Source organism: Nicotiana tabacum, chromosome 6, assembly GCF_000715075.1.
Source record: "Nicotiana tabacum cultivar K326 chromosome 6, ASM71507v2, whole genome shotgun sequence".
Lineage (NCBI taxonomy): Eukaryota > Viridiplantae > Streptophyta > Magnoliopsida > Solanales > Solanaceae > Nicotiana > Nicotiana tabacum.
In genome coordinates, this window is record NC_134085.1 from 185,985,023 (window position 1) to 186,057,111 (window position 72,089).

At 38.5% G+C, this 72,089-nt stretch overlaps 1 protein-coding gene and 1 non-coding gene across 2 annotated transcripts; both read right to left on the reverse strand.

Moving 5' to 3' along the window:
* Nucleotides 1-29,998: 29,998 nt before the first annotated feature.
* On the reverse strand, nucleotides 29,999-31,670 carry LOC107808040 (trihelix transcription factor ASIL2-like). Its single transcript, XM_016632522.2, has one exon. The coding sequence runs from the start codon at nucleotides 31,312-31,314 to the stop codon at nucleotides 30,184-30,186; it is 1,131 nt and encodes a 376-aa protein (XP_016488008.1). The 5' UTR covers nucleotides 31,315-31,670; the 3' UTR covers nucleotides 29,999-30,183.
* Nucleotides 31,671-34,782: 3,112 nt separating this feature from the next.
* Nucleotides 34,783-34,855, reverse strand: TRNAA-UGC (transfer RNA alanine (anticodon UGC)). Its single transcript has one exon. It is a non-coding gene; the product is annotated as a tRNA-Ala (tRNA).
* Nucleotides 34,856-72,089: the final 37,234 nt, after the last annotated feature.

Sequence of the window (72,089 nt, forward strand, 5' to 3'; positions counted from 1 at the left end):
AACTATGCAGTAGAGGCAACCGACAAAAGTGGGACGAACACAGGCTAGTGGCTTTTATGACAGCCTTTCTGGGTCTTATAGTGTTCCCTAGGAAAGATGGAAACATTGATCTAAAGATAACCGGGGTCGTCAATACTTTGCTTACCCAAGATAAAAGTACTCTGGCGCCTATGATTATGGCTGACATTTTCCGGGCTCTCACTGCTTGTCGAGCCAGGAGCGATTTTTTCGAAGGATGTAACCTACTGTTGCAAATGTGGATGACCGATCATTTATGCCATCGCTCCTCACTTTTGGGTTATGGTTCGCCAGAGAAAACTTGTATTGGAGAATTCTACACGAGAATCAAAGGGCTCAATTTACCTGAGGGAGTCACATCATGGACCGCATTTCTCCAAACTCTCACTGCCAGCCAAATCCAATGGACACTCGGATGGTCACCTATCGAGGAAATCATATACATGTCGGCAACCCGGCCTCACTTTCTGTTGATGGGACTGAAAAGTATCCAACCCTATGCACCGTATCGGGTTTTGAGGCAACTTGGGAGGTACCAAGTGGTACCGAAAGATGAAGATTTGAGTACCCAAGTGATTGAAATCAGTCCGAACGGTCATTTCCCTGAAGAAGAAGTTCGCCAAATCTGGAGTGAATGCCAACATCTGACAGCAAACACTTGTGTGATTGATACGACAAAAGGGGAAGTCGCCCCAGAATATCACGCTTGGTTTAGAGGTAGCCTGTCCTACGAAAGACCGGCTAAGAGGCCGCATCTCAAAGATTTCGTAGAATCATCCCAAGGGCAATGGAACTGGTTAGCAAAAGAGAAGGGTTATCGGGCAAAGATTGGCGATTTGAAGCTACAAATGGACAGTCTGAAATTCGATAACAGCGTACAAATCGCGGCGGATCGAAGCGAAAAGAATAGATTGATCCAAGAGAATGAAGAGCTTAAGGCCCAAGTCCAAAAATTGAGATTGTCTCTCGATGAGCAGCCCAGAAGTCGATCAGACCAGCGGTTGATAAAGGGTTTCAAAAGAGAGATCACGGAATGGCGAGACAGGTTAGAAGAATCCGAAAAGGTCATGACAGAGTTCAAGGCATGGTGGGGAACAAGAGTAGATAAACATCGCCGATGTTTGAACCAATTGAAACGTGACCACGAGAAGACTGTGGCCAAAATAAAGAGGGAGATGGCTACACTTGAGTTTAAAACAGTCAAGCAGGCCGGGGATTTCCAATCGGAGAGTAGATACTGTTACGACTTGTTGGCCCAAATGAAGGAAGAAGTGCGGCAGCTGAGGGATCAACATATACAGGACTCACAGGTATTCAAGACGTGCAGTGATCAGATAAGACACCTACTCATAGAGAAGAAAAAAACCAGAGACAAGATCAGGGCCATTGCCCATGCCATCATCAGAAGGTGTCGGCGGTGTGAAAACATGACCTGCGTTACCGTTCTCCCAGCAGTGATGGGTTATGTCAAACAGACCATGCACGAGTTGGAGCAGCTCGAAAGGGATCTCGCACCTAGAACCGCGAAAAGGCCGAACGATGCCTCGCGGGTCCCTAAGTTGGAAAATTAACCTCTGGTCGAGTCTTGTTTTAGTTGAGCTTTGATGTTTTCCCATATGTTGTTTTCCATTTTTCCTTCAATCAAATAGGGTCAAAGAACCGTGGAGTCTGTACTGTTGCTATTTTGTTTGAAGCAATGTGTAATAGCAAATTTTGATAATGAAATTAAGTGACTCCGGAAGAATTTCTATGTGTCTTTACTTTGAGGCAGAACTACGCCTGGTCTGATTCACGCGGGGACGTGATACGTAGGCAATCCCCATAAGATTCGACCGCTTTTAATAAATAAAGAAAAGAAAATGTAAATAAAATAAAACGCAGAGTTTCGCAAAATACTTTAAAAGAGACGAATGAACAAGCCGGGATGACGCATGTGGTTTGAAGCAAAGCATGTAGAAACGGTTAACTGCCTAGGTGCATTGCATCCTCTATGTGTTATGATCAAATCTGTTAAGCTCTAACACTAACAAAGTTTATGGTTGTCTGATACCAGACAGTTAGTTGTTAAAGAATTCTGGCAACACATTCATACCAAACCAGATCCAAAGGACCGATAGCATCAAGCATGACTACTTCGGAGAATAGCAATGAAGAAGAAAGGCCGATGAGCTAGTTGTTAAAAGAAGCGATGGAAAAGATTGAAAGGATGAGACTAGAAATGAATGCAATGCAACTAGCCCTAGCCAAAACACAAAAGAGTCCTGAAACACTGGGACACATGCCGGAGTACCCTCACTCTGGCCCTTCCACAAGCCGCCCAAATCCCCTCTATCATCAAGAAAGAAGCCCTCATGATTCCCAAGCTCCACCACCCCATCAACCTCTCCCAACACCCAATATTCCCATTTTTGTGGGACCTGCATCAGCCCCTTTGCAGCGAACGACCAGTGAGCCATTGTTTCAGGCTCACGATACACAATACTATCCCCCTGAGCCTACATTCCATGCACCCGAACCACAGGCTTACAATCCCTATTTGGAAGTACCGGCAGAGGTTGAGAAGCCGGTTAAGGCCCCTGAATAGGATGAAGTGTTGAGAAAGTTCAAAAGCCTGGAGCAATCCTTCAGGAACTTACACGGGCTGGGCAATCAAGTCAGCGTGGCATACAAAGATCTGTGCCCTTTCCCAGATGTCCAACTCCCGGCTGGGTTCAAGATGCCCAAGTTTGATTTATATGAAGGGCACGGTGATCCCATGGCACATTTGCGGGGATTCTGTAGCAAAATGAGAGGGGCAGGAGGCAAGGATGAGCTTTTGATAGCTTATTTCGGCCAAAGTCTGAGCGGATCTGCACTGGAATGGTATACCAGGCAGGATTTCAGCAGGTGGTACACATGGGATGACCTGGCGCAGGCTTTTGTAGGTCATTTCCAATACAATCTGGATATAGTCCCTGACCGTCTCACGTTATTGAGAACTGGGAAGAAACCCGGGGAAAGTTTTCGCGAGTTCGGGTTCCGCTGGAGAGAACAAGCAGCTAGAGTCGATCCTCCCATGAGAGAGGGAGAGATGGTGGACTATTTCTTGCAGACATTGGATCCAACCTACTTTGGTCACTTGGTGACAACGGTTGGAAAATCTTTCAACGAGGTGGTCAAGATAGGGGTCATGATAGAAGAAGGTTTGAGGTCGGACAAGATCTTGAACTATTCGGCGCTTAAGGCCACAACCCAGGCTATTCAAAGCGGCACGGGAGGTGCGCTGAGTAGAAAGAAAGAAGAGGTTGCCACAATCGAGGCAGGCAGTTGGTCCAGGGCTGGCAGGCCGCACTACAACCAACCCAGGCCTCACAGGTCAAACTACCCATACAACCCACCACAAAATTTCTATCCACCTCGAGAACCACATTGTTCCGTACACCAAGCCCAGGTATACACTCAGCTTCCGGTTCGCCCGCAATGGCGCGCACCGGCTCCCCAGAACATATATGCACCGCCACAAAACACCTACCCTCCACCAAGGGCATATAGAAACCTTTCAGGGGCAGGTTTCCGGGGAAATCCAGATGCTAGGAATGACAGGTTGCGGAAGCAAAGAACCTTCACCGAACTGGGAGAAACCTACACCGCTGTGTTCCACAAGCTGCGGCAATTGGGTTTGGTTAGTCCTGTCCATACTCGGGAACCAAATCCCCCGCCTCAGAATTTGGATCGTTCAATCAGTTGTGAATACTGTTCAGGGATGCTCGGGCACGATACCGAGAAGTGCTGGAAGTTAAGGCATGCCATACAGGATCTTATTGACACCAATAAGATCGAGGTCCAGACACCGGAGGCTCCTAACATCAACCAAAACCCACTGCCAGCGCACCACGAAACTCACATGATTGAGTTGGTGTGTGAGGGAGGAGAATTAAGAAAACCCTCACAAACAGTGATGATGATCCAAGCCGCCCCGAAAGAAGTCTTAACCAGTGGAGGAACGAGTGTACAGTCGCAGGGAGAAGGCGTCAAGCCGGTAGTGATATTGGGGAAGAGCCCGTCCGTCATAGCAAGCAAACCCGAGCCAAGCAAGTTGGTAATACCAGGGATCCTGCCCACACCGGCAGTCATATTGAAAGGGGTATGTAGAGAACGGGTGACCATAAAGCCTGTGGTCCAACTACCGATGATTGACAGCAAGGCTGTGCCTTGGAAATATGAAAAGGCAGTGGTGACGTATCAAAGAAAACAGTTGGAAGAAGTCAGTTGTGAAGCGCAAGGGCTGACTCGATCAGGTCGATGTTTTGCTCCGGTGGAGCTAAGAAAAACCAACCCAGTGGCAACCAAGAAGCCAGTGTCTGAAGAAGAGGCTGAAGAATTCCTGAGGAAGATGAAGGTACAAGATTATTCTGTGGTTGAGCAGCTGAGAAAAACACCGGCCCAGATCTCACTATTGTCATTACTCCTCCATTCTGAGAAACATCGTCGGGCCCTGTTGAAGATATTGAACGAGGCTCACTTACCCAGTGAGATTTCTGTAAACCACCTGGAAACCATTGCCAGCAAGATTTTCGAGGTGAACAGAGTGACATTCTCAGATGATGACCTGCCGGTGGAAGGAACAGAGCACAATAAAGCTCTATACCTAGCTGTCAAATGTGAAGACTCGGTGGTAACCCGAGTATTGGTGGATAACGGCTCAAGCACCAATATTTGTCCATTATCCACCTTGGACCAGTTAAAGATTGACCGTGGAAGAATCCGGGAGAATAGCATCTGTGTCCGGGGGTTTGACGGAAACGGAACAGCCACTGTGGGGGATGTTGTACTTGAACTGACCATTGGTCCGGTCCTGTTTACCATGGAATTCTAGGTATTGGACGCCACGGTATCTTACAACTTGCTGTTAGGACGACCCTGGATTCATGCAGCTAAAGCGGTGCCTTCCACCCTACATCAGACAGTGAAGTTCGAGTGGGAAAGACAAGAGGTCGTGTTGCACGGCGAGGATACAACATGCACCATGAGCGGAACCATTGTGCCTTTCATAGAGACCACTAATGACAAGGGTCCTTGGGTATATCAGATTCTCGATACAGGGTCGGCCAATAAAATTTCTGAGGGAGAAATCATCCCGCACCCTAGGGTAGCTGCCGCAACAGTCATGATGGTATCAGAAATGCTGGGTAATGGATTTGTGCCGGGAAAAGGCCTGGGAGTTGAGCTTCAAGGGATAGTCCAACCTGTTTCCCTTCCTAAAAATCTGGAAACCTTCGGGTTGGGGTTCAAACCAACCGCAGCAGACAGGAAGCAAGCGCGAAAAATGAAGAAGAGGGTCTGGTTTCTGCCTAAACCAGTGCCACGCCTCTCAAGGTCTTTTGTTAAAGCAAGTGCCAAGGGGTCAGCGATCCCGAAGATTCGAGGACCTTTGATCGGCATAAATGAAGACCTGAATCAGAGTTTTGAGAGACTATTCGCGGATGTCAGTATGGTGGAAGCTGGAGAAGGTTCCAGCAGAGCAGAGATACAATTTGTGGGGCCTGAGGCCAAGACCAACAATTGGACGGTTACTCCTCTTCCTGTCCGAGGGGAGTCTTGGTAGTAGGCTTTGATTAATGTTTTGTTTGTTTATTTGTTTGATCGGATTATTCAAGGGTGTAATCCAAATTTTACTTTCGTTTTGTAAAAGTGTGAACCCTTTTATCCCGCAAATTTAATAAAGTTCTCTTCTTTTGTCTCATTTTAATTTTTGTCTTGTTCTTTTTCTTTCTGAACAGTTCTCTTTTTACTGGTTCTAATGACATGGCATGCACAGCGGATCTTCGACCTAGTCTAATAAATCAATCTGAAACCGACCCAATGATGCAAAAGGTCATTTGTGACGATGAATCTGAATGTGACGAAGGTGAAGCCTTCGAAGAAATAAACAGAGAACTATGCCAATTTGAAGAGAAACCAAGCCTAACTTAAATGACACCGAGGCTGTGAATTTAGGAGACGCTGATAACGTCCAAGAGACCAAAATTAGCATCCACATTGAGCCAAATGTCAGAACAGAATTGATCAAAACTCTCAGGGAATTCAAAGATGTTTTTGCCTGGTCATATGATGATATGCCTGGATTAAGCACCAATTTAGTGGTTCACAAATTACCCACTGACCCGGCATACCCTCCGGTCAAGCAAAAACTAAGGAAATTTAAAACAAAAATGAGCGTGAAGATCAAAGAAGAAGTGATTAAGCAATTGCAATCGAAGGTCATTCGGGTCACTCGGTATCCCGAGTGGTTGGCCAATGTGGTACCAGTCCCAAAGAAGGATGGAAAAATCAGGGTGTGCATTGACTACTGCAACCTCAACAAAGCAAGTCCCAAAGACAATTTTCCGCTACCCAACATTCATATCTTGATAGACAATTGCGCAGGGCGCGAGATCGGATCCTTTGTGGATTGTTATGCAGGTTATCATCAGATCCTAATGGATGAGGAGGATGCTGAGAAGACAACGTTTATTACGCCATGGGGAACCTACTGCTATCGGGGAATGCCGTTCGGGTTAAAGAACGCTGGGGCAACATACATGCGAGCAATGACTGCGGTGTTTCATGACATGATACACAAGAAAATTGAGGTGTACGTCGATGATGTGATCATCAAATCTTGGCGTCAGGAGGACCATGTAGCAGACCTAAGGAGATTTTTCCAAAGACTCCGGAGGTACGATATCAAGCTTAACCCGGCCAAATGCGCATTCGGGGTTCCATCAGGAAAGTTGCTAGGATTCATCGTCAGTCGACGGGGGATTGAGTTAGACCCATCCAAAATTGAATCCATCCGAGATTTGCCACCGCCAAGGAACAAAACAGAGGTAATGAGTTTGCTGGGTAGACTCAATTATATCAGCAGGTTCATCGCTCAACTCACAGCAACTTGTGAGCCCATATTTCGGCTGCTGAGAAAGGATGCTGCGGTAGGTTGGACAGCAGAGTGTCAGGAAGCCTTCGACCAAATCAAAGGGTATCTGTCTAATCCACCCGTATTGGTCCCACCTAAGCCCGGGAAACCCCTAATCCTTTACCTGACAGTCTTGGAAAATTCATTTGGTTGTGTACTGGGGCAACATGACGACACAGGAAGGAAGGAACAGGCCATCTACTATCTTAGCAAAAAATTCACAGTGCATGAGGTCAAGTACACTCAACTCGAGAAAACATGCTGCGCCCTAACTTGGGTAGCTCAGAAGTTGAAACACTACATGTCTTCATATACTACTTATCTCATATCCCGTTTGGACCCATTGAAATATATATTTCAAAAACCTATGCCCACGGGAAGGTTGGCAAAGTGGCAAATTCTGCTCACGGAGTTTGATATCATCTACGTAACGAGGACGGCCATGAAAGCCCAGGCACTGGCAGACCATTTGGCAGAGAATCCCGTTGATGAAAAATACGAGCCCTTAAGAACGTATTTTCCTGACGAAGAGGTGATGCATACGAATGAGTTGGAATTACCCGAGGAACCGGGTTGGAAGCTTTTCTTCGATGGAGCTGCAAACGCAAAAGGGGTTGGAATAGGAGCAGTACTCATTTCTGAAACAGGACGGCATTATCCTGTTACGGCTCAACTACGATTCTATTGCACCAACAATATGGCCGAATATGAGGCTTGCATTCTGGGTCTGCGCTTGGCTGCCGACATGGATGTCCAAGACGTCTTGGTCTTGGGAGACTCGGACCTCTTGGTACATCAAATTCAGGGTGAATGGGAAACACGAGATCTAAAGCTCATACCATACCGACAATGCTTGCATGATCTGAGCAAGCAATTTCGATCGGTAAAGTTCAAACACATCCCGAGAGTTCACAATGAGGTTGCGGATGCCTTGGCCACCTTGGCATCAATGCTGCACCACCCTGACAAAATGTATGTTGATCCTCTACACATCCAGGTCCGTGATCAGCATGCCTACTGCAATGCCATAGAAGAAGAAGCAGATGGCGAACCCTGGTTTCATGATATCAAGGAATACCTCAGGATGGGGATATATCCAGAACATGCCTCTGGAGACCAAAAAAGAGCCCTCCGGCGGTTGTCGAATGGTTTCTTCCTCAGTGGGGGAATATTGTACAAAAGAACCCCGGATCTGGGATTGTTGAGATGCATAGATGCCAGGCAGGCAACAACGGTTATGGCAGAAGTACATGCTGGAGTTTGTGGGCCACACATGAGTGGATATGTATTGGCAAGAAAAATCCTTCGAACAGGGTGTTATTGGCTCACCATGGAACACGACTGTATCACTTTCGTGAGGAAATGCCATCAGTGCCAGATACATGGAGACTTGATTCATTCTCCGCCAACAGAGTTACATACGATGTCAGCACCCTGGCCGTTTGTAGCATGGGGCATGGATGTCATTGGGCCCATCGAGCCAGCAGCGTCCAACGGTCATAGGTTCATTCTAGTGACCATTGATTACTTCACCAAATGGGTTGAGGCTAAAACCTTCAAATCAGTAACCAAGAAGGCAGTGGTGGACTTTGTTCACTCCCATATCATCTGCAGATTTGGGATCCCAAAAGTGATCATCACGGATAACGGTGTGAATCTTAATAGCAGCTTGATGAGAGAGGTATGCCAACAATTCAAGATTACACACCGCAATTTCACCCCATATCGTCCTAAGGCAAATGGAGCAGTCGAAGCAGCCAATAAGAATATCAAGAAGATACTGCGAAAAATGGTGTAAGGGTCCAGACAATGGCACGAGAAATTACCCTTTGCCTTGTTGGGTTACCGCACTACCGTCCGGACTTCCATAGGCACGACTCCTTATTTGTTGGTGTATGGAACTGAGGCCGTGATACCAGCGGAGGTCGAAATTCCGTCCCTCCGAATTGTCGCTGAAGCCGGGATTGATGATGATGAATGGGTCAAGGCTCGATTGGAACAGTTGAGCCTGATAGATGAGAAAAGATTGGCAGCAGTGTGCCATGGTCAGCTGTACCAGAAGAGAATGGCAAGAGCGTATAATAAAAAGGTGCGCCCCAGGAAGTTTGAAGTAGGGCAGCTGGTATTGAAGAAGATCCTCCCACATCAGGTCGAGGCAAAAGGCAAATTCGCCCCAAATTGGCAAGGGCCTTATATCGTGACCAGAGTATTGGCCAATGGTGCTTTGTGTTTGACAGATGTCGAAGGTAGATGTGTCGACATGGCTATCAATTCAGATGCAGTCAAGAGATATTATGCGTAATTTCTTTAATTATGGCAATTTTTGGTTTATTTGTTTGTATTTGGCATTTGTTGAATAATGAGATGACGGAGGCAATTCTTTCTTATACCCAAACACTGTTTAACCCTTGCTTCCCCCTTTTGAGCCTTAAGTTATTCTTTCATATCCCTCTTTTGGAATCACTAATGGGAAAGATATGAAAAAGAAAAGAGAAGAAAAGAAAGGAAAAGAAAAGGGAAAAGAAAATAAAAGAAAATGAAAAGAAAGAAAAGAAAAATCAAGGAATATAAAACCGTGGGAACTACGTTTGACCTGATTCCTCAAAGAGGATACGTAGGTGCCTCACGGCTCGGTCATAGTATGCATCATAGCAAATATAGGATGTATAATGTACATAGTGTGCACAATATATCACCATGTGCGTAACGCACGTAACTCAACATAAGCGTAAAAAATAAATTCCCCAAGCAAGAAAACTGGGGCAGAGGTTATGTTTTAAGTTCCAACAAAGGTTTGATTCCAAAAGTTGTAGCACATCACCCTTCAAGTTGTTTTCATTTTTATAGCCTTTCTTCAATCCCACACCAAAACCAACATCAACATCCAAAAGACCTCCCGATCAATGTTCGAGAGATGCCAAATCCGGCAAATAAGGCCGAGAATAATACACTGATCTCCAGCAAAGAAGAGGATCGTAAGACTGGGAATGAGTTGATAGTCAAAAGAATCCCCGGAAGAGTGGGTCGTATCTACAACACCCTGGATCCTCGAAAGAAATAAAATGAGAGAGTCTTATCGGTGAAAACCTTCACAGGCACCGAGAGGCGATGTAAGATGAGGGATATGAAATGAGAGAGTCTTATTGGTGAAAACCTTCACAGGCACCATAAGGCGCCGGGAGATGAGAGAAACGAGAGAGTCTCATTAGTGAAAACCCCTCGAAGGGCACTATGAGGCGACAAGACAGATCAGCAAAAGCTACAACATCCGAAACGGACACTCCTTTATCATCCCCAGCAAGTCAGACCATCGGGCAAATCGATTGATACAAATAGACTGGGTCGGGAATCTATGGTGCACGTCATGATCACGGGGACCAGTCGTATCCTCCAGATAAGTTCTTTTGAGTTTCTTCTCCCACCAAAATATTCGTTCAGAAAGATCTTCTCCTTTTTCACATCTTTATTTATTTTCCTAAAATGTGTCTTGAAAGGATTTTTCAAAGCTTACTACCAGAAACCGAAGGGGAATTCATCCCAATGCAGGATAATACAAACAGTCTTGAAGGCCGGTCCCGGGCAATGCAGGGATTGTGCCCGAAAATGTTGGAAGAAGTAAGCTCCAAAAGGGAGTGGTTTCGGGAGTTAGAAGCAGACTCCCACATCACGCGTTTAAAGAGAAAGCAAAAAAGGGGATAAATTGAAAGCCAATCCCCAGCAAGCTAGAGACCCCCCCCCCAGCAGGCAACTCTGCCCGTTAATCGATTATGGGGACATAGAGCAAGAAAAGGGGAAGAGAGAAAAATCGCTCGCCGGAAAGGCACCCTCTACCACCACGATTAAAACTGACTAAATCCTTTTGTCTATTGCAGGAGAACAAAGAATTGACAATGGCAGCAAGATGCAACGCCAGGGAAGTCACCAAAAACCGGGGCAGAAAATTTTCTGCCAATTGTCGAAAATTTTCTCGGAAGAACGGGGAAGCAATTTCAATACTTTTAAGTTCTAGGTCGCCCACCAGTATAATGCGGGAATACTTTTAAGTTCTAGGTCGCCCACCAGTATAATGCGGGAATACTTTTAAGTTCTAGGTCGCCCACCAGTATAATGCGGGAATACTTTTAAGTTCTAGGTCGCCCACCAGTATAATGCGGGAATACTTTTAAGTTCTAGGTCGCCCACCAGTATAATGCGGGAATACTTTTAAGTTCTAGGTCGCCCACCAGTATAATGCGGGAATACTTTTAAGCTCTAGGTCGCCCACCAGTATAATGCGGGAATACTTTTAAGTTCTAGGTCGCCCACCAGTATAATGCGGGAATACTTTTAAGCTCTAGGTCGCCCACCAGTATAATGCGGGAATACTTTTAAGTTCTAGGTCGCCCACCAGTATAATGCGGGAATACTTTTAAGTTCTAGGTCGCCCACCAGTATAATGCGGGAATACTTTTAAGTTCTAGGTCGCCCACCAGTATAATGCGGGAATACTTTTAAGCTCTAGGTCGCCCACCAGTATAATGCGGGAATACTTTTAAGCTCTAGGTCGCCCACCAGTATAATGCGGGAATACATTTAAGTTCTAGGTCGCCCACCAGTATAATGCGGGAATACATTTAAGTTCTAGGTCGCCCACCAGTATAATGCGGGAATACTTCTAGCTCTAGATTTTGGAATCAGTCACCCCACCTAAAGACGGAAGGGTACAACAGAGATCCCCAAGCAGGAAAAACAATAAAATCCCCAGCGCAAAGAAGCAGAAGTCTGCCAAAGCAAGCGCACATTCAAAAGGAAGGAAGAACGCGTCTCAGAAGAAGCAGTTCGGAAACATTATGGCATGCCCAACATAACAATTCTGATGAAAAACCATACCGCTGAAGAAACCATTGAAAGATTTAAGGAAGAAAGCCATGTTCCCAGCAAATCAAGCAAAGTGATGAGAACTGACATTCAGAAAAGGTGAAAGACCAGCATCATCTCCAAGTTCACAAAATAAAGGCGTCAGAGGAAAGCGTCAGCCGACAAGAAAGCAAGACAACAAGAACAAGTGGGAGATAGATGAGATCTCATACTCTAGCTTAACTTCTTGTTTTTCCTTTTAGAGCAATGTAACAGGGAGATTGGTTGAGCAGTAGCATCCTACAGTAGCATACAACAGCGCACAACAACAGCAAACACTACAGTCACACGGTAGTCCCAGCTACCAAAAATTTCCCGAACTACATTGACCTGATTCCTGTTCAGCCCAGGATATGTAGGAAACCTCTGAAGCAAAGGTTCGGTCAAATCCTTTTCAAAAAATGCTTCACACGGAGTATTCGGACAGGCAAAAATCGCTCGCTTTATCTTTGCGCGAAAACCCTTAGTGTCTTCGTGCAAAGAGGGGCAGCTGTAAGCACGTGATTTTTGCTTCACGAGCAATCACTCCAAAAGGAAAACAAAAAATAAAAATAGTGACGGATGATTTCGCTGTACAATTTTTTTTTTTTCCGTGACATGTGTTATTAGTCGTTTGTAGGTCTGTCCATTTTGCATTTTAATCATTATCAAACAAAATACAAAAAATATATGTCATTAAAAAGAAAATTCAAAAATATAAATATATGTGCGTCGTTCGTTTTAGGTTGTAATTTAACTTACTTAAACATTTTTATTTGGTATGATAATTATGTTGAAGTGCTATATTGTTATTTGTTTTAATTTCATTTGTTTTATTAGTTATTTTTATTTTTCTTTAAATTGGAAAACAAAAGAAAGCTGAAATCAATTTGGGCCCAAAAAATAAGACAAAAACAGGCCCAAACCAACGATCTGACCCGGTCCAAACCAGGCCTGCCCTGACCACCTCCCGAAACGACGCCGCATCATGCGTCTGATCTGGGCCGTTCAAACTCTCGATCCAACGGCTCAGGACCTCTATCAGTAACCCGTTTCAAAACCCGACCCAGGAACTAATCCGATCCAACCCCTCACTTAAACCAAACGACCCCGTTTAACTACCAAACGACCCCGTCTCATTTCTCAGCATCAGATCCAAGCCGTTGAGATCATCTGATCTAACGGCTCAGATCCAATCAGCCTCCCCATATATAAACTCAACCCTTCACCCCACGCCCCCTATCCGAACCCCACCCCTCACTCGTCTCCTTCCCCGAGCTGAAACCCCAAACCCTAGCAAGCCGCCCTAGCTTCCCCTCCACCAAAACCCGGCGGCACGAACGCCGGTGACCACCCCCTTCACACCCCTAAAGCATCCAACCACCCTGAACACGAATCACCTCCTATCGTCTCGAATCTGGATTTAAAGATTCGAGACAAAACTCGATCTATGCCAAACCACCCCATCTTCATACCAGACACTCCCCTGACCATCCTCGTGACCAAACCAAGCTTGGTTTGGTCCGAATCTACCCACAACTCCTAAAAATCCAGATCTGAAAATCCAGAACTTGAAACACATGCACTTGGGGAATCCGGCCGGTCTTGACAAGGGTTTGAGGTCTAATAGACCTTAATCAAGGTGTTCTCACGTGAGAATACCCTGATTAAAGTTTGTTCGGACTCAAGAGTTCGAAGTTGAGTCAGATTTGGGTCATTTTGATTTCAAACTCTTTTGGTAAGTTTTCCTTTCTTTTGCTTTAGTTCTAATTAAGTTGTCAGCATATTTCGTTGTGTTTGTTTGTCATTTTGTTATATTTCATTCGGATTTCTTCCATCTCTGTTAAAGGCCTTTTTATTTGGTCAATTGTCTTCTGTTTGTGTTCTGAATATACCCTGTGATATACGTGTTCATCAATTAGATTAGTCGTCAAACGAGTTTAATTCATATAAGTTCCCAGTGTTTGAACAAATTTGTCTGAAGTCATTCGGAACTCTATACGTGTTGTTTATATGAACGATTGATTGTTATGTGTTACGATTAATATAGTCGAGTCGATATATGTCGTCAATTAGTTTCAATCGTTAATGGTAACAACTTGATTCGTATTGCTTATTTCTGCTGTGATCGTATTTGAGTCCCATTAGGAACTGAATTGTATTGCCTATTGATTTTGTTCAAATCGAATTAAAGAACATCTAGGGGAAGGGTTATAATGGCAGATTCAGACTTTGATTTTAAAACACGATGCCATTTGGTTTAGACCGTGGGCAGCATGTGTATGGTTAGCTTTAAGGAATTAAAATAATTGGACAGCATGTGCTGTCAGATTATATTCCTACTGCCCATACTTTGGTTAAATAAACAAGTGATCAATACATTTTAACAACAAAAGAGAGAGGGGCTATCAGGGATTTGATGGGAGTTTTGTTTATTTAAAAGAAGTGAGTGGAAAAACAACGAGGGGGGGACAATTTTGAGTTGTAAAACAGACTGTAAAGTGTTAAGGTTAGGCTATAAAAGAGGCAGACCTTCCATTAGAAAGGGGGTTCATTTTTGGAGTCTTGAGAGATTCTGTGAGTAAGAAAACTGAAAAGGAAAAACAGAAATAAATTTCAGAACATTGTGAATGAGTATTGTCTAGAAGAAACTGTGTAAGAATCCAGTTGGATCAGGTTGTCTTTGTGGTTTTGCTTTTCTGTCGTTTGCCAAGCTTTCTTGTGGTCATTGGATTTCTGTTGCTGTTACATTCAACATTCTGGGTTGTTATTTCCTACTCTGTTTTTCTGGGATTGTTTATTTGTTGCTCGACTCCTTGCTGAGCTTCATCATTGTTGGCTGGTTGTTGTTGTTGTGTTGTTGCTGTGAATCTGTTGTTGCTGTTGTTTGCTGTGTACTACTCAGCTGATCCTTTTCCTTATTCTTTTGTTCCTCTATACCAGGTACACAACTAATACTGTCCATGTAATTTGAAAGTCGAGCATGAATACAAAAGGGAAGATCTGAAGACATCTATGTCCACATGTAGTTGCTATATAGATGATTATGTAGTGTGTAATGGTTTACAATCTTGTTTGGGTATTGGAGTTGGTCCTTTCATAGAGTGAATACAAAAATGTAGTATGGTTTAATATCATATGTTGGTTAGGTTAACAGACAAAAGGATTGGCAGTATACTAGGCTATGTCTTGGAGATTAGTTGTGTTTTGTAATTAGCATTCTCTTTTAATGCATGTCAAAGAATAAAACTATCCGCCTTAGTTAATTTTCATTCTCTTTTGATAAACTGCCTCGTTATAATTATCAAGCCACAACCTTATAACAATTGGCACAAGTCCGCGCCCCTCAACCTTATGAAGGTCGAGCCCAGGTCAAAACAGACCAAACAGACCCGCCTCGGATAAACAGTGGCCCAGGTCTGGCCCATTCCGCATGAGCTGGATTTGGGCCCATAATGTTCGATCAGCTGTCCGTATGCATGGTCATGTTTCCTTATTCTGTAAAAGCATTTCGGATCCTGCTGTAAATAATCTGCAAGCATGTAAATAATTAAGAGATTTTCTTTTTTTAGAGACGAACTTAATAGGAAATATAGTCATTATAGGTTTATCCTTTAAAATAAAAATGAGACGAGCCTCGACAAACAAAAATGTAGAAGCTGCGGGGCCCTCTAAATGTATATATTAAATACTTAGATTCCGGGACAGGCCGTTTAGCAAATTTCACGGCCCTTCCCAAAATAATAACACGTTAGTCTCTTTAGGTGCGTGTTTAATAATCTACTTTCTTAAAACTTGGGGTGTGCATTTCATGCGACCCAGATCCAAATCCCAAACATCAAATAAAATATGTTCCAGATTGTGGGTGCATTTCATGTGACACAGTCCAAAGACATGTTTTAAGCGATGTTCACATCCTTTTGAAATAATAACAATAAAGCGGTAAAAAGTTAAAATTGGCACATTGGTTCATAATGGTATTTAAAATCAGATAAATAAGCCGAATATGACAGTTGAGCGACCGTGCTAGAACCGCGGAACTCGGGAATGCCTAACACCTTCTCCCGGGTTAACAGAATTCCTTATCCGGATTTCTGGTGCGCAGACTGTAATACGGAGTCATTCTTTTCCTCGATTCGGGATTAAAATTGGTGACTTGGGACACCCTAAATCTCCCAAGTGGCGACTCTGAAATTAATAAACCAATCCCATTTCGATTGTCCTTTAATTGGAAAAAACTCCCTTGCACCTCTCTGGTGCGGAAAAAGGAGGTGTGACAACATTCTCTCCCACTTAAACATACGTTCGTCCTCGAACGTGCTGAGAACTGCACTGAAGTAGTCTGAAATCACTGTTTAACACCTTATGCACCTTCCCATGCTACCACAACCCAGTTGAGCACATTAACTCAATAAATTCTGAGATATTCTCTTTCATTCAAGCAATTAAGCCTTAGAGCCCAATTACAACATCCGAAATTCTATGCCAGACCTGCTTCCAACATATGCTCACCATAACAATGACTACATGCAGTACCAAAACACGATTGCATACCTTAACTGAATTCACCCCTTGTACCATTTTACTCACAGGACCACAATAACATTCTTTAAGCATACTAGTCGAAATTCCACGAATCTGATGCTCACAACGCACCTCAGGATACACATAGTTCTTACTCTAACTCTTTCAATACCGCCACGACGGAAGATAGGCGTAGAAATTCACAACCAGCTGCCGAATCAACAATCATCGGGTCTATACTACTAATAAGAACCCTCGCCTCATTCTGAACCAAATAATGATCTTTGATTCTCAATATATTCCATGTAATCGAATTGCACTGATCCTAAATCTAATAATCTCGTCTCACCTAATATGAACTGTTCAGGCAATAAGCCATCCCGGACATGACCAAAAATCTCATATGATGCCACATTGTGCCAATAGGCTACTAATTAGAGTGCGGTACAAAAGGAAAACGAACTCCAATAGGAAATTCAGTTGCCCTGCTCGCGGATCATACATGCGACGCGGTCAACATACTAAACAGACACCCCGCTCGCGAATCATACATACGACGCGGGCACATAGCTAATATGAGCTTTCTTCAGAAAATAGGAAACAAACACATAAAATTAGATATGGGGAGCTGTACTGAACATCACACTGTTGCGACGCGCAACCAGATCCAACAGCGTAACCATGGCGGCATGCCAACCGATCCACACAACACAACCATGGCGGCATGCCACCCGATCCAAATAATATACCCATGGCGGCGTGCCACCCGATCCACATGTAGAACTCACATAAGGAGATGCACATCGAGCTAAATTGCTCATTACAATAAAATACCGAAATTGGATCACGGGCACGCTAAGTGCATAATACCATCCCTGGGGGGACATATCGCGATATAAGCTATGAAACTCAAGCACAATTGAGGTGCGATATACGATTTGAATCTCAAGATCCATTTTGCTCGAATAACATCATCTCAATGCGGAAACTTAACACATAAGCAATTTACCAAGCCGTCTCTCAACTCATACGGCGCAATGCATCATTGCATGGAATAGCTGACGACGAAATAACATCCACATCTGAATACTCCTCCATAAGGAGCGCTATGCTGAAATGAACACATTCGGCCTGATATACGACCCATATTCACATTTAAATCCATCCACAGACCTTAAGTAGATCCGCATCGTATCGGACTAGGTCCATAATCCTTCCTGGGTCCATAATAACCCCTTTTCCTCATAACACACAAGAATAACCATCATAACTGGAGTAATCCTCCACAGTCCACAACCCAATAACCGAGTGCCCTCCAAGCACCAATTCTCAAATTAACGGCATCACTAAAATATTCATGCTTGGTTTAACTCTTCCATCAATCCAGTGGCTACATGCCACACTTATATAACCTTCCCGTGGGAACGCTCCCATAACCTTCCGTAATAGATAACAAGTCGGAACATCCAAACCATCGGTCGTACTAACGCTGAAAAGCGATCAAGAATCCTTATCCAGGATGCAAGGCATTTTCACGAAACACCGATCTCAGGTGACGCTGAAGAAAATGTCAGCTTACTCTAAACATTCAAATCCCTTTCCTGCTCATTCGAGCTCGTGACATCCTTGTCAAAACTGAATTGTAATCTTGATACTTACTTTCAAATTTCCATACTGCTCACTGCACCTAACAAGCCAATATGCGATAGTACAAGAATTTCATCATAACTCCTAAACCACTAATAGATTAATACTTTATCATATAAAAAAACTTTTCACTTAACTCACTTCAGGAGAACCATAGCAACACACAAGTGAATTCTCATAATCGTGGAATATGCAAATCTCTAGGTAGTGGTCCAAGCCACCATAGCCCTTCCGGGATCTGCCTACACATAACAGGCCATAACAGTGAAATACTTCTGAATAAAATTAATTACGGCGGCCGACAAGCCTCACATGTACCGTCATAAATCACTTGCATAACTCAATCACGCTGAAGGAACTGATCACTGCCAACAATATGCCAATTCAACTATGGCTAACCAATCTATCCTCTTTCAATTTACCCTGATTGCCTTAGAAATAATCATAACACCATACAACATATAGTACACCCCATCTCCACTCATCCCGAGTGACCATGAATCACGAGACCATGTTGTCTCAAATCCCACAAACCATTTCATGCCTTCCTTGTGCGCACATTCGCACCCTCAACTGATTTTCCATTCTGCTAATCCTTATACGAATCCAAAGCCTTTTTCTCATTTTCCTTCCAAATGCTGCATTGCACGCCAAAACATCATAGAACATTCTGGGCCTCGTCTCATAAGCTGCTATAAAGCTTGATTCTTAACTATACATATAGGCTCGAAATCATCAGGCACCATACTTTAACCTTTGAATTCACTAAGACCATTGTTAAGAGCCACCCGCTCTGACTTGGTTCCGAATATAATCAATTCCATGAATCTTCTAGCACATGAACACCCTCTCGACGAAACACCTGGCAGAATCACTTCCCTTGGAACCCGCATCTATACAAAGTACAAATCCTGAATCCTTCCCTCAAGTCTGAACATGAGCCAACAAGGCCAACCATAGCACCCCTTTAACAATTTCCTGCTCAAATTACCACTTATGGTCTTTTCCCATAGTTGAAATAACCCATCAACATGCTAATAACTGGAAACCTCGCAAGTAGTTAACCATGCAACCCAATCATAGGCTGTGGGACTCTCCCACTTAGTTTGAAGACACAATTACACAACTCTGAAATTCACCGGGATTCTTAATCTTTTATTGCCATAACCTTGCGCAATCAACCGCCAAAATTCTCGAAATCCTTCTATAAAACCCCTTTTTATACTCTGAATCATCAACCACATTCGCACGACCGATCTATTTGCTGAATAACCAATAGAATTCTTCGTAGAAGCCTCGCTAACCACGCAACCGCTAACCTGCTCACAGGGAATAACCCACATATGGAAATCACTTTCCGACATCTCCCAACGTTGTTGCATGGGGTACACTCACTACGACATCAATAACCCATCCTGAGTCCGAGCTCACTCTCTAGCTGCACAAGTTCATTCACCCCTCGTGGACATCGCTTAAGTGTGCGACAACATCCTTCTTCATTTCAAGCAGCTTCTTTCCGTTATATCAAACCTCCTGCCGCATAATAGCCCCTACTACAAATAAAATCCGCAGGCACCAATCACCAATCTCTAAAATTCCCAATTCATTCCAAACTCTCCTCAAGGCGCGTGGTCATCCTACCACCAAGCCCATATGCAACTCCGCCACTTTCCCACTTTGGTGGAACTCACCCTTTAATCAACTACTCGACCTTCGCTCCTTATACCTGGTCTTTTAGGAATTTTAACCACCTTTTGACATTTCCCATATGTCCTTCCTCATGCTTTGCTGCTCAGTTATTGCCTTAGACCGAAATTTAACTTGGTAGTGTTTGAACCAATAGACCGCTACTCACTTTTAAACGCTTCCGAGAATTATCTTTCTCGAACCGTCGACATTAAGGAACACTGATTCAATCCTGAACCACCATACCCCGCGATATCTAACAATTGTCTTTCCAATACCATTTCACAATATTCTACCCAAAGGGTGAATTGCAGAAGTTCACATCACCGGCGAACCTAGTACATTCCATAAGGATAACGATGCCTTATCATAGAAAGAAAACTCCACCATGCTTGCAAATACCAAGTCTCGTTACTCCATCGACCTAAATCGGAATGTTCTTAGTCTGATTGCCTTTCCCCTGTCGGGAATAAAATACCGAATCTCTGGATCGTGCACTGAGTAAACCTCCCCTCAAGTCATTCACTGCCCCGACACGTAGGTAGACATCCTACCATCATAACTACACCGCAGAAAAATTGTTCATAGGAATCATGGCAACTTGCGCCTAGCCTCAGAGCTCTCAGAAGTACCGCTACTGAGCTGAAATAATAGAATATCCTTCCACAAGCGACGATATTAGCTCAAACAACCCTGCAGGGAGAACCGCGCCACACCATATTCGTAGACCATTACAAATCCTTAAATTCTCGATTTATAACCAGCGGTTCGCGTCACATAAGATTGAGTAGGAAGGAAAACAAGGGCATAAGCCTTAAGGAATCAAATCGCACGATGAGGAATCAAGAAGGGAAGTACTCCTAACATCCCTGTAGCCTCCCAAAGATAAGTACAGACGTCTCCGTACTGATCCGCGAGACTCTACTAGACTTGCCCATGACTCGTGAGACCTAAGGGAACCTAGTGTTCTGATACCATGTTGTCACGACCCAAAATCCATTAAGGTCATGATGGCGTCGGACACCGCTGTCAGGCAAGCCAACCAAATTACTTAATTTAAATTCCAATTTTTGGTATTGTTTAAAATCATTTTTCTTTATACTTTAAATAACGAATAATAAAATTTACAGAAATAACCATGAAGTATTTAACAAAAGTTAACACTTAATAATCCAAAAATCCTCCCAGAACCCGGTGTCACAAGTGCATGAGCAATTTCTAGGAAATAATGTAATACAACAATCGTCCGGAATACAATATTGGACAGAAATAAATACATAAATTTGAAAGAGGCTCTGCTGGCTGCGGGTCGCCTCGAGAAGTGTAGCTCACCTAAGTTTCCGTATCAACCATGTTGTCACGCCCCGTAGGCCACTAGAGACGCATGTGCTTGTGCAACAAAAATGCACAGAAGTGTAGTATGAGTACAAAACAACGTGTACCCAATGAGTATCCCATCTAATCTCGAAGAAGTAGAGACGAGAGGTCGACTTTGACACTTACTAGTAGTCCAATAATGATATATTATTAATGCGAATAATCAAGGATTTATTAAGAATGACAGTAATTTCAAGTAAGTCATGAGCAAGTGAAAGCTTCTTTTTATATTAAAAGTCTCTGGATTCATAATCCAATAGTTTCCAATTATCTCAAGTCGGGGAGAGCAAATATCAATCTCAAATAATCTCAAGGCAAACAATAGAAGCATGCGCAAATCATGCCGAGGACGTACGACCCGCTCCAACAGAAATGTAAATTGTGCACTGCTGAGGGTCGAACGGCTCGAACCATAGATGCATCTATTACCTCGCTCGCGAACTATCCTGCAACGCGGTCAACATAAATAAACAAATACCCTGCTCGCAAATCATACATGCGACGCATGCATACATCGAAATACATGCTCAAACAGCCAATTAAGGATTTATCGAGGAACATTTATCCAAATAAAAGACAATCCTCTTTTAAACATTTAAGAAAAGAAGTTCAATCCTTTTAGAAATTTATTTACTAATTCAATGTGATTTAAGCAATTCAAGTTGTCAATAAGTTTACAATTAATTCAAGTATAGGATGTTTTTGGGTCCTAGACTACCCGGACAATAGCATAATAATAGCTACGCACGGACTCTCGTCACCTCGTGCGTACGTAGCCCCCACAAATAGGAGCACATAACCAGTTAACTCACCTATGGGGACAATTCCCTCTTACAAGGTTAGAAAGGAGACTCACCTCGCTCCGGAGATCCATAACCGGCATTCCACGCTACTCCGAAAACTTAAATCGACGCACAATGCTCCACAACTAGCCAATAATTATACAAATCCATTAAGATATGCTAAGGTACTCATTATAATCCAATTTATAACAATTCCTAACCCTGATCGAAAAGTTGACAAAAATGCCCTCGGACCCACATGCCCGGATTTCAAATATTTTCGAAGATAAAGTTTACACATGAACTCACGAACTCAAATATATGATTTTCTCTTAATTCTATACCCACAATCGTGGTTAAATTCCAAGAATATAAATTCTAGGTCTTTCTACCAAAACCCCATATTTCTACCAATTTTCATGCTAAAATCCATACATAATCGATATATTTAACTCAAGATAGATGAGATTAGCTTACCTTATCGTTATTGATGAAAATTCCACTAGAATCTCTCCCAAGAATCACCCCAACAAGAGTAAAATGGAGTAAAATGGCCAAAACCCCCGATTTTAACACCCTCACTGCCTCAGCACTTTCCGCACCTGCGGTTAAAACGACCGCTTCTGCGGTTCCGCAGGTGCATCCATACTACCGCATCTACGGCCCTTTCCAGGCCTCCCCATTTCCGCTTCTCTGCTTCTTCTTCTGCAGATGCGGTCCCGCATCTGCGGCCAAACGACCGCATCTGCGGTCCCAGCTCTCTTCCGCCCATACCGCATCTGCGACCCTAGGGCCTCTTCTGCGGCTCCGCACCTGCGGTCCTAGACTCGCAGGTGCGGTTACACCAGCAACCAGCAATCTCAGCCCTTCTTCAAACTCTAAATTCGATCCGTTAACCACTCGGAATCCACCCGAGGCCTCCCGAGACCCCAACCAATCATACCAACCAGTCCCAAAACACGTTACGGATTTGCTTGAGGCCTCAAATCATATCAAACAACGCTAAAATCATGAATCGACCTCCAATCCAAGCTTTATGAACTTTAGAATTTCAAACTTCGACTTTCGATGTTTAAACCTATCAAATCACGTCCGATTGACCCCAAATTTTGCATACAAGTCATATTTGACATTACGAACCTACTCCAACTTCCGGAATCGGAATCCAACTCTGATATCAAAAAGTCCACTTCCGGTTAAGCTTCTCAAAAACCTTTAAATTTCTATTTTTAGCCAAATGATTTCAAAATGACCTACGGACCTCCGAATTCACCTTCGATCGCGCTCCCAACTCTAGATTTATCATACGGAGCTACTCCCAGACTCGGAATCCCAAATGGACATTGATAACACAAATATGCACTTCAAGCCAAACTTATGAAATTTCTTCGAAAATGCTAACTTCCACAATAGGCGCTAAAACGCTCCCAGGTCATCCAAAACCTGATTCGGGCATACGCCCAAGTCCAAAATCATCATACGAACCTGCTAGAACCTTCAGATTGCGATTCCTCTGAAATCCAATCTTAGTTAATTCCTTCAACTTTAAGCTCTGAAATGAAAATTCTCTTTCCAAATCAACTCTGAACTTCCCGAAATTCAATTCCAACCCTGCGTACAAGTCATAATACCTGAAATGAAGTTGTTCATAACCTCAGACTGCTGAACGACGCGCTAGAGCTCAAAATGACCGATCGGGTCGTTACAATGTGTAGCCCAGATGGTTTCAAAACGAAATTTTTTTTGCGAGGGAGAGGGAAGTGTTGAAGTTCTAGTAAGAGCGGGCAGTGATCAGAATGTGTTCGTGGTAAATGTGTGACAAGTGCATTAGGGTAAAGCTTAAGCCAGTCATAATTTGCTAAAAATCGATCAATACGTTCAAGAATATTATGACGATCGTTTGTCCAAGTATAACGACTACCTTTATAGCCCAAATCAGTAAAATGACAATAATTGATGCAGTTTAAAAACTTATTTGACCGTGAAATATTAATCTGATTACCACCAAATTTATCTGTAGCATTTGTGATTTCATTAAAATCCCCCTATAATCCAAGGCCCCTTATAATTATCATGCATACACCTAATATTTTTCCAAAGAATGTGTCTATTATCTAGATCATTACTTGCATAAATTGCAGTAAATAACCACTTTAAAGGAAAGGGGTGTACCTAGATGCGACAGTGTATCTCTTGGCGTGTAGATGCTACTAATTCGACTGTGAGTGCATCGGTAAACCATAAAATTGCTATACCCCCCGACTGACCAATAGCAGCTTCCTCAAGTAATCCTGTGAAATTGAACTCCTCTTTCAAATGCTAATGATCCTGGCAGTGTGTTTCCAATAGTACGACCAAGGAAGAGCGATTGTAGTCTAGTAAGGACCAAAAATTATGTCTAAAGTCTACAGAATGGGCTCTTCTACAATTCCATATGATAAAATTCATATGGGTATCGTTTGGGGTGAGCAGTGGACTGCTCTGTTGGTTCCTCACTGCAAAAGTTCTCTCCCCTGGTCTCAGACGTAGGGTTGGCATGAGTAACACTGCATATTTGCCTACGTTTGGATTGGTGGTTGGTCTGATGCGGAGTGAAGTTGTCATGAGATTTGAGGGACAACGTATGTAAATTTTTCTTTCGTACTCCTCTTTCTGGACAAAGACTTTTATGGCATCTAACCATGCATGCACTGGTCGTGTCTCCCTGTTGTAGAGTTTCGCTGCTTCGAGTTCTTCTTGAAATAGCCTGTTTTGTTCTTCTTGATTGTGAGGGTGTGGTGGGGATAAAAGAGTTGGTGTAAGGGATTCCAGTATTGGAGTGTGCTCCAGTGGGAATGAGTAGGGTTGTATCAATGGTGTTATTGGAGCTTGGAGAGGAGGTGGGTAAAAGGCTATCTGTACGTAGTGTGGATGAAGGTGAGTAGGGTCCCAGAAGGGGCTTGGTAGCTGGAGAGGATGATATGGTACTAGTATGGACTTTGCATCATAGATCAGTGGTACTGGCCATAGAGTTTCGTCCCTACAATCATTCCCTCCATTACTATTTGTGCAAGGTCCACTGGGTTGTTGATTAGGATCGTTACCTCCTGATGATTCACTTCCATGGTGAATGTTAGAGCATAGTTCTGTAAGGCAATCTCTAACCAGGATCATGGCTCTGTCACTGCAAATTTTGTTTGAGTAGTGTAGATTATTGTGTTGGGTTCCATAATTAGATGTGCGGGTGGGAGAGAGTATGGATTCAGAAGGTGAGTAAGACGATGAATGTTCTATGGCCTGGGAGGGTTGGAGTGCCTTGGAAGGTGATTGAAGTTTATTGGCATTATCTTTTGTAGTTAAAGGACTGACTAAAGGATGATGGGTAGACTGTATAGAAATATGAGAGTGATTTAACAAGGAAGGTGTTGAAGTGGTGGAATTGGATGGTGAAGTATGATGAAGAGAAAGATTTGGATGTAGAGGTAATGGAGTAGGAGTAGGTACTGTATCTTGTAGAATGGTTTGCATGGGAGATTTAGTGTTGTGGCGTGAGGAGGAGGGAAAACCAACCCTGGAATTAGAATTGTGATGATTAGGTCGGTTGTTAGCTAGGGTTTGTAAGGGTGTGGTGCAAGATTGGGGTATTGGTGGTGAGAATGTTTGCATGTGGGTTTGGTTGTCGTGTCCATTTTGCATGGGACTGGACAGGTATTGGAGATTGTTTAATTTGTGATTGGGCCATAGGGGCAAGGTATTCTTTTAGTGGTGGGGGATTAATTAAAGGGCTAACTATATTATGTAAATCAAGTGTTACATTATCTAATAAAATGTCAAATTTATTTGAACTGGAAATATTTGACATGGCACCTTGATTAATTAAACCAGTAGATATGGAGTCATTAGTAGAAATATTTGTTTGTGACGAGTTAAGATTATTAAGTGAAATATTATTAAGCAAAAACTTGTTAGAGTTATTAATAACATTTTTTTGGTTTCACCTGCTCACCTGGCAATTGAGAACTTGAAGAAGCAACATCCACTGTTGTCGTTGATTTCAGTGGAGATTTCATAGGAAAATGTACAATCTTCCATTCGTCATTTGTAGACTGGGTGATTGGAAGGGTAGTTGTAGTGGGTTGTGTAAGGGTGATATAAGAACATTTTGTCTGATTATGCTCAAGTCGGCCACATTTAATACAAAGCTTATTTAGACCTTCGTAAAGGATAGTTTGTTTATGGCTTCCAATAAAAAGATGTGTTTTTAACGGCTGATCCAATAGGACCTCCACACATAATCGTGCATATCTACCTCTTGTTGTTGTGGAGGTACATGTATCAACTGTAAGAATTTTGCCAATCTTATTCCCCAACCTTTGCACTAGTTGAATATCATAAAATTCAATGGAGAATTCAGGCAAACGTAGCCATATTGCTGAAAATGTAATCTTTGTTTTAGATGCCATAAAATTTGGCTCCCATTGCCGGACAGAGAGAAAATGGTTCAAGATGAACCAAGGTCCACCAATCAAAGTATGAATTTTATCCTTTTGAAATTTGGGAAGGAAAAAATCAGAGCCTAGATCAATTAAAGGAATGTTTTCAGTTGGCCTCCATTGGGCAAAAAGTTTTTGCCGAAGAAGTTGGTGTTCAACCTTTCTGCCAAAAACTTTGACAATAATAGCATGCTTCCATGGTGCATAAAGCCTTGTTTTTTCTTCGAGTGTTAATGAGATGAAGTTTGAAGGATCAGTAGGTGCCTCTGTTTCTTCATGGATGTCGAAACTAGGGGTAATAGAGGAGGTGGTGTTATTTAGGGAGGATATACTGTTATGTGAGAGAAGAGTATGGAGATAGGATTTTGCAGTGCAGTCTCCTGGGTGTGTATTGGGAGTAGGGGAGTCAATATTCATGGTAGTATAAGTAGAGATATCTGGTGGCTTAGGTGGTATGGAAGATGAAGATGCATATAGTTTAGGGTTCATAGTAGAGAGAAAAAAGTTCGTCTTTTTTTTGGGATCCTTAGGTAATTTGTCGTCTTTAATGACGTTTTCACTAGGACTAATGTAGACTTCCTACTTTCTAAACAAATATAATTTAAAAAATCAATCTATCGTTTTGAAACTTTCTATTATATATAGCCAAAATGTCTCTCTCAAAGAAACAACTTTGAGGAAAGAAAATGAATAACTTCAAATGTGAATATCGTCCATTCAAAATGGAAATTGATGTTGTAATATCACTAACATAATTGCGTTGAGTATGCATTTGCCCAGTGACTTCAAATTTATATGATCACATCATTGATCTTACAGAAGGCTTTGAATTTATGTTTATTTCACTTTTTTTTATTACGTATATTGTAGCATCATTTGTTTCTTCTTTTAGCAACTAGTGATTGAGGTCTCTCAAATCATCTCCAACCCAACACCATTTTTCACGCCAAACGCTATTTTGGTATAAGATTTGACATTTTTATGCTCCAACCCAACACTATTTTGGTATGTGAATAGTGTTACCCCAAATTTGGTGTAACACTATTCATCAACTCCATTACTATTAATTAATATTTTATTGTTATCTTTTATTATATAACATTTTTAATTTAACATATTATAAATTTTGTAATTACTTATACTTTTTATTTAATATTTTTATAATATTAATTTTACATTTTAATTTTGGTATATAATTTTTAAAATTGTTGACTTCTTTTATCCATTATTTGTTTTTGTTCTTGTCGAATAAATTCACTTCGTAATGCATTAGTAGAGCATTTATGGGAGCAACATACTAATCCTGGAAGTTGAATATATAGGTAGAAATTAAACTAAAATTTATCATAATGTAATATTTATTTAATTATATCTTATCAATAATTTCGCTTTTATTTGAATTATCCATTAATATGTATAATGTATAATGATTGCTTAAAATTTATATTATTTAAAAATTTATGATATAAAATAGTTCTATATTAAATGGTTATATAAGAAAGGAATATGTGAGATGAATATGTAAAAAAGAAAAAAAGGAATTGTTTTATGAAATAAAAAATAAATTGAAATAAAAGACAATAATATAATATAGAAGAGAGAGAAGAATATAAAAAGGATATCCTTTTTTGGTGTAAAAAATAATATAATGGGTTGGAATTAATTCGAACCATTTTGGTGTAAAAAAAATGGTGTAAGGGTTGGAGATGCCCTAACTTGGGTAATTGGTGTAGGCATTGCACAATAAATAAACAAGTTGTATAACAACAACGACCCAGTAAAATCCCATAAGTGGGGTTTGGGGAGGGTAATGTGTACGCATACCTTACCACTACCCCGAAAGAGTAGAGAAGTTGTTTCCGATAGACCCTCGGCTCCAGTAGACAAAAAGAGATAATATATCAGTACCATCAACAGAAACCATAGAAATAATAACATTATAAGAACCAGGAAATAGATGAAAAGCAAAAAGAATAACCAATAAATAAGGCGCGACGCTATAAAAATGGAAGAGTAGTGTGAACACAACATTAACCACTAGCAATTTAAGACAACATCTTATCAGACTAGTCTCACACCAGTAAGAAGTAGAAATATGCTCAACTAGCTCCTAACCAAGCGGTAAGATCAACAAAACCCAAAAAGAAAGGGCAAAGGTAGAATGAATTACCTTCGGTGTAAAGCAGCATTTGATTTTGGAAATATATATAATTAGTGTCCTGAACTCAACTTGAGAAAGATGTAGGCTAACATAGACTATGAGCTTAAATCTAGAACCTCTATAGACCTTGGCTTTGTTTTAAGGTTTTTAGAGCCCGTTTGGACATAAGAAATTTTTTCTTTTTTCCAATTTTTTTTTTACTTTTTTTCGAAACCAACGTTTGTTCATAAAATTTCCAATTTTCACTTGAAGATGCATTTTGGAATTTTTCGAAAATTTAAAAAACTTCAAAAAGCTGTATTTTCATAATTTTCACTCACAAAACTTCAAAAACAACCCAAAATTATATTCATGTCCAAACACAATTCTAAATTTCAAATACCATTTTCACTTGAAATTTTTTTTCACTTTTTTTTGGAATTTTACAGTTCTTATGTCCAAACGCACACTTATAGCGTGTTTGGTCAAGCTTCTTTTTGGCCAAAAGTGCTTTTTTTGGCCAAAAACACTTTTGGCCAAAAATTAAGGTGTTTGGCCAAGCTTTTGGAAGAAAAAAAATGCTTTTGAGGAGAAACAGAAACAGTTTTGGAGAAGCAGAAAAAAGTAGCTTCTCTCCAAAAGCATTTTTGAGGAAAATACACTTAGAAACAGTTTTTTAAAGTTTGGTCAAACACTAATTGCTGCTCAGAAGTGCTTTTCAAACTAATTAGTCAAACACAAACTGTTTCTCGCCAAAAGTACTTTTGAGAAAAGCACTTCTCGAAAGAAGCTGATTTTTGCAGCTTGGCCAAACGGGCTATTAGTTGCTGCCATTCTTGGTTTTGATGTGAAACAGTTGAATCTGATGACCGCAAGAATAAATTTTACCAAACTGCTCCTTAACCTGATATTTATCAACCGTGTCCAGTCTTCTGGCATTGCTTAAATACATACACTAAACTAATTTGCTGATCCAACTAACTTGAGGTGGATTTCCTCTTGATAGTTGCTAAGAGTTATGTGCTGATTATTTTCAGATATGCTTGGAAAAGTTAGGACAGTGAAGAGAAGATCATCAGTACTCAATGAAGATCAGCTTTTAGATGTATAGATTGCAGAAAGGAACATCTGCCTCAGTTTTACAATACACACACAGTGATTTTATCTTTCTATTACTGAAACAGTACGTGTTTTACTCGGTTCACAAATTAATACTATTAACTTGTTATTACTGATGTTGGAGGTGATAATTAACTAGACTAGCTTCTTCATTGATCAGTGCACTTTAAAGTAAACACCGTGGCATAAGAAAATTAAAGAAATAGCACCAGAAATTACGGTGACACGATGTAGAAACGAAATTGCAGCTGCATGAATCCAGTGGATGGAGCTAGGATTGACTTCTTGAATTAACATACACCATTAACAACATCCGTCGCAGCTTCACCTTTGTAAAAGTTGAAAGATTATTTTACTATACTTGCTATCCTTTCTATGATCATATAACATAGAAGAAAAGGCAAAAATGGAACGGGGCTGGAGCTTCGTTCAGCTAAATATACCTCAGTTAAGAAGTAATGAACTATATATATTCTACAACTTGGCTTTGAAATGAAGAGATAGTTTAGTAATAAAACTACCAAATTACAAATACAAATTCATGTCGGACACCAAGGCTGTGGATCTTTAACCTTCAAATTTCAGTCACAAACTAGACCTTAAATACTGCTATGAGCTATCACTACTATTATGGTTGTTGGCGGTGGTGGTATGATTGTTGCTACGGTGGTTGCTGTTCCCAACCCTCCTATGATTCTTCAGCTGTGAAAGCTCCAATTGTGTATTCATAAAAAACTGCATTCTCTGCAACTCCAGTTCTTTAGCAAACTTCATCCTTTGTTTCTCCATCTCCACCATTTGTTGTATCTTCGCGCTCTCTGCTTGTTCATAAGCTTCCCCGAATTTCAGAATCGCCCGTGTCAACTCCCTCACTGAATTCCCCCAATTTTTGCCCTTTCCACTAGCTTCTCCACTTCCTCCACGTGTCCCCTGCCTTGAGTTCATCAATTCCCTCTGAATCCTTGGCCTCTTTCTCTGGAAAGTTCCCGGTGGAAAACTATCAGTTGAATCAGGCGAAAGCTCCGGTTCCGACTCCGATTCCGACGTGTCTGAGTCCACGTGAGGCCTTTTCCGAAAGGGTTGCTTCTGCTTCTGTTGTTGTGATTGCAGCTGTTGATGTGGTCGAAGATGAGGAAGGGACCTAACTCCCATAGGAATACCCATAGGCACTTGCAATTTTTGATTACTTGAATATAAATTAGACGGTCCAACACCTCCGGCGGCGATGGTTGGATTGATCTTAGCCGTCGGACCAATCAACTGATCCAGCTTCTCAAAGAAAGGCCACTTGCTCGGACCTTGACCAGAAGCGATCTTAGACTTCTCCAGCTTGTATTTCTTCTTCACAGTATCAATTCGATTTTTGCACTGAATATCAGTTTTAGGTGTTTTTCTATAATCTTCACGGCTACTAACAATGTCGGCTACATCTTTCCAGTGCTTTTGCTTCAAATTACCTCTGCTCAACTCCAGGTACCGCTCACCCCAAGCGTCGATCAGTACACCCGTAGCGCCTTCACTCCAGCAATCCTCCCTTCCACCACCGCCACCTCCACCGCTTCCGCCGGACGTTCTAAGAGGTTGCGGTTGCTGTATTGGTAGAGCTAAAGTCAAGGTGTTCTGAGGAGGAGGCGCTGAGGCCACCGTCACCGTTATCCTCCCGTTAGATCGCGGCGATTCTGGAGATCGAGATCCAGAGCCACCGGACTGATGAGAGTGAGTTTCTTCATCGTGCTCCATAAATTCCGGTGCGCCGATCTGAGAGATTGTGACGAGGAATGTAAAGAGAGAAAGAGAGGAAGTTTTAGGGTAGGTGCGATTAGGGTTTCAGTTGACCGGCCGAATTTAATGACTGTTTTTTGGTTAGTATAAACTGAATTTGATAAAAGCAAAGTTTTAAAAGTTATTTTGGACATTTTATCGGTTGGACGGAAAAAACAGAGGTGGGTGTGACGGCGTCGGTCGTAGGGAACTGAAGGGAGTAGGACACGTGGAGGCTAGGCAAAGGCGGAAATTGGGTCCGACTACTTTTACGGGTTCAATAACGAGGAAATCCGTCACCGGCGTGATAATTCATTACTCATTACCGGCTTAAGTTTTTTCTTTTTATATTTAATTTGTAATAGATATTTTATTTTCACATGATTGCATAATTGACACAACATTTTTTTAAGTTTAAGTCATAATTAGAGGAACTGAAAGGAAAATTGAATATATATGTTCCTTTTAGAATAATAAATACTACATCTACTTAAATTTATGTGATCGTAGTTTCGTTTTAACCTTGTTAATAAAAGAACAACACTAGTGTAAATTTGAATTCATGTTAACTTATAACAACAACAACAACAACATACCTACTATATTCCTACAAGTGAGGTCTCAGAAGAATAATATGCGTGCAGACCTTACCTTTTATAAAGGTAGAAAGGTCGTTTCTGAAATACCCTCGGCTCAATAAACCAAAATTACAGCAATTATGACAAGGAACTATGAAAAATGAAATCGTAACAACAGCCAAAAAAATAAAATCGAAGCAAAAGAAACATCATGTAATAATATCAATCTAAAAAAAGAATACAGACGATAACACTAATAATATAGCTATGAAAGGAAGTACGCGTTTGGAAAGGAAATACGCTCGATAACTTACTAACCTACTACCCCAATTCTTGACCTCCACACTTTCCTAGGGTCATGTCTTCGGTAAGCTGAAGATGTGTCATGTCTTGTTTGATCACCTCTCCCTAATATTTCTTCAGCCTACCTCTATCTCTCTTAGCACCCACCATAGTCAACCTCTCACACCTACTCACTAGGGTATTTGTGCCTCTTCTCTTCCCGTACCCGAACCATCTCAGTCTCGCTTCCCGCATCTTGTCCACCACACATGCCACTCCTACCATGTCCCGAATATCTTCATTCATATTCCTAACCCTCCTAGTGTGCCTGCACATCCATAACATCATCCTCATTTCCACAACATTTAACTTTTGAACTTGAGAGTTCTTAATTGGCCAATACTATGCCCCATACAACGTGTTCGGTCTAACCACTACTCTTTAAAACTTCTTGGTGGCCCATTTTTGTCGCACAAAACACCGAATGCGAGCCTCCTCTTCATCCACCTCGCTCCAATACGATGTGTGATATCCTCATCAATCTTTTTATTTTCTTGGATTATAGACCCAAGTTATTTAAAACTTCCTCTCTTGGATACGACTTGTGTGTTCAGCCTCACATCAATGTCCACCTCCTGAGTCACGTCACTGAACTTGCACTCCATGTATTCTATTTTAGTCCTACTCAACTCGAAACCTTTAGACTCCATGGTTTGCCTCCAGACCTCTAGCCGAGCGTTAATACCACCTCACGTCTCGTTACTCAGTACTATGTCATCTATAAATAATATGCACCAAGGTACCATCACCAAGGCAAATAGGAACAAGCTAACCACTGGTCCCTGGTGTAACTCTATCTTTACGGGAAAGTGTCCCGAGTCTCTCCCACCGTTCTTACTAGTTCTTGGCTCCATCGTTCATATCTTTAATCGCCCTAGTATATGCGAGATGTACAACTCTAGCCTCCAAGCTTTTCCACATAACCATTCTTGGTACTTTGTCATGTGCCTTTTTCTAGATCGGTGAATACCATATGTAAGTCTTTCTTTCTCTTCCTATATTGTTCCACCAATCTTCTAACAAAGATGAATGACTTAAATTTAATTTAACTTAAACCTCCTAAATTACTCTTAATGATAAGTTTTTATATTCATACGAAATGTGATCACATATTTTAAATTATAAGTTCACAAAGCTAAAGTCCACAATGTTATGCCCTATTTAAAATGACAAGTTAGAAAAGTCTTTCTTTTTTCTTTAACTCATTTTATAGAATAAGAAAAAAAAAGAATTGGACATAAAATGAAAAATTATGAGCTTATTCCCTTTTGAGTTCCATAAAAGGAAAAAAAAAAGGAAAAGTAACAAAAGAATAAGCAAATGGACCTAAGTTGAATGTTTATGTTTTTTTCTCTAAGAAATATTAGGTATTTGTAGAGGTTTGATGGTGCTCACGAACTTTCAAAAGGAAAAAAGTACTACTGTCTGGTTAAGTTATGTTATGTTGCACAACTTTTTCAAGAAATATTTGCAAAAAATCTAAAACTTTTTCCAAAAAGTAATACGTAATTAATAGTTTAGCTGCTCTTGGATTGTTGGACGTACTCTCTATTTGCAAAAAAATGAGTATATTATAGGCAAAAGAATATTATCTTTATAATTTTGTCTATTATTTCAATTTTAACTTGAATTTTTTTTTGAAGTTGTTTGAGGAGTAATTCAAGTGAAATAATAAATATCACTCACAAAATCTTAACCTTTTTGAGGTGAAATTCATGCCCAAACTTCAAATAAATGGAGTTGAATTTTCAAATACTCTATTTCAGCTTTAATATCATTTGAATTGGTGCTTAAGTTCTGAAATCAAAGTAAGACTTAAAAATTGAGTTCAATCTGAATTCTGTAATTGGAAGAGATTCCTGTGAGATGTATTCCCGTTTTCCTCAAAAAAATTCATTGTCTTTTGTAGAAAAATTGGTATTATTAGGGGAGTACGTGGACCGGGTTGGTTCGGTTTTATTAAAACCAAACCAAACTAACTATATTGAGTGGGATTGGTTCGGTTTTGTCGGGTTTTTCGGATTTTTATGTTATGTGAATATTATTTCATTCTTACTTTGTTAAACTAACTATAAGTAAATATATGTTTAGTAAAAATTGAAAAACTTGACAAACCTAAGATCTATTAAAATATTTTTATGATAGAATTTTGTTAATAACACATGATAATTATTTTTTTAGTCGTCTGATAATAATTTTTCGTAAATGTATACTTACAAGGTTAAACGAATTTAATAATTAAACATAAAAATCAATATGATACCTAATTAATGATAAGTTCTATTTAATTTTAGATTATCGAATACCACTTCAAATTTGAAAAAGATATAAGAATTTAATAAATCTTGACATATGAACATGGAAGAACAAAGAAATTAAGGCATTTCAGTAACACTTGATAAGAAGGTGAACATATAACTCATTATTTAAGGTTAATAAAAATGGAGTACTTCATATTCTATTAAATATTACATTCCATAAGATTGAACTAAAATAATGCGTCATGGGATCGGTAAAAAAACATTTGTGGAGATGCGGGGGATCGAACCCCGTGCCTCTCGCATGCAAAGCGAGCGCTCTACCATTTGAGCTACATCCCCTGTCTATCTAACCTATCAGACAAATTATTCTCATCGGCTTACGTAGCATAGGAAACTGTCTCTTCTGTTTTGTGGATAGAGTATTTTGAATATATTGTATCGCTTTTTTATAGTTTAATAGTATTTTAACTTTTTAATTTAACGGTATTATAGTGTACAAATTGATAAGTCTACTAAAACTCCCTAAAAATCATGTCTAACAATCGTATAGCTGCTGTCTGGCTAACTTATTTTAATTATAATAACACTCTAAAACTAAACAATGACAAACAAAACTTTGACAAGTAATGATTTGCACAAAAGAATAAAAATGAAATCATGACCAAGTTGTTAATTATTGCATAAAAAGAAAGTGGTAGTGCATATAGTTCTACCGGAACACAAGAGTATTAAAGGAACCAAAAATATGTGATAGAGATGTATATCGTAAACGAGAAGAAAGAACATATACTATGATGAAGATAAAAGGGAAAGTGCATAAAACTTTGTGCAAAAAAATATGGCAAAGAGTAAATGTCACGACCCCAACTCTAAGGGCATAATGAGAAATTGGAATACTCGATATGTGGAATTGTCTTACGCTATAATGTACTCACATAAAATAGGTACCAAAAAAATTAGAGCCTCTAGTATTGTTAGTATTATCTTTTAGTCAATTAGTTGTATTAGGACTTTATTTGAACTATTCATGTAATTATCCTTTTCATATATTGTTGTAACTTTATCTTATATATATAAGTCTGGCAAGGTGAGCAAGACTCACACTTTGACGCTTCTCAGTTTATCAATCGCATCTTGGTATCAAGAGCCCTAAACGATCCCCTTCAATGGCTCCAGAAAATTCTTCTTCCTCTTCTGCTCAAACCGCCATGAATCAATCTTCTCTTGGCCTCCCCATCCCCCCCTCCCCCCCGACAGTTTCCAATATCAAAGATTTTGTTCCTATCGAATTGACATATGTCAATTACCTCACCTGGAAGAGAGTTTTTCTCACAGTCCTTAAAAGTAGCAACCTTCTTTCCTTAGTAGATGGAACCATACCATGTCCATTACCAGACCACGCTGATTTTAACCTATGGATTCAATGCGATGTTATTGCATTAAGTTGGATTAATGCAACACTTTCTTCTGTTGTTCTTGACACACTTTTGAACTATGCTTGTGAGACATCTAAACAGGCTTAGTACACCCTTGCATCACTATATTTGGATCAAGTCTCTTCCTCCGCCATTCACCTTAAGTCAAAATTCTAAAATTTCAAGAAAGGTTCCCTTTCTATGGAAGATTATCTTCAGCAACTTCACTCTATTGCCTGCTCTCTCAGGGCAATTGGTAAACCTCTGACTGATGATGATTTAGTCACTCAAGCTTTGCAAGGATTGTCTTCAATCTTATCGTATCTTTGTGTCTGGATTAAGTGCTACCGGCTCACTTCCTTATTTCATTGCATTACGACCACTACTTCTCACTGAAGAAGCTCATATTAATGCAAATGCTTCTGAAGAGTCAAATGCTCAAACTGTGTTGCTTGCGTCAACTCAAGCGAAGACCACTTCTAATTCATCATCTTCATTCAATGGAAATCAACCTACAAAAGGATACTTCCATGGACGAGGTCGTGGAAAAAATAACAAGGGACAATATGGTAGGGGTCGAGGATACCACAATTCTTCATGGTCTGGTTTCCAACATCAATCTCGGCCTCCTTCCCCTACTGGTGGTATTTTGGGTAGACCACCTTTCGTTCCTACTAAACAATGTCAAATTTGTTTTCATTAGAATTACACTGCGTTGGAGTACAGAAACATGTTCAACCATTCCTTTGTGGATAACAATATTCATAAACCATTTGCTCCAATGAATTTGAATGAGGTTCAACCAACAGTTTGGTACCCAGACTCTGAGGCATCTGCCCACATGACACATGATTCTTCTACTCTTACTTCTCACACTCCTTATTCTGGTCCTTCTCAAGTCATGGTTGGAGATGGTACTCTTCTTTCAATTAAATCTACTGGTTCATCTATCCTTCCAACAACTTCTAAGCCTCTTCTCTTAAAGAAAATTTTATATGTTCTGTCCCTTGCTAAAAATCTGCTTTCTATTCAACGCTTATGTGCTGATAATAATTGTCTTATTGAATTTACTAACTCTGGTTTTTTTGTCAAGGATTTGAAGACCAGAACATCGTTGCTCCACTGTAATAATTCTGGGTCTCTTTATCCTCTACGTGTCGCTCCATCTGCCTCCTCCATCTTTGGTCTCTTTGCTAAAGTCTTGCCTGCTTCTCTTTGGCACCAACGTTTGGGACATCCTGGCCGAGAGTCTCTTAGTTCATTAGTTTCTAGAAATTTAATTCGTAGTATTTCTTCCATCAACAATAATTCTTGTAATGTTTGCCATTTAGGCAAACAAACCAGAATGTCTTATCCTTTATCAAGTAGTAATGCAAATTTTCTGTTCGTTTTAATTCATTCAGATGTATGGCATGCTCCTATTGTCTCAAATTCGAGATATCGTTATTATATTTTGTTCCTCGATGATTACACTAAATTCTCTTGGGTCTACTTGATGCGCGAAAAATCTAAATCCTTTGACAAATTCAAAGAATTTTATGCAATAGTTAAAAATGTTTTCCACACCTCTATTTCTTATTTCCAGTTCGATGGAGGTGGGGAATACATTAACAAAAAATTTAGCTCATTGTTTATACAAAATGGCACAGTCCATCGTTTTTCTTGTCCTCACACTTCTGCTCAAAATGGTAGGGTCGGGCAAAAACATCGACATATTGTGAATGTCCTACAGTGTCTTATTTTTCAAGCATCTATGTCTTTTCAATTTTGGGCTGATGCTTGTTTATATGTTGTCTTCCTTATTAATGTTACTCCCCTTCCAGTGCTGCGTTTATAATCTCCGTTTGAACTACTCTATGGTCATGTGCCAAATTATAATCTAAGTTTCAACCACGATCAAAACATTGCTTATTTCTTGGTTCGTCGGATAAACACAAAGGATTTAAATGTTTGGCTCCTTGCTCAAATAGGATTATTATCTCTCGGCATGTCCATTTTGTTGAGGACTCATTCCAGTTTCAGACTCTATTTCCTACTCCTACTCCAAGTACCTCACCTAATTCTAAATATCCCATCCATATCACACGTCTTGGTAGAATTCCTCCCCTCTCCCCCCCCCCCGTTTCGCAACAACCAATTTCAAATAGGAAAAATCTTCTGCTTCCTCCAACTTTGCAGAGTCCTATTTTAAATGGGAACAATCATCCTACTTCACCTATTTTGTAGCATCACATTTCAAATAGGAGTCTTTAAACTCCTTTGAATCACAAGAATATTTCCAGCTTTTCTCCTTCTTCACCAAGCACTCCTTCTCTTTCCCATTCTCAATCACCTTTAGATCACATAACTTCTACTAATCAACCTATTCTATCCACTTCGAGTTGTTCCTCTCTCTCTCTCCTATTGCATGTGATTCTTCATCTCATGCACATTCTACGCCAACTCTTTCTTCACCCGACAATCTTCAAGTATCTCGCACACAATCAACAGTTGTATAACCTCAAACTCATCATATGACTACGCGCTCTAAAATAGGATCTCTCAAGCCACACATTCTTCCTTCCTTGATGGCTTCTACATGTCCCATTTTATCTGAACCATCCTTCTTTGCTCAAGCTTCTAAAGACACCCGTTGGATGCAAGCAATTAGTTTATAAATTCGATGCTCTCATTCAAAATAAAACTTGGACTTTGGTGCCTCTTTCTCCTAATGCAAATATTATTGGCAACAAATGGGTGTTTCGAATCAAAGTTTGTGCAAATGGCTCTGTTGAAAAATTTAAAGCTCGTCTAGTGGGTCAAGGTTTTTCGCAGCAGCCTGGAGTGGATTATTTTGAAACTTTTGCTCCTGTAGTAAAGCCTAGTACAGTGTGTTTGGTCTTATCCTTGGCTCTTCAGCGAAATTGGTTCATGCACCAACTTGATGTGTCAAATGCATTCCTTCATGGTGAGTTATCTAAGACTGTTTATATGCGTCAACCTAAGGGGTTTGGGTATCCAGATTATCCCCATTATGTCTACAAATTGCAACGTGCTCTATATGGTCTTAAACAATCTCCGAGGGTTTGGTTCCATCATCTTGCTCGTTTTCTTCTTGATCTCGGTTTTAAGCAATGTGCTTCGGACCAAAGCATGTTCATTTTTCACTCCGGGAATGAATGCATTATTCTTTTAATTTATGTGGATGATATAACTGTTTTTGGTTGTTCAAAGTCCTTAATATCACAATTATCTCTTCCATGAGTATAGAATTCTCAATGAAGGACTTAGGATAACTTCACTACTTTCTTGGCATTGAGTTAAAACATAACTCTTTGGGACTTCTCTTACTGCAACGTCGTTACATTACTTCAATTATGCATCGCTTTAAATTGGAAACATGTAAACCAATGCTTACTCCGCTTCATAGTAAGCTTGATTGGAATTCCACTTCTTCTCCTTTGCTTGAAGATCCTTCTATCTATCGTCAAATGGTTGGAAGTCTACAATACTTGTCCTTTACTAGGCCAGATATTCAATTTGTTGTCAACCTTGCTTCTCAATTCCTTCACCAGCCGAGACAATTGCATTTTTAGGCGGTAAAACGGATTTTTCGGTATCTTAGTGGCACCATCGATTGAGGCTTACAGTTGTATAAAAATTCTCCCTCGGCACTTACTGTTTTCTCTGACTCGGATTGGGCTGGTTGTTCAGCCACTAGGTGGTCTACAACTGGATTCTGCATTTTTCTTGGCTCCAACCTCATCTCTTGGTCCGCTAAGAAGCAACCTACTGTTGCACGCTCAAGTACTGAAGCTGAATATCAAGCTCTTGCTGTTGCAACTGCTGAAGCTACTTGGCTCAAATATATTCTTCGTGATCTTGGAGTTTTTCTTACTTCTCCAGTCTCCGCAAAATGTGACAATATTGAAGTCATTCATCTAGCTCACAATCTAGTTTTTCATTCCTGTTCCACACATGTTGCATTGGATTATCATTTTATTCGTGAAAAGATTAGCCATGGTGATCTGGTGGTCTCTCATGTCCATACCTCTGAGCAACTTGCAGATTTATTCACCAAAGTATTGCCTTCCACCCGTTTTCGTGAGCTAAAAGCTAATCTTCACGTTCATTCTTTCCGTTCAGATTGAGGGAGGGTGTTAGCGTTATCTTTTAATCAATTAGTTGTATTAGGACTTTATTTGAATTATTCATGTAATTATCCTTTTCATATATTGTTGTAACTTTGTCTTATAAATATAAGTCTGGAAAGGTGAGCAAGACTCACACTTTGACGCTTCTCAAATTATCAATCCCATCTGGTATATGATGGAGCTTTTGAGCATCTCATTTTCCTTACTGATGTCATTTATGAATGAATATTAACTAATGAAAAGGTAGATGTTGAGGCCTCGATTAATTCTGATCTGTGTCGTATAAGACCATTTGTATACGGGTAAAATTGGGACTAGTAAGCGTCTTAATTTCCGGTGGGAGAAATAAAACGAGGACATAACTACAAGGAATCAAAACCAAACTTAGGAACTTCTAGCATTGAGCAAAACACCTACCCGGAGCCATCGAGACCACGCTCCTGAGTCTGGTTCGAGTTCCAAGGCCTCAGAAGGCATAACCAAACGGTTGTACTCGACTAACGAAGGGTCGTGATGTTCGCGCACCGGATATCACAGCATGGATCTCGGCCCGTATCGACATTGGATCAGTAATCAGCAAAAAAGAAGATTTTTTGCCTTTCTTAGAACGAAAAAGGTCAAGATATGCCAAAAAACTATACAAAATTGTACACATTTGCCCGTCGTTAAAAGGTAGACTCAATCCTACCCTTGCCGTGTACAAGGTGGATCACATATGCCTTTTTTTTAAAAGACCTTATTAATAAAAAATTTAGCATCAGATTTTGACTCGTGCATTCCATCAATACCTGATTTTAAATATGAGAAATTTTCATAGAGCACTATCTTTTAGTAGTAATTAGCCATCTATAGATACCATTTGCTATATTACGGATTATAGATACCTTTTATGTGGTTATAAGATGTATTTGATGTATTTAAGCTATTGTATTCATGAATACAGTAGCAAAAATAGGCGTGAATCAGGGAAGTCCAGCTAATCAGTTGTTGTATTCGAGTGTATTCGACTGTATTCATGAAGTGAAACATGAGATTACAGCTAGACAGATTATTGTATTCGACTATATTCACGGCGTGAAATAGGAGATTACACTATTTTTAAAATGGAAAGTGAATCAATTAACATAATAGACTCCTCATATAACTCAACAAACTCAATTATAACACACAACATTTGTATTTTCAGTTATAAAAAAGATTCTCAACCAAAAATACCCCAAAAATATAGCAATCTTCAGAGAAATTATATAATACATCTGAATACATAAATTATATTAATTAAAAAAAAATTATTAATACATTCATGGCATATAGCGAGACAGTGAATACGATGAAATACATAGAATACAACGGGATACATTGAAATACAATGAAAAAAAAGACAGAGAATACAATAAAATACATGAAATACAACGAGATACATTGAATTACAATTAAAAAAATGCGGCGGAAGGATCATTGAGGAGGTTAAGGACTGCTTGTAAGAGGGCGAAGAGGACTCTATCATCGACTACACAGACCACAATTGAGATTGATTCTTTGTATGAAGGTATTGATTTTTACTCGACTATTACTAGAGCGAGATTTGAGGAGCTGACCATGGATTTGTTCAGGAAATGTATGGAGCTAGTGGAGAAGTGTTTGAGGGATGCCAAGATGGATAAGAGCAGTGTTCATGATGTGGTTCTCATCGGTGGATCAACTAGGATTCCCAAAGTTCAGCAATTACTTCAAGATTTCTTCCCATCAATGGGAAGGAGCTTTGTAAAAGCATCAACCCGGACGAAGCAGTATCTTTTAAAGAGGGTCTTAAAGAGGTTTTTTCGGCGACCGGAAAACCAACCAAAAACGGTTGCGGAAGGTCACGCTGGTGTAAAGGGAGGGGAAAGTGGGAAGGGAAGGGATACAAAGAAAATTGGTGGAAGGAAGAGGAGATCGGAAATTTTAATGGGATGGGGGAGAGAATGGGATGTATCAAAGTAGAGAGAGAAAGAAAATAGTGTAACTGATTAGCGTATTTAGTGGCTTAGGGCTAGGAGGTAACCAAAATTAAATTTTTACTATAAACCTTAAAAGGTATCTATAGAATATAATTTTTTTAAATGATATTTATTTAAAATAAATAAGGTGTTAACCTTTGCTATAAGAGGTAAAAATTCCTTTAATAATAAACTAACCCGGCCCATCACTCTTATTTTATTAAACCGACCCAACCCGATATTCTTTTTAATAAACCCCAATCTAATTTTATAGATGGAATCTATATATATATATTAAAACAAGAAAGTTACCATATATAATTGATATTATGGTGAAGCCAAGTGGCAAACTAATAAATGTCAATAGTATATGGTGACTTTATTCTATATTTGACTACTAGTATTAGTACCCGCGCGGATGCACGGACACTAATCATGTCATATATTTAAGTTATTTGGATTGTATGTAAATAATCTTAAAATTTACACTTTCTCAGTAAATATAGATAATCATGGGATATTAACTACATGAAAAAAATTAACCATTTTTTCTATTATTTTTTTTGATATCATTCTTGTCGGTGTCATTGGATCCTAAAAATAGTCAAAAAGCAAAATAATAACTCATATTTATTGCAAAACAATCAAATGTTGAGACAATGAATGACTCTTTAGATAGGACTTAACTCTTTTACCACTACTTGAACTCTTATCTGGTGTGTTGATATTTTAAGATTCTTTCTTAAAATTTCAGTTTCTAAAATATTATTTTTCAATAATAATTATTTTTATAATAATGTAATTGAAATTATTTTTCTTAATTCAAAACTCATTTTAGTTGGCTATCTAAAAATATAAAAAAATTCTTTAGCAAGTGAATTTTTTTTACTCCGTTTTGATATTTGACATTAACCATGTTAAATATCTGAGTTATTTGAATTATATGTAAATAATCTTAACATTTACACCTTCTAAATAATTATAGATAATCGTTAGATATTAATTAAGAAACACTACATTAAAAAAGACTAACATTTTCTCAATTCTCGTAGTGATAATTTTATTTTAGCACTATTCTCATAAGTGTCATTGGAACTTTAAAATAGCCACAAAGTAGAATAATAACTCATATTTATGGCAAAGCACAAAGGTTGACACGATATAAATGATTCTTTGATTACGACGTGACTCTTATACTACGACTTGAACTCTTATTTGGTATGATTTTATCTTTCCAAAAATATTTCTATTTTGAAATTTCAATTTCTAAAACTTTATATATATTATAATAATGATTATCTTTATAATAATGCAAGTGAAGATATTATCCTTAATTTAAAATTTACTTTAATCGGCTATCTAAAAATTTAAATGATTCTTTGGCTGAATTTATTTCAGTATGATTCCACTTTAAGTTTATCGATATCTCTAGCCCCAAAATTTGAATTTTTAATACCCTATATATACAAAAGTTTTGTTCTTTGAATCATTAAATGTTAAATTAGTTCAAGGATAGGAAATCTACTAGAATCATCAATCAAGTGGCAAGGGACTGGAATGCATATTATAATTATAATGCACATCCAAATGGTAGAATTTGGTTACTATGGAAAAGTAATGTGAATATCCAGATTATGATGGTTGAGGATCAGTTTATTCATTATGAAATGCATGAGCTAAGTTCTAACTTTAAAGCTATGGTAACCATGATATATGTAAGTAATGATAGTAACCAGAGGAGTCAACTATGGAGGAAACTTATTCAAATAAGGAGTACAATCCAAGATTGTTGGTTATTATGTGGAGACTTTAATAATGTATTGCATACGAATGACAGAATTGGAACACCAGTTACACAAGGTGAGACACAAGGGCTACAGGATATGTTGCATGCTCTACAACTCATCCAATTAAAAAACTTGTATCATACTTGGTGTAACAAACAACAGCCTGGCAAAAGAGTATATAGTAGGATTGATTGGGCATTTGGGAACTTCGAATGGCTGCAACAATATGGCCATATTGAAGCAGAGTTCTTGAACCCGGAGGTATCTGATCATTCTCCTATCTTACTCCAATGCAGTCAAGGGTATCAGCAGAGGGGATTACATCCAAAGCCATTCAAATTGTATAGTTCAGTTATGGAGCATACTGATTTTAAAGGGATTGTTGATAGAATATGGAAGCAAAATATAAAGGCGGACCCAATGCAAAGAATCTGGCTAAGGTTAAAGATGCTGAAGAGAGACCTTAAAGGCTTGAATACTTATATGGCTTCCTACAAACATCAACTGAACCATGCTAGGCACAAGCTTGAAGTTATACAGATTCAACTCATGGTCCATCACTTGGATCAAGATTTGATTGAACAAGAAAGGGGGGCTTTGGTAGAGGCTGAAAAATGGAGCAATATAGAGGAACAGGTACTTAAGCAGAAGTCCAGAGCAAACTGGATTACATGTGGTGACTCAAACTCTAAGTACTTTCATGCTCAATGGAAGCTGAGGACAAGTAAGAATGCAATTATGTCAATCTATAAAGATGATGGAGCAAAGGTAACTGATCTTATACAGGTAGAGAATGAGTTCATCTCCTTTTTTACTAAGCTCATAGGTGAGAGGGGTAGTGTTCATAGATGTCCAAATACAGAAGTTATACGTCAAGATCCATGCCTTACTCTTCAGCAAAAAGAGGAACAGATCCAAGAGGTTACATTGGTGGAGATCCAAAATGCAATAAAAGACATGCCTCATGAAAAGGCCCCTAGTGTAAATAGATTTCCAATTGAGTTCTTTACTAAACACTGGCAGGAAGTGGGAGATGAGGTTTGTGATGCTGTCAAACAGTTTTTTGTAACTGGGAAGATGCATAAAGAAATTAGTAGTACTATTGTGACATTAATTCCTAAGGGGCAGAATCCTAGTCATGTTAAAAACTACAGACCAATAGCATGTTGTACAACCTTATACAAGATTATTACTAAGGTTATCACAGCAAGAATAAAGAAGGTAATTGGAGGACTGGTAGGAGAGTCACAATCAACTTTTATAGAAGGCAGATATATCACAGATAATATTCTCTTCACGCATGAGTTATTCAAAGGTTACAACAGGAAAGGTATTTCTCCGAGGTGTGTTTTAAAAGTTGATTTGAGGAAAGCTTATGACACACTAGAATGGGCATTCCTGGAAAAGGGTTCTGTTAGACATGGGCTTTCCTTATAAGTTCACAAGTTGGATTATGGAATGTATCTCTTCAGTAACCTATTCTTTGAATATAAATGGTGGGTTAACTAGGCCTTTTAAAAGAAAAAGGAGGATAAGATAGGGAGACCCAATGTCACCCTATCTTTTTATGTTGGCTATGGAATACTTACAGAGGGAATTTACACAGCTGATGAAAAATAAAAATTTCAAGTTTCATCCCAGATGTCAAAAGCTTGGAGTGGTGCATATTTGTTTTGCTGATGACCTGCTCATATTTTGCAGGACTGACTTGCAATCCATTATATTGTTAAGGCAGACTTTCCAAAAGTTTGTTGAAGCCTCAGGTCTTCAAGCAAATGTAGAGAAGAGTGCAACCTACTTAGCAGGTGTTTCAACAACCCAGAAACAAGATATATTATAAGAATTGGGGTTCTTTGAAGGGACATTACCATTTCAATATTTGGGGGTCCCTTTGGCATCAAAGAAAATTTCAGTTATTCAATGTTGGCCTTTAGTAGAGAAAATCACACAGAGGATCAATTGATGGACAACATGACTTTTATCCTATGCAGGGCGAGTGTAATTGATCAAGTCAGTACTATTTAGAATATAGTCATACTGGGCACAAACTTTTCTACTACCAAAGAAAGTAATGAAGATTGTTGAAGCTATCTGTAGGTCATTTCTGTGGATAGGTTCATCAACAGTTTCAAAAAAGGCTTTGGTTTCCTGGAAAATAATTTGCTTACCACAAGGAGCAGGTGGTCTAAATATGATGAATTTGGTGTTCTAGAATAGAGCTGCTGTAGCAAAGCACCTGTGGACAGTGGCAAAAAAGAAAGATTGCTTATGGATCAAGTGGATCCATACATTCTATATAAAACATCACACATTAGAGCATATACCAATACCCAAGAATGCAGCTTGGGCGATCAGGAAAATTCTGAAGTCAAGGAAATTCAATGGTGATGTTCAGGGTATCCAAGGTGATCTTATGAGCAGGTTGGATCAGCTACAAGAAGGTAATTCCTTTAGCATTAGGAAGCTGTATCGACTGCAATTCCCTCAACTCCCAAAGGTTCCTTGGAAAGGCATTGTGTTGGAACCAAAAGTGCATCCCAGATTTAAGTTCATACTATGGTTAGCATTACAAAGGAGACTAGCTACAGTGGACAGACTGTTAAAGTATGGTGTTCAAATTCCTCAACAGTGTATCCTCTGTAAGCTTACTGATGAAACCTTCGATCATCTATTTTTTGAGTGCTCTGTGACGAATGAATTGTGGTCGAGGCTATTGAAATGGCTGGGACATTGTAAAACTATTCGAGATTGGCAAAGTGAGGTGGCATGGATAAGTCACATTGCCACAAAAAAGAGTGGACACTGGGAAATTGTTACTTGTGTTTTTGGTATGATGATTTATACCATATAGAGAGAAAGGAACAAAATTCGATTCCAGGGGGGTATAGTAAACGTGAACAGCGTGTGCAGAGAGATAACAATTCATATACACACGAGAGGGCAAGAAATACAATATTGGAAAGGAGCTCTTACAACTCTCAATTGGTATCCGTAATAGGTATATTTTATCCTTTGATGTATTCTTGTTTTGACGTATTAGATTTAATCAGCTGTTAGTTTTGTTTGGTCACTTAGATATAGTGATGAATTCACTTAGTCTACAAGCTAGGGCTGTGTATTTAGGGATGTAGATGGTATGCATCTACCTGTTTTGTAAAGTTTTTTTTTGGAATGAAATAGATAAGCTATTTACCAAAAAAAAAATGTTAAATTAGTTTATTATTATTATTATTATTATAAAATATTGCATATATTGTCTTAAAATTGTCAAGTAGTTTATTTTTCGACACCATACTTGGCTTAACTTCAATGCAAACTACTCAAATTGCATTCCAATTCAAATTCGAATACCATATCAGTTTGTTAGTAATAGTGATTTTTTTTAAAACGACACATAATGTAAATTAAACAAAAATATTCAAAGATATCCTTGTCTTATAATGTATTTGAGTTGAAAAAAAATATATTTGAAATCGATGAGATTAACTTTCAAATTTTTTATACTCAACAAAGATGAAAGATAAGAAGAAATTTGTTTTCATCTTTTATTTCTCGTTTTTAGATCTTTCTAATATTTTTCAATATTTATTTTCTTTTATCTTATTTTTTATGTCATTATTTCTTTTGTTACAAAAAAATAATTTATTTCACTATAAAAGGATGAGTTTTAATAAAAGTTGTCTACATATGAACTTTAATTATATTTTTAGTCTTTGATTGAAATTATTTCATATTTTTCTTTTGGTTTTATCTAATCAACCTAAATAGGTGCTCACTCGACCGCTTAAATTTAAAAAATTTAATTAAATGATGTGTAATTTATATATAATCCATATATAATATGTTTATAATCGTGTGTTATCAGTATATCATCTATCTATATTATAAAAAGTAAATAATAAATATGGCCAGATATTATGTATATATTCCATAAAATTTCGATTTTTTGAGTTTATCCATAATATAACTTCTATTATAATAATTTTAAAACTCTCTACTAATGTTCAAAAATATCTTATCTTTTTATTATCTTTGAATAAAAAAAGTAAAGAGTTTTTTCGAAATAATTTATTTACATTTAAAAAACTTTTACATTTGGTTTTTCACTCACCTAACCTAGTATTAGCACCCGCGCGGATGTGCGGACACTAATCATGTCAAATATTTATTTATTTGAATTATGTGTCAATAGTCTTAGAATTTAAACCTTCTTGATAAATATAAGTAATTATTGGATATAATTAAGAAACACTGCATGAAAAAGATTAACCATTTCTCAGCGGTGTCATTGGATCCTGAAAATAGTCAGGAGGCAAAATAATAACTCATATCTATGGCAAAACAATCAAAGGTTGAGACTATGAAGAATTCTTTGGATACGACTTGACTCTTGTATTACTACTTGAACTCTTATCTGGTGTGTTGATATCTTTCAAAAAATATTTCTATTTTAAAATTTCAGTTTCTAAAATTTTATTTTTCAATAATAATTATGTTTATAATAATGGAACTAAAATATTATCCTTAATTCAAAAACTCAGTTTAGTAGGGTATCTAAAAATTTAAATAATTCTTTAGCCAGTGAATTTATTTTTTCCAGTATGACTCCATTTTGATACTTGACACTAACCATATTAATCATTTGAGTTATTTGAATTATATATAAATAACCTTAAAATTTAGACATTCTATATAATTATAGATAATCGTTAGATGTTAATTAAGAAATATTATATGAAAAAAAACTAATATTTTTTCAAATCTCGTAGTGATTTATTTTTTGCACCATTCTTATTGGAGTCATTGGAACTTAAAAATAGTCACAAAGCGAAATAATAACTCGTATTTATGGCAAAGCACAAAGGCTTACACAATATGAACGACTTTTTGGTTACGACATGACTCTTTTATTATGACTTAAACTCTTCTCTGGTATGTTATTATCTTTCAAAAAATATTTTATTTTGAAATTCTAATTTTATTTTGGTATGTTGTTATCTTTCAATAATGATTAGCTTTATATGATGCAAGTGAAGATATCATCCTTAATTTAAAATCCACTTTAATAGACTATCTAAAAATTTAAATGATTTTTTAGCCGACAAAACTTTATTTCAGTATGGCTCTATTAGTTTATTGATATCTTTAGCCACAAATTTTAAATTTTGAATACCCTATATATACAAATTTTTTGTTCTTTGAATCATTAAATTGTTAAATTAGTTGATTGTTATTATATAACATTGCACATACTGTCTTAAAATTACCAAGTAGTTTTTTCTCAACACTATACATGGCTTAACATCAATGCAAACTACTCAAATTGCATCTAAATTCAGATTCGAATATCATATCAGTTTGTTAGTAGTAGTAATTTTTTGAAAACGACACACAATGTAAATTAGGAAAAAATATATTCTAAGATATCCTTATCTTATAATTTATGTATTTGAGTTGAAAAAAATATTTTAAATCGATGAGATCAGCTTCCAATTTTTTTATACTCAACATAGATAAAGAAAAGAAGAAATTTGTTGCCATCTCTATTTTCTGGTTCTTAGATGTTCCATACATTTTTTCTATATTTATTTTCTTTTATCTTATTTTTTATGTCTTTCACTCTTTTGTAACAAAAAATTAATTTATTTCGCTATAAAAGGATGATTTTTAATAGAGATTGTCCACATAAGAAATTTATTTATATTTTTAGTCTTTGGTTAAAATTATTTCATATTTTTCTTTTGGCTTTATCTAATCAACCTAAATATGTGCTCACCTAACCACTTAAATTAAAAAATTAAAGAATGTGTAATTTAGATATAATCCATATATAATACGTGTATAATCATGTATCGTCAGTATATCAGCTATAAAAGATCAACGATAAATCTGGACGGATATTTATGTAAATATTCCACAAAATTTCGGTTACTTGATTTCATCCATGATATGACTTCTATTATAATAATTTAAAAATTCTCTACTAAAATTCAAAAATATATTATCCTTTTATTTTTAAAATTACATTATATTTTTAAAAATAATCACATTTTGAAATAATTTTTTTACATTTTTTTAAAAAATATTTGGCGTCATACCATTTATTTTTAAAATATACTTTTTGTTATACTTGAAAATCGATATAGAAACTACCCATTAGAAACCAATATTCCCCTTGCTGAAATTCGAGAAACCATTCACATAATTTAATGATACAAAACTAATATTCTTCAACGAAAAAAATATTATACCCCTGCAATGATGGCTTGACTGCAACTAAATGAAAAGGTTTCAATACCCTTTAATTCCTAAAAGATGCTAAATTAAAAGTAATGATAACAATTGTATAACCAATATTTTGTTATTTTTTTATGTCCATTTATATAATTTGACTCTTCAAACAAACATTCTTCAATTTTTTTTTTTTTGAATATTAACACATTATTGTGATGTTTCTTTCTATACCATGTTGCTTTACTTCATTATATATGTAAATAAACTTTTATTTGATTTTTAAACTCCTTTTTGTTATTTTAATAAACATAGACATGTACCCTATATATTATATTTATTTTAAAAGAAATCTGCTTTATTCAAATCTAGCTATAGTGTTTTAAATAACTATAATTATAGGGTTTTAGATGTGAAAGAGTTTAGAATTATATGGAAATTTTTTTTCCTTTTTTTCCAGAGGCAAAGTAATATTTAAATAATTATAAAAAATTAACAAAAGTTCTTAACATTATTGCATATGATCATTAACTGAATTAAGCATGACAACATGATAACAAAAGATAAATTTCTTTTTATTTTTATTTTAATTCAAACTTTAAAACTTTATATATAAAATTCAAAATTACCTTTTAGTTCAAATACAAATAATATATATATATATTTGAATTAAAAGATAATTTTGAATTTATATATAAAGTTCTAAAATTCGAATTTAAATTAAAAATAAAATTTATCTTTTTTTATCATGTTATCATATGCAATCATGTTAGGAACTTTTGTTATTTTTTCTAATTATTTAAATACTACTTCGCCTCTAGCAAAAAAAAACTACTCCATATAACTATAAAACTCTTTCACATTTAAAATCCTATAAGTATAGTTCTTTGAAACACTGTAGCTAGATTTGAATAAAATGAAATTCTTTTAAAATAAATGTAATATATAGGGTACACGTCTATGTTTATCTAAATAACAAAAAAGAGTTTACAAAACCAAATAAAAGTTTACTTACATATATAATAAAGTAAACATACATGCTGGAGAAAGAAACATCACAAAATCCGTCAATATTAAAAAAAAAAAAGTTGTTTCTTTTTTCTTCTTGAAAAATATTTGTTTGAAGAGTCAATTTGCATAAATGGACATCAAACAAATAACAAAACTTTGGCTATACAATTGCTATCATTAATTTCAATTTAGCACATTCAAAGAATTAAAGGGTGGAGTTGAAACCCCTTCATTTAGCTGTAGTCAGACCAATATTGTAAGAATATAATATTTTTTTCGATTATGCGAAAGGTTTTTTTTTTCAAACTCAACAAGAGAGAAATTGGTTTCTGATTGATAGTTTCTATAACGACTTTTAGTGTAACAAAGAGCATATATAAAGAAGAAATTGGTATGACGTGAATTTTTTTAAAATGTAAACAAATTATTTCGAAAAAACTCTTTACTTTTTTTAATTTAAAGATAATAAAAAGATAAGATATTTTTGAACATTAGTAGAGAGTTTTATAATTATTTATAATAGAAGTTATATCATGGATAAACTCAAAAAATCGAAATCTTATGGAATATTTACATAATATCCGGCCATATTTATTGTTTACTTTTTATAGCTAATATAGATAGATATATACCGATAACACATGATTATAAACATATTATATATGGATTATACATAAATTACACATCATTCAATTTTTTAATTTAAGTGGTCGGGTGAACACCTATTTAGACTGATTAGATAAAGCCAAAAGAAAAATATGAAACAATTTCAACCAAAGAGTAAAAATATAATTAAAGTTCATATGTAGATAATATTTTATTAAAACTCATCATTTTATAATGAAATAAATTAATTTTTTGTAACAAAAAATATAATGAAACAAAAAATAAGATAAAAGAAAATAAATATTGAAAAAAAGTGTCAAAAAGATCTAAAAACGAGAAATAAAAGATGACAACAAATTTCTTCTTATGTTTTATCTTTGTTAAATATAAAAAAATTGAAAGTTAATCTCATCGATTTCAAATATTTTTTTTCCAACTCAAATACATAGATTATAAGATAAAGATATCTTACAATATTTTTTTAATTTACATTATATATCGTTTTTAAAAATCACTATTACTAACAAACTAATATGATATTCGAATTTGAATTGGAATGCAATTTGAGTAGTTTGCATTGAGGTTAAGCCAAGTATGGTATCGAAACATAAATTACTTAATAATTTTAAGACAATATATACAATGTTTTATAATAATAATCAACTAATTTAACATTTAATGATTCAAAGAACAAAATTTTTGTATATATAGGGTATTAAAAATTCAAATTCTAAGGCTATAGATATCGATAAACTTAAAGTGGAGTCATACTGAAATAAATCCGACCAAAAAATCATTTAAATTTTAGATAGCTGATTAAAGTAAATTTTAAACTAATGATAATATCTTCACTTGCATCATCATAAAGATAATCATTATTATAATATATGTGAAGTTTTAGAAATTGAAAATTCAAAATAGAAATATTTTTTAAAGATAAAATCATACCAAATAAGAGTTCAAATCGTAATATAAGAGTTACGTTGTTATCAAATAACCGTTTATATCATGTCAACCTTTGTGTTTTGCCATAAATATGAGTTATTATTTAACTTTGTGGTTATTTTTAGGTTCCAATGAAACCTATGAGAATAGTGCAAAAATAAAATTATCACTACGACAATTGAGAAAATGTTAGTATTTTTTCATGTAGTGTTTCTTAATTAATATCTGACGATTATCTATAATTATTTAGAAGGTTTAAATGTTAAGGTTATTTACATATAATTCAAATAACTCAGATATTTAACATGGTCAATGTCAACTATCAAAATGGAGTAAAAAAAATTCACTAGCTAAAGAATTGTTTATATTTTTAGATAACCAACTAAAATGAGTTTGAATTAAGAATAATATTTTCAATTACATTATTATAAAAATAATTATTATTGAAAAATAATGTTTTAGTAACTGAAATTTTAAGAAAGAAATATTTTTAAGATATATCAACACACCAAATAAGAGTTCAAGTAGTAGTACAAAAGTTAAGTTTTATTCAAAGAGTCATTCATTGTCTCAACATTTGATTGTTTTGCCATAAATACAAGTTATTATTTTGCTTTCTAACTATTTTTAGGATCCAATGACACTGGCAAAATGATATAAAAAGAAATAGAAGAAATAGTTAATTTTTTTTATATAGTTAATATCCAATAATTATCTATATTTACCGAGAAAGTGTAAATTTTAAGATTACTAAAATACAATCCAAATAACTTATATTTGACATGATTAATGTGTTGACAATAATAAGATCCCAAATTTCTGACGAATACAGTGTTTTTGCTGAATAATAAAGCTGAAGATAATCCGGAATAAGAAGTCCCTTCATAATCTCCAGCCTTCCAAAATTGCTTACTCTCCAAAGAAGAACCTAACTCCTTATTATTGCTTCCACTAGGCGGCGGAGCCGGTAACGACAACGGGGTTTCCTTGGGCGGAGGCAAAGGATCCAAAAATCCCAACGACAATGGGAAATTCACATCCTCCACACTCTTCCTTTTCTTCTTCGACCTATTACTGCCAATAAAACCGTCCGAATCAGAATCGGAGTCGTCACTACTGCTTAGGTCAATAAACACCGATTGAGTCGCCGGTGAAGAAACCGCCGCCGGCTTCTTTATCATAAACCCTTCCAAAAACGAAAATGGGGTGTAAAAGAGTATTTAGTGAAGAATTTAACGAAGTAAAAGGAAAGGGAGATTCAAGAATTTTAGATGAAGAGACGTATACAGGGTTTCACGTACACGGCGATGTTTAATGAACCGTTGGATCTACTTGGGATTTGTGTCCGTTTTTTTTTGCATTGGTTCCCTTTTCTTCTGTTGATCCAGCTTTGGGGTTTATTAAAAAGAATACCGGGATTAACCAACAACCAAAAACAAATTAACCGGGAAAAAAAAGAAGAATATCGGGTCGGGTTGGTTTAATAAAATAAGAGTTATGAGCCGGGTATGTTTATTATTTAAAATCAGTGTATAGATGGAATGCACCATATTGTGACATGTGTCAAAATTTGGTGCTAAAATTTTTATTAGCGAGGTTTGTTAAAAAAAAAGGGTATACATGACCCACCTTATACACGACAAGGGCAGGATTGAGTCCACCTTTTAACGATTTCGTATAGTTTTCTGGCATATCTGGACCTTTTCCGTTTTTAGAATTGTACTAAGGGTAGAACTATCCTACTATATAAAGGAGACAATTTTTATCCAAGAGGGATATTATAACACGCATATCAGGGCAATATACATTTGTTTTCTCTGTTTCTAAGCTATTCAAAGGTTTTGATTCTTGTTCATAAATTTTCATATATATATATTGCCAACGAATCGAAGGCAGGTTAATTGTTAAGCTCACAACCGAGCCCGCACTCAATATTACTACTGGTTTGGTTGTTCATTCTATCTTTAATTTGTTATCTAACGTTATTAATCACTTGTATTGAATGAGTCCACATATCCTTATAGCTGTATATAAATTCAATTGTTATCAATTTTAAGGATAAACACCACTAAAAGGAAAAAACGCTTTATACAACAATAAAAAATTCACTTCAATGCGAGACCTCTGATTAAGAGTAGAGAGATCTTATACTTTGATAGTCAAAGCAAACATTTTGCTTAGCCTCCAAGCTTACAAAGACATGATCCACAAGTAAAAAAATTGCCAGAAACAAAATAAGGATTCCACACTTAAAAAATAACCAAAATGTGCTCAAAGAAGAAAAAATGGATTTTATAGACAATTATTTACTAAAGACATTATAAATAGAACTTTATTGAAGAATTCTTGTTGTTAATATTGTGTGTGTGTGTGAAAGAACATTATATCTGTCACACCTTCTTTTTGCGTGCCCGCCCCAGTTTTTCCAATTTAAGTGACAATATTCGAAATGTGATTATTTATTTAATTCAGAGTCGCCACTTGGGAAGGGTTTGGTTTTTGGTGTCCCAAGTCACCGGTTTATCTTGAATCCCAAATCGAGGAAAATTTTCGACTTTTCCAAATGAAGTCTGCGAACCAGAAATTCTAAGTAAGGAATTCCGTTGACCCGAGGGAAGGTGTTAGGCACCCTCGAATCCCGTGGTTCTAGCACGGTCGCTTAAATTGTTATAATGGCTAATTATCTGATCTAAATACATGTTGTGACTTACGTGCTTTTATTAAGTTTAAACTACTTTTATTATTATCATTTATTTTATAGAATTGCAACGTCGTGAAAATGCATCTCGAACCACGTCACAATCAATGCGCCCGTGATCGTCAACACATTTTGACTTCGTTGAGATTTGGATTTGGGTCACATCAATGTGCACCCGAAATTAAGAATATGATTTAATTAAGCCGCACCTAAAGAGTCTAACGTGTTATTGTCTTCGGAGAAGGCAGGGAAATTCACTAGACCGCCCATCTCCAAATTCTAAATGTTTATTATGGTTAATTATTGAGGGCCCCGCAATGTGTATCTTTCTTTAAACGGGGCTCATCTCGTTATTTTAAAAGAGATATCCTAAAGTGGCTACATTTTCTATTATGTTTGTCTCTAAAATAGAAAGGGAAAAGGTACGTGCTAATTTACCTGCATGCCTTTTAACTAAATCCGGATTTCCTGTCAATCGTTTGATTCATTTGGTTAATTGTTTGCAAGATGAAGAACGCAGTATCTCGTGGAACCTGCTTCTAATTTTAATGAAAATTACATACAAGCTGGTGAAACGCTACAACTACTCCGAACATTTCTTGAGTTGAACTTAACTAAACTTATTTAGGCTAGATTAAAGGATTTAGCTGCTAGACATTGTTACTAATGGGACTTGAACGTGACCCTATGTACTGCCTAACGAAACCCAAAAAAAGGGACTAAAATGAAACAGAAACAACATTGTATAAGGTCGGAGTATACATACCCCGTACTAACAAACAACTACCGAACTAAAACACAAAGGGCTAAACTCAGTCGAGTATCAGTACATACTTTCATACTATTGAATTATAAACTAATCAATTTTTTACAGACCCGTTAATGTACCATGAATATTACAACAAATACTTGAACTTCTTCAACCTTTTTCATTTCATGCTTTCGAACTGTTTCAGTTACATCAATATGGGACTCGAACTGTGTACCTGGAATGCTGAAATGCAAAGAAGAAGAGGAGAATAACAGGGAAGATCAGCAGCAGCAGGGATCAGAGTAACAGCAACAATCAAAGCAACACAGCAGAGCAGGTTCTATTGCAAGGAATGGGACTATAGTTGACGGGAAAGTAGCCAAATGATAGCAGCACACAGTGTAGTAGAAACAGAACTCCAGACAATCCAATTCCGAGATAAACCAAATGCAACAAACACTACCAGTAATCTCGATTGAAACTTAGAAGAAGCAATACTACCTAACAGATTGACAACAGATGAACTTCAGACAAACAAAAACCAAGTTTCTGATTTCCTGTCTGTTTTTTTTTCTTGCTCTCTTTCTATTTCTATGTATATATGTGTATCTATGTATGTCCCCAGCCCTCTCTTCTCAGATCTATCTCCCCTTTAAAACTGATGGAAGTCCTTCCCTTTTATAAGCCTTAACCTCAGCCCTTTAACAGCCTGTTAGACCAAAAGAACACCCCTCCCATGTGCTATCTTCTTTTCAGTTTCCACTTAGCTATTTAAGTATTAAACCCATGACATTCCCTTGGCAGGCTTAACTTTTTAGTAAGGTTTATTATTTCTGAAACTAAAGCAAAGTATGGGCAGCAGAATGTGATCTGACAGCATGTGTTGTCAACTATTTTATTCAAAAGCCCTTATGCAGGGCACAGGCTGTGGACAAATGCACCTGTGGTGCACCAATGCACATGTTGTGCACAAGTGCACATGCCCTGCAATTTTAGAACTATAACTAAACAAAACATTTGATTTTACATTCCTGATTCAAATTAACAATTATAAGTACTAAACTCAGTTCCTGATTGATTCAAACAAATGTGTCCAGAAGCAAATCGATTTGTTATTGTTCAGGCAGTTGAAACTAATTGACGACACATGTCGACTCGACTATATTAATCATAACATGCACAATCGTAGCCAAAAATCAGACATTTAACAGTATCGACACATGATTTGAATTGTACTGACCAAACAGAATTGTACTCGAGGAATCAGTTAATTGGTTCAAATTTGAGATTCAGTTAATTGCACAACACATACATACATACGCATTATCAGAACAAGTAGAAGAAGGACTCAATCAAACGCAGAGGTTCAGGCAAGGTGGACAGGACACAAGTTGATAAAATTCGAAACACAAATTTCACAACAACATGAACAGCCTTTTGAACAAACATGGACTAACAGAATAAAGAAAAGAAAGCAAAACTCACCTTAAATCCCGAAAAATCAAAAGCCTTAACTTGGACTCGAACAGACCTTTCTTAAGGCTGAACTGACTTTAATCGAAGTGTTTCTCATATGAGAAACACTTCGATTAAGGTCCATTAGACCTTAATCTCTTGGTTTAGACAAGATACGGACCAGTGACGAGGAACCCTAAGGTTCCAAAAATTAGATCCGGGATTCATGCTTCCCTGGTCAGATTCGGGCCAAACCACGCATGGTTTGGTCACGAGGGGGGTCTGGGGACTGTCTGGTATGAATTTAGGGCAGATCGGTGTAGATCGAGTTTTGACTCGAATTTTCAAATGAAGATTCGAGAAGGTGGGATGAGATTCGAGGTGTGTGGTTGGTGGATTTGGGTTCAGGACGGTGAGGAGCATCTATGGTGTTAAGGGTAGGGTCACCGGCGTCCATGCCGCCGGCTTTCATGGTGAAGGTATACAGGGGCGGCTAGGGTTTGGAGGGATGGGGTCTGGTGAAGACGACCTAAGGCAGGAGGGGTTTGGATTAGGGCGCGGGGTGAAGGGGGAAGGGTTTATATACGGGGTGGATGGCTTGATCTCAACCGTTAGATCAATCTAGATCTACGGTCTGGATCTGAGGGCTTAAGTGGAACGGTGTCGTTTGGCTTAGTAAGGGTCAAGGTTGGTTCGGGTAGAACGGGTCGGGTTCATTAGTGGGTTATGGGGTGTGAGATCTTGGCCGTTGATCAATCTGAGATCAACGGCCCAGATCATACTGGATTAAACGGTGTCGTTTGGATGGCTAGGGGCTGAACTGGACTGGACCGGGTAATTTGGGTTGGGTTGTCTGTTTGGGCCCTGAATTAAAGTGAAAATCAGCCCAAACTGATTTTCAAACCCAATTTTGCACTCTCTTTTATTTTTTTTATTTTAAAACAAAACCTAAGTAAATCAAATTAAAATTAAATAAACACTTAATACAATTATTTACACACATATATTAAAATATTTAAAACAGGTAAAATCAAACAAAACAAAAATCACGGACCAAGATGCCTATTTATGATTTTCTATTTAACAACCGGATTACGGTTCAAATTACGCATGACACATATATTTTTTGTATTTTGTTTTAATAAAATAAAATGGGCAAAAATCATAAATAATTAACAAAGTGCCATGTAAAAATCCAAAAATTGTACAGCAGGACCAATTGTTATTATTTTTATTTCTTTTGGAGCGATTGTCGCGCGAAACAAAAATCACGTGCTCACAGCTGCCCCTCTTTGTTCGGAAACACGAAGAGTTTTCGTGCAAAGATAAAGTGAGCGTGTATGAGCGATTTTTGCCTATGGACTACTCCGTGTGAAGCATGTTTTTGAAAGATCTGACTGAATCTTGCTTCAAAAATTTCCTACATATCCTGGGCTAAACAGGAATCAGGTCAATGTAGTTCGGGAAGCTTCGGTAGCTGGGACTACCATGCGATTGCAATGCTTGATGTTACTGCTGTTGCTGTAATCACCACTGCTTTACTGACCGCCTTATTACAACCAAAGAAAAATTGAAACTGAACTTAAATACTTATATGCATGTCAACTGCTAGTTACAAGATCCCTATCTATGATTCTTTTGCGACTTGATCATGGGTCTTAGCTGATTTTGCTTGGAGACTTCGATCCGAATCTTGATGCTTGCGAGTTGTAGGTGCTTGCTTATTCTCTGGGATGCTGAGTGAGGCGTGACTGGCAGAGTTTTGAATCTTAATCCAATGTTGGAGTCGATCCGCATTCCATTTAACTCCGATATCTCGGGATATCTTCTTTTTGTCTTTTTTTTTATTCTGAGTTGAGACTCACTTCGTGGGTCATTTCGATCCGTGTGGCTCGAGGTTAGACCTGCGAACGAAATTTTCTGCCCCAGTTTCACTAGGAAAATTTCGTGAATTATTAGCCAGGAAGTTCATAAAATTGATGAAAGAGGATATGCATGCTCAGTTCAGGGTTGGGGCCCTAATACCGACTAGCTGGGGAGAAGTTTGGTTTTAGAGTTGAAACTCTAATACTGACCAACTGGGGGAAAGTTCAGTTTAGGGTTTAAAACCCTAATGCTGATTAAGAGAAAAAGTTCAGTTTAGGGTTTAAAACCCTAATGCTGACTAAAAGGAAAAAAGTTCAGTTTAGGGTTTAAAACCCTAATGCTGACTAAATGAAAAAGTTCAGTTTAGGGTTTAAAACCCTAATGCTGACTAAATGAAAAAGCTCAGTTTAGGGTTTAAAACCCTAATGCTGGCTGAAAGGAAAAAGTTCAGTTTAGGGTTTAAAACCCTAATGCTGACTAAAGGAAAAATTCAGTTTAGGGTTTAAAACCCTAATGCTGACTAAAAGGAAAATTCAGTTTAGGGTTTAAAACCCTAATGCTGATTGCATGAAAAAGCTCAGTTTAGGGTTTAAAACCCTAATGCTGGCTGAAAGGAAAAAGTTCAGTTTAAGGTTTAAAACCCTAATGCTGACTAAAAGAAAAATTCAGTTTAGGGTTTAAAACCCTAATGCTGATTGCATGGAAAAGCTCAGTTTAGGGTTTAAAACCCTAATGCTGGCTGAAAGGAAAAAGTTCAGTTTAGGGTTTAAAACCCTAATGCTGACTAAAGGAAAAATTCAGTTTAGGGTTTAAAACCCTAATGCTGATTGCATGGAAAAGCTCAGTTTAGGGTTTAAAACCCTAATGCTGACTAAAGGAAAAATTCAGTTTAGGGTTTAAAACCCTAATGCTGATTAAAGGAAAAATTCAGTTTAGGGTTTAAAACCCTAATGCTGATTGCATGGAAAAGCTCAGTTTAGGGTTTAAAACCCTAATGCTGGCTGAGTGGAAAAAAGTTCAGTTTAGGGTTTAAAACCCTAATGCTGACTAAAGGAAAAATTCAGTTTAGGGTTTAAAACCCTAATGCTGATTGCATGGAAAAGCTCAGTTTAGGGTTTAAAACCCTAATGCTGATTGCATGGAAAAGCTCAGTTTAGGGTTTAAAACCCTAATGCTGGCTGAATGGAAAAAAGTTCAGTTTAGGGTTTAAAACCCTAATGCTGACTAAAGGAAAAATTCAGTTTAGGGTTTAAAACCCTAATGCTAATTGCATGGAAAAGCTCAGTTTAGGGTTTAAAACCCTAATGCTGGCTGAATGGAAAAAAGTTCAGTTTAGGGTTTAAAACCCTAATGCTGATTGCATGGAAAAGCTCAGTTTAGGGTTTAAAACCCTAATGCTGGCTGAATGGAAAAAAGTTCAGTTTAGGGTTTAAAACCCTAATGCTGACTAAAGGAAAAATTCAGTTTAGGGTTTAAAACCCTAATGCTGACTGCATGGAAAAAAGTTCAGTTTAGGGTTTAAAACCCTAATGCTGACCAAAGGAAAAATTCAGTTTAGGGTTTAAAACCCTAATGCTGATTGCATGGAAAAGCTCAGTTTAGGGTTTAAAACCCTAATGTTGGCTGAATGGAAAAAAATTCAGTTTAGGGTTTAAAACCCTAATGCTGATTGCATGGAAAAGCTCAGTTTAGGGTTTAAAACCCTAATGCTGGCTGAATGGAAAAAATTCAGCTTAGGGTTTAAAACCCTAATGCTGACTAAAGGAAAAATTCAGTTCAGGGTTTAAAACCCTAATGCTGATTGCATGGAAAAGCTCAGTTTAGGGTTTAAAACCCTAGTGCTGGCTGAATGGAAAAAAGTTCAGTTTAGGGTTTAAAACCCTAATGCTGACTAAAGGAAAAATTCAATTCAAGGTTTAAAACCCTAATGTTGATTGCATTGAAAAGCTCAGTTTATGGTTTAAAACCCTAATGCTGGCTGAATGGAAAAAAGTTCAGTTTAAGGTTTAAAACCCTAATGCTGACTGGCTGGGGACAAAGTTCGAGAATACTAAACGATCTCTTTTTTTTTGAATTTTCTTGTTTTAGTAGAAGATAAAAGGGAGTTTCGTGGAAACTTACCTTTCGAGTGAATTCATCATTGCCAAGGTATTTCTTGTACCCGCGTACCTTCTTCTTTGGGCGACACCTGCTTCTTGCACGGTTGTCTTGGATTATACCTGTTTCAACTTTTCAGACAAAAAACAATTGTTAGTTCGGAAATAACGGTCAGTTTGGTGACCTTGATCATTCCCGGTTGCTTTGTTGTGTCTTCATTTCTGTTGCGAAATCCCGCCATTGATTTGATTCACATGCCGAAACCCTTTAGACCGCTCAGGCTTGTATTTCCAGATTTTGTGATGATTTGCCTCGTAAGGCTCTTTTTTATTTTTCTCTTTTTTTTTGTGTGTCTCGTTTTGCTTGGAGGTTCTCAACGGGGATTTTATTGGAGGTATTCTGTGGGGATTGGTACAACAGGAAGCTCTGTGGGGGGGGATATTTACAAAGTGGATTCTTTATGGGGATTTTGTACAACGGGGTATGCTGGGGATTTGTTTCAAAGCGGGCTTTCTAGGGTTTGTTGGGGTAAGCTTGTTGGGGAATATTTACAAAAGGACTCGCTGGGGAAATTCCAACGGGGATTGTACAAAGAGAGACTCTGTGGGGATTTGTACAAGGAGAGACTCTGTGGGGATTTGTACAGAGGGAGACTCTGTGGGGATTCGTCCGAAGGCGGACTTGCTGGGGGAAATTTCTCTTTTTCCTCTTTACTTTGAACACCATCAAACATCATGATTCATCAGGCTTGGACGAACGTACCAACGAAACGAGGCGTTTTCCTTCATGAAATGGAATTCCGTGCAACCAAACCTACCACCTGTCCTTTCCGGTACATCTAGGACTTGGGCCTAAACATAAAAGAGATTCGAAGAAAAACAAAGAAAAGATAAAACGAATTTTAGAAAAAGAGTACCCCCTTCGGGACGAGAAAGACTTATCTGAGGAAGATAATGCTGGCTTTAAATGACATGACATGCTCTTTGGACTGGACGCCTGACTTTCCATGAGCTTGCGTTTCCCTCAACCAGAACGGATCTGTGATTCCAAACCTGGTGGAACTTTGCCGAAACCTCCTTGGGTGGGGTCACTCTTTCGGCCAACAGCGCCCTTTGCGGGTTTTCGCCGGCTGACCTTTCTCATTTCTCTTCCTGTCATCGCTTGATAGCACTCTTTGTGAGTTTTTACTAAACAAGCTCTCTCATTTTGGTTTCTCTACTCCCGTCGCCTCGTGGTGCCCGAAGGTTTTCACCGACGAGACTCTCTCATTTTATCTCTCTCAATTCAGAGTGTACCGGTCTCCATTTGTGACGCTTATTGGTTTCCCACTATATTTGGTAATTGATCTGAGGGCTTGTGCTTGGTAAAAAGAGGTGGATGATACCAACTTCTAAACTGCTCGACGTGCCCCGGTTTCAATTTCAGGGTGAATGGGATTTTATTGTTGGTGTGACTGAACCTCAGGGAGAGGCTGCCTACGTATCCTTTCGGAATCAAGTCAAACGTAGTTCAGGCCTCAATCAATTTTTGTTTTATTTTTTTTATTTTTATTTTTATTTTTTGTAAGCGGCTCAAAGGTTTGTAGAGAGAATTGGGTAGTGTTTGGGAAGTAGTGGGGAATAAAACCTTCGTCATTTCGAATGCGTCAAGACTACTGGAGTATAATTCAGACGTAGTATCTCTTGACTGCATCCGCATTTACTGCTGTGTCGGGGTCATTTCCTTCGATATCACCTAAATACAATGCTCTTCTCGGCAATATCTTCCTTATGATGTATGGGCCTTTCCAATTTGGAGCAAACTTCCCTTTTGCTTCCTCATGATGTGGCAGAATACGCCTCAGTACCAGCTGACCTACTTCGAAATTCCTGGGTCAGACTTTCTTGTTGTAAGCACGGGCCATCCTTCATTGGTACAACTGTCCGTGACAAACCGCGGCCATTCGCTTTTCATCAATCAACGTCAATTGCTCTAACCGAGTCTTGACCCACTCGCTGTTTTCGATTTCTGCTTTGACAATGGTTCGAAGCGAAGGAATTTCTACCTCTGCTGGTATTACCGCCTCGGTCCCATAAACCAAAAGATAAGGAGTCGCTCCTACTGACGTGCGTACTGTAGTACGATATCCCAACAACGCAAATGGTAACTGCTCATGCCACTGTCGGGAACCTTGGATTGTTTTTCTCAAAATCTTCTTGATGTTCTTGTTCGCCGCTTCTACAGCACCATTGGCCTTTGGCCGATAAGGAGTAGAGTTCCTATGCGTTATTTTGAATTGCTCGCATACATCTCCCATCAAGTGACTGTTCAAGTTTGCTGCGTTATCTGTAATGATAGTCGCAGGAATACCGAAACGACAGATAAGATTTGAGTGTACAAAATCCACTACAGCTTTTTTAGTGACCGACTTGAGAGTGACAGCCTCTACCCATTTCGTGAAGTAATCGATGGCAACCAGTATAAACCTGTGTCCATTTGAAGCTTTTGGTTCGATTGGTCCAATGACGTCCATGCCCCAGGCGACAAATGGCCAGGGTGCAGACATGGGATGCAGCTCCGTGGGAGGTGCATGAATCAAATCACCGTGCACCTGACACTGATGACACTTCCGAACGAAGCTAAAGCAATCCTTTTCCATGGTCATCCAGTAATAACCTGCTCGAAGGATTTTCTTTGCTAAAACATACCCGTTCATGTGAGGTCCGCACACACCTGTGTGTACTTCGTGCATGATCTTTCTTGCCTCCTCGATATCGACACATCTTAGAAGATTAAGGTCCGGGGTCCTTTTATACAACAATTCACCGCTCAGAAAGAAACCACTTGCATGTCGCCTAATGGTCCTCTTTTGATCTCCAGTAGCGTGCTCGGGGTATTCTTGTGTCTTCAGGAACCTCTTGATGTCATGGTATCAAGGCTGCGTATTTGATCCCGCCTCGATTACATTGCAGTAACCGTGTCTTTCCTTGATTTGGATTTCCAAAGGATCGACGTGGGCGTTGCCCGGGTAGGGTATCATTGAAGCCAAAGTAGCAAGTGCATCTGCCAGTTCATTGTGACACCTCGGGATATACCTGAACTCTATTGATGTAAAGCGCTTGCTGAGGTCCTCCACATGCTGTCGGTAAGGGATAAGCTTGACATCCCGAGTTTCCCATTCGCCTTGAGCTTGCCAGATAATCAGGTTAGAATCTCCCATGATTAGTAAGTCTTCGACATCCTGATCGATTGCCATATGCATGCCCATGATGCAGGCTTCATACTCGGCTGTATTATTTGTGCAAATTGGTTTTGGCCAAACTTGTTACAACCCATATCCACATGTGTTAGTTCATGCCATATATTAGTTAACATAAATCCAAGAAGGAATTATCTTTGAGATGATAAGAAGTCAATCCTATTGGTCTTAAGTGATACAAGAGTGTATAAGGGTGATTAACCAGTATTAGAAGTTAAACGAATCAAGGATGTTGTAACTCGAATTTTCAGGTAATCTAGCGGTGCTTAATACACTCAAGAGGTCATTTATGAAGGTATTTTAATCATATAATATCCGTATCATAAGTCTTGAAGTCAAACGAGTTATGAAACAAAAGTCGACAAAAGTTGTCGCAACTTAGGTTCATAATTTTACTTAAACATTAGGTCAAATGTTTCTAATCTTTTCTCATAATTTACAAGGAATTACGGGGTGATATACCAACAAAATTAAAGATCTATGAGTCTAGTTTCCAACGCATTAAACCTTTCATCGATACGATCTCGGAGTATAGAGATATTTGCATTTTTGCGAGACTGCGCCAAGTACCTCTCTATGGGGCCCACTAAGTCGGTTTAAGATATTTGGACCTATATAGGATACCTCCAAACCGTTTTAAGTCATTTCTTTTCACTATTTTCAGACCTTAGAACCCTAGGAACATCCTCTCAAGGTCCTCTCAAGATTCAAGACCCAAAAAAGGGCAAACAACACAAATCAAGTGTCGGGAATTCCGTGGCGCTAGTAAGTCTCTTGTTCTTCTTGTTGTTGCTCATTTTTGTGTCGTGTCAGCTCGTGTGGGAGGTTGTTTTAAAGGATTTATGTTCTGTAAATACTCCCTCATGTTCTTAATATCAATCCTAGGTGATTTCAAGCCTTCTAAAGTGATTCTAGTGCCGAAAAACACTAATTGATCGCTAGTTTCGCTTTTTTGTTGTTGTGGCAGCACTGGAGGGATATTTCATGGAAATTTAAGGTCAAATTGGAGTTGTTCTTTCTGTATAAAGGTAAGGAACCTCTTACTCTATATGTATTTAAGATTATCCAAGTTTCGGCTAAGCCATTGAAGCTAGAACTTGTGAGATATATATCGAAAGGCTTGGTAGTAATGTTATTGTTTTGTGGACTGTTTTGCGTTGTTGTTGGACTGCGTATTTTACTACTATCTTGTGGAGTTTTAGAGGAGGAAGGGTGTGGAGAAACACTATATATATGTAGGGTTATGGGCTGATAGTTTTTCGTAATATTTCCAGGTTGTTTGACACGACTACGGTGGTCGTCGTATGTATGGAGTGATTAGGCTATGTGTGGACTATTTTGGGAGGCTCAATATGTTTATTATTGATGTTGTTTGGGCTGTTTGGTGACTGTTTTGAATGGTGTGAGGTCATATATATAGGGGAGGTGCTGTCCGTTTCATCGTAATATAGGTTGTGGTCGATACATAATAGTTATGACGCTTAAATGATAACGATAGTATCGTTTCTCTTATTGTAGACTAAGGAGTTTTGACAATTGCATAGCTTGAGATTGGGGCAGTATATACAAGGTATGTGAGGCTATCCCTTTCCTTCTTTTGCATGACTCCAATTGTACATAATGTAATGAACGAGCTTCCAAGATACTCTACTCTTAGAAGCTAGCAGTACTTACATTGTTTTCCCTCTTATGGAACGATTGATGTTAATGTTACTTCTCTTATTCTTATGTTATCAATGTTGTTCGTACTTTCTAAATCTTATAAGGTTCATAGTGAAGAGTTAGTCCTAATAACGTGTATAGAGGATACCGACCTTACGTCACTCCGAAAGGTTTAGAATGTGATTCCATGAGTCGAGCATGCATTATATATATGTATCTATTTTACTCTACCGAGCCACGCTATAGTTGGCCGGGTACGGCACCTATTGTGCAACCACTTATCAGTTGGGTTTTACCGAGCTCCACGTGGCCGGGTACGATTCTACCGAGCCTATTATAGCCGGGTACGATATGATGATAATAATGCCCACAGAGGCGAATGCTTTAAAGGTTTATGTATTTATACATATGTATCATGCATTTCATGTAAGTAGCCCTCAGAGGTACTAAGATGTTACAGGTTGTATATTCTCTATCCTTGCTTACATTACTGATCGTATTTATGGTTCCTTGCCTTACATACTCAGTACTTTATTCGTACTGACGTCCTTTTATTTGTGGACGCTGCATGTCGTGCTGCAGGTCCTGATAGACAGGCAGGTGCAGCTCCCCCACCACAGTAGACTATCCAGTTCAGCGGTGATTGGCGAGATCCCTTCTCCGGACTTGCCTTGGTCTTGGTATGCAATTTTTGTTATAGACATTATGGGTATGTCGGGGCCCTGTTCCGGCTATGTTGCAACACTTATGTTCTTTTAGAGGCTCATAGATAGGTGTCGGCTCATGTATAGTTTGGTATGCCCTGTCGGCTAGTTTTTGTTGTATAGTCTTTCATAGTAGCGTGGTAGCTCATGCCTTATACGTAGTTTCTTGATTGTCTGGTCATCCCCTGCTATGTATGTTCATGGCGTCATATTTTATTGTTGGTTGTCCATGATCTAGGTCTACCATTTATATTGATCTCGTCAGCCTTAAAAGATAATAATGAAGGTTAGATGAAATGTACGTTGGTGCTCGGCAAGTGTGGTCGGGTGCTAGTCATGGCCCTTCAGTTTGGGTCGTGACAAACTTGGTATCAGAGCAAGTCTGTCCTAGGGGTTGTCTATGAGCCGTGTCTAGTAGAGTCTTGATTATGGATGTGTAGCGCGCCACATTTATAATCAGGAGGCTACATGACATCTAGGGTTGTTACCTTCTTCCTGAATCTAGATCGTGCGTAGAGTTGAGTCGTAAGTGTTCGTCTCTAATATTCACCTTGTTTTTTTCAGTGATGCCTTCGACTAGGAAGCAAACGATTAGTAGACGGCTTGATACAGCAGCGGAAGAGGGTACCAGTCAGGTGCCCCAAGTCAGAGCAGGACAAAGTGAGGCTCAAAGTGAGATGCCCTCTCATACCTCATCTACTCCATCTCCTCCAGAGGATATTAGAAGGCACCCAGCGCCTCCAGTTCCTCCGTCTGGCACTCCAGACCAGGATATGCGGAGTGCTTTGCAGTTATTGACTAGCTTGGTAGCTGCTCAGGCTCAGAGGCAGAATACAGGTGCTGCTGAGAAACCAGTTAGTACAAGAGTTCGTGATTTTATTAATTTAGACCCTCCAGTGTTTACCGGATCAGACCCCAAGGAGGACCCACAGACTTTTATTGACCAGGTTCATCGTACACTTCGGGTTATGCATGTTAGTGATACAGAGGCAGTAGAGTTGGCTTCTTATCGGCTACGGGATTTAGCGGTTCTCTGGTATGATAGTTGGGAGAGATCCAGGGGTCCGAACCCTCCTCCAGTTGTGTGGAAGGAATTTTCTGAGGCCTTTCTTCGTCACTACTTGCCAGTTGAGATACGACGAGCTAGAGTTGATAAGTTCTTGAACCTTAGACAAGGTAATATGAGTGTGCGAGAGTATAGTATGCAGTTTGATTCTTTGGCAAGGTATGCTCCACATATGGTGGCCGAGATGAGTGATAGGGTGCATATGTTCGTGAATGGGTTGGGACCACATCTGATAAATGAGTGTACGACAGCCTCCTTGGTGGAGGGCATGGATATTTCCCGTATTCAAGCTTATGCCCAGACCCTAGAGGATCGTAAGCGCCAGCAGAGGGCAGTTAGGGAGCAGGATAGGGGCCAGCATAAGAGGGCGAGATTTGCAGGGTATTCTGATGACTTCAGAGGCCGCATCAGGCCACAGTTTTCGAGGAGTTCGGCGCCACCTGTAGCTAGTGCTCCTCCACAGTTTCAGAGGCCTCGATATGATCGATCCTATTCTGGTCCAGGTCAGAGTTCGCGGGCATCTGGCTCGCAACATCACAGGGATACTAGTCAGATGAGACCCCCAACACCACATTGTGATCAGTACGGCAAGGCCCACTTTGGACTGTGTCGTCGAGGTTCTGATGCATGCTATTCGTGCAGGAAGCCTGGCCATATGATGCGGGAGTGTCCTAATAGAGGAGGTGATGGTATGGCTCAGCCGACTGGATCTGTGTCTGGTTCTTCCTCATCAGTTCGACCTCCAGCACGGGGTTTTCAGCAGTCGACAGGTCGTGGTAGGGGTAGAGGTGCAGTGCCGAGTTCGAGTGGTGCTCAAAATCGAACCTATGCTCTAGTAGGTCGACAGGATCTCGAGTCGTCTCCAGATGTTGTTACAGGTATTATATCTATGTTTTCTTATGATGTATATGCGTTGATTGATCCGGGATCTACATTATCCTATGTTACACCCTTTGTGGCTAATAAGTTTGGCATTGAACCTGAATTGATAAGTAAACCCCTCGCGGTATCTACTCCGATAGGAGATTCTGTGATTGCTAGAAGGGTATATAGAGGTTGCACTGTGATGATTTGTAGTCGTCAAACCTCGGCAAATTTATTTGAGTTAGAAATGGTTGATTTTGATGTGATAATGGGAATGGACTGGTTGGCCTCATGCTATGCAAATGTTGACTGTCGTACGAAGATGGTTAGGTTCCAATTTCCGGGTGAACCCATCATTGAATGGAAAGGGAACATTGCTACACCAAAAGGTAGGTTTATTTCCTATCTTAAGGCAAGGAAAATGATCTCAAAAGGTTACATTTATCATCTCGTTCGCGTTAGGGATGCGGAGGCGAAACCGCCTACTTTACAATCAATCCCTGTGGTCAACGAATTCCCAGATGTTTTCCCAGATGAACTCCCAGGCCTTCCTCCTGAAAGGGAGATTGAGTTTAGCATTGATGTGTTGCCTGACACTCAACCGATCTCTATTCCTCCATACAGAATGGCCCCAGCAGAGTTGCAAGAGTTGAAGGTGCAGTTAAAGGACTTGCTAGATAAGGGCTTTATTAGGCCTAGCACTTCACCTTGGGGTGCACCAGTCCTATTCGTGCGGAAGAAAGACGGGTCGTTACGGATGTGTATCGACTATCGACAGTTGAATAAGTCTACTATAAAGAACAAGTATCCACTTCCAAGAATTGATGACCTGTTTGACCAACTCCAGGGTGCCAAGTATTTCTCCAAGATTGATTTACGTTCAGGGTATCATCAGGTAAGGGTTAGGGAGAAAGATATTCCAAAGACGGCCTTCCGGACAAGATATGGGCACTTTGAGTTCTTGGTGATGTCGTTCGGGCTAACAAATGCCCCAGCAGCTTTTATGGATCTCATGAATACTATATTCAGGCCCTATCTTGATGTGTTCGTGATTGTATTCATTGATGACATTCTAGTATATTCTCGTTCGAGGGCGGAACATGCGGGCCACTTGCGGATAATATTACAGACGCTTCAGGATCGTAAGTTATATGCTAAGATCTCCAAATGTGAATTCTGGCTGAACTCAGTAGCATTCCTTGGCCATGTGATATCTGATGAGGGTATTAGTGTCGACACTCAGAAGATCGATGCGGTAAAGAATTGGCCGAGACCTACAACACCATCAGAAGTCCGCAGCTTCCTAGGGCTAGCAGGATATTATAGGCGGTTTGTAGAAGGATTTTCCTCTATATCATCACCATTGACTAAGTTAACACAAAAAGCTACCAAATTCCAGTGGTCTGACACTTGTGAACGTAGTTTTCAGGAGTTGAAGAATCGATTGACATCTGCACCAGTGCTCACTCTTCCTGAAGGAACAGAAGGTTATGTGGTATATTGTGATGCCTCAGGTATAGGTTTGGGGTGCGTATTGATGCAGCGTGGGAATGTGATTGCTTATGCATCAAGACAATTGAAGAAGCATGAAAAGAATTATCCAACCCATGATTTGGAATTGGCTGCAGTAATATATGTTTTGAAGATATGGCGGCACTACTTATACGGCGTCCATGTTGACATCTACACATATCACAAGAGTTTACAATACATCTTCAAGCAGAAAGAGTTGAATTTGAGGCAGCGTAGGTGGCTTGAATTATTGAAAGACTACGACGTCGAGATATTGTATCATCCCGGTAAAGCCAATGTTGTGGCAGACGCTCTCAGCCGTAAATCAATGGGAAGCTTAGTACATATTGAGGCAGGTAGATGGGGGTTGATTAAAGAGCTTCATCAGCTAGCCAATATGAGAATCAGATTGTTAGACTCTGATGACGGAGGTGTTACTGTACAGAATACATCAGAATCATCTTTGGTAGCCGAGGTAAAAGCACGACAATATGAAGATCCTATCTTAGTACGATTAAGAGAAAGCATTAAACAGTGTAAAAGTATGGCTTTTGGGATCGGAAAAGATGGGGCACTGAGATACCAGAGCCGATTGTGTGTGCCTAATATGGCAGGGTTGCGAGAGAAGATTATGAATGAGATTCATCAATCCCGATATTCCATCCATCCCGGCTCGACAAAGATGTATCATGATGTCAAGGAGCAATATTGGTGGGATAATATGAAGAAGTCTATTGCAGAATTTGTAGCCCAGTGTCCCAATTGTCAACAAGTAAAGATAGAACATCAGAAACCCGGTGGATTGCTTCAAAATATAGAGATTCCGACCTGGAAGTGGGAGGTGATTAATATGGACTTCATTATTGGATTACCTCGCTCTTATCATAAGTTTGACTCCATCTGGGTGATAATTGATCGACTTACAAAATGTGCCCATTTTCTGTCAGTAAAGACAACTTACACGGCTGAAGATTATGCGAAGTTGTATATCAATGAGATTGTTAGGCTTCATGGTGTGCCCATATCTATTATATCAGACCGAGGAGCTCAATTTACGGCTAACTTTTGGAGGTCTTTCCAGAAGGGTTTAGGCACACAGGTAAATCTCAGCACTGCATTTCATCCGCAGACTGACGGACAGGCTGAACGTACCATTCAGACACTGGAAGATATGCTACGAGCATGTGTTCTAGATTTTAAGGGGAATTGGGATGATCATCTTCCACTCATAGAATTCGCCTATAACAATAGCTACCATTCCAGTATTAAAATGGCCCCATATGAGGCACTATACGGGAGGAGATGTAGATCACCAGTTGGATGGTTCGAAGTCGGTGAAACAGAATTATATGGGCCAGATTTGATTCACCAAGCTATTGAGAAGGTGAAAGTGATACAGGAGCGATTGAGGACGGCACAAAGCAGGCAAAAATCTTATTCTGATGTCCGACGTCGTGATCTAGAGTTTGAGGTTGGTGATTGGGTTTTCCTGAGGATCTCACCAATGAAGGGTATTATGCGTTTTGGGAAGAAAGGTAAGATGAGTCCAAGGT

Excerpts from the sequence above, each read along its gene's own strand:
- LOC107808040 (XM_016632522.2), bottom strand. The coding sequence starts at position 31,314 with ATGGAGCACGATGAAGAAACTCACTCTCATCAGTCCGGTGGCTCTGGA.